The following is a 71,692-nucleotide window of genomic DNA, read 5'->3' as shown; positions in this document are numbered from 1 at the left end:
GAGATTTGAGCACTCATGGGTGCTCAAAGTCCTGTAGGTTTAAGTCTTTGAGTATTGCAAAAGTGGATGCCATCTTTTATGCAAAAGAATAGAAGGGATTCCTGATTGGGTCTCATAATCAAAATCTCTAGTTGCAATCAGATATAGTTTGATATGAAGAAAAACATGGTCTTGAAGTAGCAAAGACATCATATCCGGGCATGTGCTAGAAAAGTGATACCAATAGTTTACTTAACGAAGCTAAGCACCCTAGCTAATTAAAATTTTGCCTCAAGGTTGCAAGTGTTAGCTTTCCTGGGACCTTAAATTGTAACAATTTACTCGTATACTTGTATTATAAAATATATCATGGTTTTCTAAATGATTTGAGCCTATTGTCGTATACCATTCATAGAACAGTATTAAAAACAGAATAAAAACACATTTTTACTAACAAAAGTTTGCATGTTCCTACCTAACTGCTAGTGGAGGAACTGCATTACAGTCTGCCTATGCATTTCAGGCATAATACTTTAACTGATGATATCAATGTGAGCTCCACAATAGGAACAAAGCCAGAGTATCCATTAGAGATCCCCACTTTAGATTAAGACTCTCTTAATAGTCAGAAAGAAACATTATCCTTTCTAACTGAATATTTTACCATTTGAATAAGTTGAAATTGAATATAGGCTACTTCAGACTTGAGCTTGCCTGATGAAATATGAAACATGAATCAGTTTAAGAATTCAGAAGACCCTACGGTTATTGTAGGCATACCAATGCATTCAACTGTACTAGTCACCTCCAGCTCTTTGTGCCGAGTGCTTTCAGTAAAACTGCCTTTTGTACAAATGAACGTAGACTTTCCAGCTGTCTAAGGTTTGTTCAAAATTGCCTTCAAGTGCACTTAGGATTTTCTTCTGCTTTTTATTTAGTACATTGGCTCCCTCTCCTGTTCATCTAGTATAAATAACAAACGGTTTTAGGTACAAGTGTCAGCACTTCATGTGATTGCTTGTTGAAAGTATGTTTCTGAGACTCTCAAGAAAAGATTATTTTCCAAGTATTCCTGTGAAGGACATAACCCTTGTTCAAAACTTAAAAATAGCTGGGTCAAAAAGAGTGGTGTATACAAAGTAATAAGATAAAGCACCACTGTGTGAAGGACTGTTAAGAAGTGAACCCTTTTTTTTTTCCCTCTCATTCACCAGAAGAGATTTTAAATAATGAAAAAGGCAATGAAATAAGTGTTTTTGAGTAAAGTGATTATCTGTAACCTTAAAAAAAAACAATCCACTACAGAGTTAAGAGATGTGCAAATTAAAGTGTCCATTTGAACAGTAAAGTACCTGCAGTTCAGCCAACACAAGTATAAAATATAACAGTAGCAGGTAAAATACAGAAGAGAAAGACCAAACAGGTAAGCTAACCAATGAGAATTTGTACATGAGAATCAGAATTAAAATTAGTTACTACAGCAAAAATCTGTCGAGTTGAAAATGTGGTATCTTTCCTTTAAAAATAGCACTGGGAAGAACTTCAGTTTTAATATCAATATCAGGTAAGCTGACAAAATAATTGGAAATAAAATGTCAGAATCCCATAAGAAACATGGTATGACATGGAAAATCCTGATTTCTGTCATACGAGGACAGGCTGAGAGAGCTGGGCTTGTTTAGCATGGAAAAGAGAAGACTGAGGGGAGACATCATTAATGTGTATAAATATCTGAGGGGAAGGTGCTGAAGGGATGGAGATGGTCTCTTTTCAGTTGTGCCCAGTGACAGGACAAGAGGCAATAGGCACAAACTGAAGCACAGGAGGTTCTGGCTGAGTATGAGGGGGCACTTCTGTGCTGTGAGGGTGACAGAGCACTGGGACAGGTCACCCAGAGATGTTGTGGAGTCTCCTTCTCTGTAGATATTCAAAACCCACCTGGATGCCATTCTGTGCAATCTGCTCTAGGTGATCCTGCTCAGCAGTGGGGTTGGACTAGATGATCTTCAGAGGTCCCTTCCAATCTCAACCATCCTGTGTTTGTGTGTGTTGTGTGTTTCTGTGAAGGGCTGGTTCCCGTCAATGTAGGCACTTTCCTGCAATGAACAATAGAATCTGAATAAAGTCACCAGGCTCTTAAGGCTACCAGTGACACATAGGTGACACCAATGGCATGTGTTTTTTTTTTGTTTTTTTTTTAATTCACTATATGTGGTGCATTTTTCTTATTTGTCTGAAAGTACAACATATCAGGGAAAGCTGAGCAAAACAACTGCTTAGCTCACAGCAAGAAAAAAAGGAAAGAGTGCAGCCAAAAGTCATGTAAAACTCTTCCAGCTTTAGTTAGCTTTATTAGAAGCCTCGAATTAAAGAAGGTCAATAAAAGGCAATATCACACAGATAAAGAACCATCAGAGATCTTAAAAGAATTTGTCATCAGATAGTCATGATGGACTGGGGACATGAGCAGTAAATTTCTGCAGGGTACCGTAAGGAAGAGAATGCTCTTTGATGCTTCAACAGCTTTTGGGTGCCTATGACCAAAAGACAGTGAGGTGAGATCAGGACAGCATGGTCTAACATACAAAAACGTGTTTCAGTGACCTGGATGATGAGGAAGGGAATGATGCATCTGGAAAACGGGTTATTGGGAACAAGGCAGGGATTCATGTTACCTAAATAAACATTGTCCCACAGCAAAAAGCTGTGGTGAACCCTGTTAGGGAGATGTAAAACCACTAGAGTGGTTTGACTTCTGATTGACTTCTGATCTCTGCTGCCAGGTTATTTTTATACAAGGCTGTTTAAAATTAAATGCATAAACAACCCGGAAAGAACACCGCTTCTTCCCTGCTCCAAGGTATGTGTTTTGAATGCTCTTCTATAGTTAGCTCCTCCTTGCTCATTTTCTTTCTGGCTCTGCTTTTGCATAATGACAGCTCCAGAAGAAGTCGAGATTATCTTTGTCCCAGCACACGTTCAGCTTGGTGGTTAAAGCAGCCTTCTAGAAATCTAGGGATGTAAATTGGCATCCCGTCACCAAAACAAATGTAATCCAAGTCTGTCACCTCCTGTGAGACCTCTGACCAGAAATTAATTATTCAAAAGGTGACCGTCATACTTTTTTCTATTTCAGATTAAAAGAGTAATCGTGGGAAAAGACATCCAAGTACTTACATACAAGCTCTGAGTCATGAGCAGATGGATGTAACCATCTGGAGTCCTGACTCAGCCGTTACAGCATTGGAAAAGGACAGGATTTCACACCCTTTCCCAGGGTTAGCATTTCTTCTTGCTAGCTCTGGGCTGCTCCCCTCTTGGAATAACCTGGTTTTCAGGACATCAGTTTTAAACCATTCAGCACATCCTACATGTGGCAACACAGAGTTTTGTTGGCTTTGGTCCTGGAAGAGTTTTGGATGTGTTTTAGATAAAGACAAGTGGCTAGTTGTAATACAGAAGTGTGCATTTTATTGGCCTTTGATATACATGAAAGACTAGAATACCTCACAGTTCCTTCACTATTACAACTTCAATATCTGTTCTTCCCCATAAGAGAAGCCCAGTGTATCAATGTATTTGTTTTGGACCACTGATAGCGTAACACACTCTATGAAAAGGTGTATTTTAAAATTTTACCTTTTGTCTAGTCATTATTGACAATTTTAATGCATCCGCATAACTACACGTGAAAACATTGCAAGATCAGTTTCAAAGGCATGCCCCATCAAATATGTAACCTGCAGCCAAGAACGATGTTTATGGGGGTTAAGCAATCTTTGGCAATGGTGCTTTGACTCCTTAATTTGGAACTACTAGGAAACTACTGAAATGTCACATTTAGACTGGTAGCATTATCAAAAAGCGAAACACTACACTTGCTGCTTCATGAAACAAAAACGAGCCTCACTCTCCTATTCTGTAAAACTTGAAATCAAAGAACTCAAGTTTGATTCCACAACCCATTTGGACCTCTCCCCCTAAAACACAAATTCATACTTGCATTCCTATTAATGTCGATGGGTGACAATCTAACCTCCTTCCTTTTGATATTTTTACTTTATTGAGCCACTCATAGAAATACTGTGCCAGCATGCTTGTCCAATTGTATTAGGTGGAACAGATGCTAGCTATTTACTACAACAAAGTTTGTGAACTCTTGCTAACCAGTGTTGTATGCATAGAGAGAAATGAAATCTTAGAAATGAGGAAGGTTTCCTCCAAAATGCCAATAAGGATGCATCACCAGTCTAGAATGAAAAAGTTTTCTCCGCCTCCTGTGGTATGTATAAGCTTGCACTGCCTCTTATAGAAAAGCCTCCAAAATGCAGACAGATAAAGCCAAACAAGTTAAACTGAGTGTACAGTTACCTTTGATCAAGCCATCACTGCTTTTTCCTAAAGTTTTTCCAATTACATAACCTTATTCTTCTAAATTGTTTCTTATGCAGGCTTAAATGCCACCTTACTGCAAAATCCTCTCTAGTCTCTTTCTTTTCCAGCCTAACAAGGGAAGAACTGCTTGAAAAAAAAAATGTCTTTTGTCGTTTCATAAAGGTGCTGATGGAACAGAAAGCTTCACAATGCTCTTTATGCAAAGCATCTTAATCATTTCAGAAGGCAGCAGAGCTGGGTGAGGTTACCTTCTGCACCTAGGGCTGCTCCATGAGGACTTTGGCATGGTGAAAGCTGTTGAGTTCTGCATAGCCATAAATGCACCAAAATAAACACTGCTTCTAAAAAAATCTGACAGTAATTAACTACAGCTTGAGCATCTCTACTAACAAGGAAGGAAACTGATGTTGGTTAATACTAGGTCTGCCTTCCTATTTGCAGGAAACACTTGTGCATTCAGTTTTAAAAAAGTCACTAAACAGAGTAACACTAACAAAACGTCTCAGTGGTTTATTCTAATTCTTGTAGTGTACTGGGACTAACAGCCCTTCAGAACTCGATCGTTAAAGCATGCTGTTCTACCTGACATAACTCAGAAACATCAGTTCTATAGCACACCTACAGCTTCCATGCTATTTTGAGTTTTCTACCCCATCCAATTTAGGAAGCGCAGCAAAAGTAGTGTTAAAAAACAGGTAGGATAGCCTAGCTGTGCTGGTTCTGGTTTGAAATGCTTTCTGACCTTGCCACACCGACCACTTTTCACACTAGCTCCATTAGCATTTACTCCTTTCATGCTGAGCTTTTGCTTGTCTTGTAATGACAAAGCCAGACACCCAACTTTCCTCTTTGCCCCACTGTTTCTCACTTAAATGTCAGACACATACAGAAAACAAAACTTTCAATACTTTTAATTTATCAGGTTGATTACTCTGAGTTGTGCTTGTGTTGTACACAGTAAATACATTCATCTGTACAATTCAATTAATTTGAAGAAAATGCAGTTAAAATGCTGCTTTACACTTGAAACAGACCCTTCTGTAGTGATATAGGCTCCAGGTAGGCACATAGGAAGACAATTTCCTTTTAGTCTACCAGTGCATTTATTCCTGTACTTGTTCATCAGAAGTTGCTTTTAAACAGTAGATTTTAGGTTAGTGCTTTTGCTGAAGTAAGCTTTTATTAACTCTCAACTTGGTCTTTAGTAATTATCTTTCCAGAACATGTTTTTCTTTCATTACACTACAAATGGTTGTTTTCTGAAGATTTACTGAACACAGGCTTTCAACAACATTTACAAAATATGAAGACGTTTCTGGAATTATAATCTACTGGTGCATGCAACTGTCAAAGTCCAGATAAATCAAGTAACATGCTTCCCCGGATAAAAGTGCCTGAGCACAGTTACCATTTCACAATTAGTAAGAAAGTGAAATTGTGTCCTTATCCCAAGTTTTAGACAGATTAATATATATACCACAACACCCTGTACTGATCAAATTTAGAAATTTCTCTCTTTATATATATACATATTTTTTAAAGTAAATCTTTAAAGTAACGTCACAGACTTATGGTGGAAGATGCCAAGGCCCATCCTCCTTTTTCATCTGGCAGAGTTGGGCTGCTAAACCTGTTCCATTACTAACAATTACTCATTCAATGTTTTTTTTTTTTTAAACAATAAAGAGGCCAGAAGTATTGTTTTGTTTTTTGTTTTTAATTCCATAATCAAGAATGACTGAACATTATATTCATTTGAACCAATCCAATTACATAGCTTCCATAAGTTAGTGGCTGCCAAACAAGCGTGTAGTCCAGCACCCCACCATGAGCAACGTTATCTGTTGGTTAAGACCAATTTTAAGGTTAGACATGGTACATGTAAAAATAGAACATTTAAAAACCAATCTCGTCACAGATATTTGCATTGCCATCTCCTTTGTGAAATAAATAAGGCAGCAGATATCTTCTACTTCGCAGTGGCATCTTTCAGATATGCTATCAAGTCTGCTCTCTCAGACTTCTTCTTAATACCCGCGAAAATCATCTTTGTTCCTGGGATGTACTTCTTTGGATTTTCCAAGTACTCCATCAGGGTATCCTCACCCCAGGTGATACCTGGAAGAAAGAAGATAAGATGGTTAGAGCTGTCAAAAGTGAAACATACTTCCTTGTCCTCCATGTTACCTTGCTTTCTGGCAGTCTTTAGTACTTGTAAGACTACCATCAAGGAGTGAATGTTTTGGTCTGCAGTGGCTCAGAGAAGCAGCTTTACGCTCACCTTTGTTCTTATTAGCATCTGTGTAGGAGAAGCCCTCAGCCTGCCCGGTCTTGCGCCCAAACAGGCCGTGTAGGTTGGGGCCGGTCTTGTGCTTGCCCCCCTTCTCAACCGTATGGCACTGGGAGCACTTCTGCACGAAGATCTTCTTGCCCTTCTCCACGTCGCCCATCTTCAGCGCTAGAGCAGGAACACAGCGAGAGGTCAGCGCGGGCACCAAGGTCACGCAGCTCCGGGGGGCTCCGCCGGGCCCTGCGCTGGCTCCCGGCACCACACCCGCGGCCCGCGCGCCCCGTCCCAGCCCCTAAGGCCCATCCCCGGGCTGCACCCGCCGGGCGCGACCGTTACACGCAGCCAGCCCCCCCCGGCCATAACGGTCCCTAACGGTCACTAACGGTCCCCAACGGTCCGGCCGGGACACGGCAGCGCCGGGCCCAGCCGCCGCGGTGGGAAGCGGAGCCCAGGCCCGCTAGGCCTCAGCCCAGGCCCCCCGCAGGCCGCGGCCCCCGCACCTGCCCCGCTGCCGCCGCCGCTCCCCGGCCGCCCCGCACCGCCCGGCGTCTGCCCAAGGACACGCCGGACTCCGCCCTATGTAACCCGGTGTCGGTGCAGCCAAACCGCGCCGCAACTGCAGCCCGCCCACTCCGGCGCGCTAGCCAATCAGACCTCCGCTGTCTGGCTTCTGATTGGTTGAAACGCCCGTCTGTCAATGCCAACGTCACGGCGCCGCAGGCTAGCGGGGTAGGTTGCGCTTCCTGCGGAAGGCGCCGCGCGCCGCGCTGTGACGTAACGACAAGGGGCGCGCGGGGAAAAGAAGGGGGGGGGGGGAGGAAGGGGAGGGGGCGCCCGGCGCATGCGCACGGCGGGAGGCGAAGCAAAGGTCGACTCCTGGCGTGACCCCTGGCCTCTTTCATCGTTAAAAGACAAAGAGCAGAAAGTGCCTTTTAAGCTGCTTTAAGAAATCTCAGTGGTGTAAATTCTTAAGCTTCTTTAAGCACTTCATGTGGACTGATGCAAGCTTCTTTAAGGACTTGATGTGTGCTAATTACTGACATCCATTCAAAAGGTCTCCTTTTCTTCACAGAGTGCAGACTTCAGGCATCTTTAATTCCTTTAGTTTCTTCTAGGTTTTGGTGTCTAAAAATGTATGCTCCATACTAGGCATTGCATGTTGAGCTTCACAACCACTCCTTGTGATGCATGTGGAAGGACATTGTAGCAATTTTTATTTTTTTCCTCAGGGATGCTGTTTATGAAAACTGTGCCTTGATTGAAGACGGCTGAATCCAGTTTTATTAAACATATAAAATAACAAAATGTTCTCAGGGAAGATACTGAACCTGGGAGGCTTTCAGCGCTGAAGGTGGATATACCAAAGATCCATCTGTAAAATGAACTGTTACCTTCTTATAACTGTTCATGTCTTCTCTTCTAATATCTGCCTTACACCTCACCACCCAGATGCTGCCGTTGTGATGCAGTACCGTTCCGTGAAGGTGTAAATATTACAAAAGGGAACATTCACAGGTTTTTATACTGTATTGTTTGTAGAAGTTATATTGTAGGACAGAATGTATTGTGGGATATCTAGAGGCAATGCAGAAGACAAAGTCAGGGCTTTTGTGGCTTAGCATTGCATGAGTAAACTAAATTGATTCATTTTCAATGCACAGTTACTTTCCCATGTATTAAAATTAATTGAAATGTTTGCTTTGATGTGGTTTGCCTGGAACGTTTGTGTTTTAATCTGTCAGTTATTCCCTGTGGTTACACCTGAAATGCCTTTGTATTTTTACTCCCTCAGACCATTATAAACTAGAACAATGGTTCTTTTGCAGTCAAAATTACTGCTATGAAATTCTGTCCTGAACGAAGAAAAGATAAACCAAATATGCACTGAAGTTCAGTAGTAAAGAAAATGTAGCAAAACAGCCAAACGGTTCTCTTAAGAGGTACACTGCAGATAAAAGAAGAAAGAAGGCCTTATAGGACTAGGCCAGAACTCAGGAAAGTATGGTTTATTTCTCAGTTTTGTGATAAACGTCTTGTGTGGTCTTTGACAAATATGTTATAACCAGTTCCTTGTATTGACATCATTCAGTGTTGGTGGATCAGCGATTTGTGCCGTGGTCACAGTGGTGTGCACTGGTTTTAAGAAAGATCTGTACAGTGAGTCATAAATCTCACCAGGTCAGAAAACAATACTGGCTACTTTGTACTGTTAGGATTTATTATTATTTTAGGCTGTTCAGAGGACCTGGATCGTCTTGTCTCAGAGAGAGGCCAGACAGTCCAGGCAATGCACAAAGCAGGGCGGGCAGCTGGGAAATTGCCAACATATCTCCTCGCTGAATCAATCGCACAACCATTATAATGCAATGACTTACTGACTGTTAAATTTACTGATGAGTTTAACAGGTGTGAAAATATTGAAGTACTTTGTCCTCTCTTTCATGCTGCAGATTTATGTTACAAGCATGGGTTTGCATTTTATAGCCATTTAGTAGAATCTTCAGGACTGGGGCAGGTAGAAATCTCTGTCATTCCCAACAGCTGGCCTGTGGGGAGCCGGGTAGATTAAGAAGATCCAGGATAAAGAGTCACTCTTCATCAACTTAAAATGGCCACAGAGCTCTGATTGTTAACTCAAGTGGACTGCCTCACTCAAGCATTTTTTCTAGTACCTGCTTATACACTGACAGAGGAATTATCTGTAGAGTGAATTAAGATTATAATGAGGTCTTAGACCTCAACATAACGTAGGCAGAAACATGGAATACAACTGCTCTGTTATCAGTTTTTGGTTTGAAGCAAGAAACACAGCAGTGATGTCTGGTCAGGATGAGTATAGAAGAGTAGCGGGTACAAAACATAAATGAATGAAGTCAGGTGATTTGCAATGGAGCATGAAACACCAGGAGATGACCTCCAGATGCAAGAGTTGACACAGGATAGGACTGAACCAGTTTCTGTTTTACTATGAGAAAACTCGTCCAGAATCCTTACAAACCAGGTCTTGTAGTGAAAGCAGCATAAAAACATAGATGATTCAAGAGGGAAGGGAAGGGAAGGGAAGGGAAGGGAAGGGAAGGGAAGGGAAGGGAAGGGAAGGGAAGGGAAGGGAAGGGAAGGGAAGGGAAGGGAAGGGAAGGGAAGGGAAGGGAAGGGAAGGGAAGGGAAGGGAAGGGAACATTCTGGATTCAAGTCCAAAGTTACTTAATTTAACTCACAGGGAGTTTTAAATTTCAGAAATTCAGGATGTAGCAATTTGTCAAAAGTTTAGCTTTTCTTAATTTTTTATTTTTTTTTAGGTTTTGGAAAATAAGTTTAAAATTAAGGGCTACTGAATTAAAAGACAAATGAAAGGGTGTGCTTTTTTGAATTCACTTCAAATGTAATCTCATGTTATTGTATAGTCTGATAGGGTTTACTGGAAAGCTTAGACTAAAAGAGGTATAATAAATGTCCATGAGCATTGTCTGAGAGAGTCTGATTCCATCTGACAAAAATATACAAGAGCACTAATATCCACTGGCCTCAATATCTGTTAATAGATGGCAAGAAATTGGTCAAACTACCACATTTTAAATTTATTTTTGAATTACTTTAATGAATCAAATGTTTTGAAGAATTTATCTGTAGGAGGAGCCTGTAGCATCTTCCCTATGAGGAAGGGCTGAGAGACCTGGGTCTGTTCAGCCTTGAGAAAAGAAGACTGAGAGATTTATACATATCTTACCAATGTGTATTAATACCTCAAGTGTGGGAGACAAAGGGATATGGCCAACCTCTTTTCAGTGGTTTGTGGGGACGGGACAAGGGGCAATAGCCACAAAATGGAGCCCAGGCAGTTCCTCACCAACATGCGAAAGAACTTCTTCACGGTGATGGAGCACTGGGACAGGCTGCCCAGGGAGGTTGTGGAGTCTCCTTCTCTGGAGATATTCAAGGTCCATCTGGATGACTACCTGGGCAGCCTGCTCTAGGGAACCTGCTTTGGCAGGGGAGTTGGACCTGATAATCTCTCGAGGTCCCTTCTAACCCCTACAGTTCTGTGATTCTGTGAAGAGGGGCCTGTTATCCTAAAGCATGAAGTCAGTCTCATAGCACTAAGAACACTTACCAAATCTACTAATGTTGCAAACATTTTTCTTATGCTCCAAGGATTTGCCTCTAAGCCTTTTTTTTAAATGATACTAAGCTCTTTGCCTTCCACATATACCAAGCAGAAAATTAAACAAGTAAATTAGGATGTGCTTCCCAAGTTCCTTATTTTGATTTTACGAGTTTGATCAAACAAAAATTTTCATTATGGGACTTGCAGACATATGATACAAATGACTGATAGGACTTTTCTGTAGCAAGTATATTTTATACACTTGTCATTAAGTTGTAGTTTCTATTTTATTTGTTTCTTTGTTGGCTGGTTGATTTTTGTTTATTTGTTTGCTTTCCAGAAAGAACAAGCTCAGTTTCTCACGTCTTTCTTGTTAAGTAACAAATTCCCTGATTTTAATAATGCTGAACCCTTATTTTAATAACCCTGAACTCTGAAAATCTGCTTGAAGGAAGAGGGGAGTATATCTGATCTCTCAATGGAACATCTTAGAAGACTGCAGTGAAGAAAGTCTTGGTAAAAGTAGAAAGGTATTTTGCTCCTTCTTCAGGTACTCTCTGGGAAACAATTGAATAGGCCCTCTTTTAATTAACTAGTTAAAACAAACAAACAAACAAAAAACAAATGCACATGTGCTGTTTCTGCTTTTTTAATCATCACCTGGCTTCGAGCTCCTTAAGGTATTCATTGAACCAATATTAGTTATATTACCGAATTTTGGGTAACAGTGATACTGATCTCCTAGCTCACAGAAAACAGCAATTTAAACTTATTCTTTGCATCCCTTTTGCAAAACCAGCTGGTAGTTCATGAGGTGGCTTTCCAATAATTTTACTATTGCACTGTTCTTATTTTTGAAAGGCTTTGCAAACAGGACTTCAGATGTTTAAAAATGATGTGTTTGGTGATTTTGTTGTTGTTGTCATTCATGTGTCCCCCTCTCAGCTTCTTGTACACCCCGGCCTCCTCATTGGCACAGCAGCATGAGAAGCAGAAAAATCCTTTACTCCTGTGCAAGCACTGCACAGCAACAATTAAAACATTGATGTGTTATCAACAATATTTTCATCACACATGCAAAACACAGCACCACGTGAGCTACTATGAAGACAACAAATTATCTCAGCCATAACCGGTACACAAGAATAGACATGCTATGTTGAAGTACTTTTAATTTGTTAGTATTTTAAAAAGACCAGGGAATGTGTCAGTTATGGAAATAAAAAGCATTGAATCCGTAGAATTTGTGTCTCCTTCCCTCAGTGATGTTATCTCTGAGATCTTTTGTCTCTCCATTGATAGAATCATGAAAACGTTTTTGTGCTGCTGTCTTAGAGAAGGAATCCTGCAGCTCCAGCAGTGCTGTTGGGCGCTGAAGAACCTCAAAGCCAGGGATCCATTCAGGCAGTGCTGTCTCTGTTTGCCTCTCTGGTCTCCATGCAGGCTGACTTGCTTCTTGGTACCAGAGGTTGTGCAATTCAATTCTTCTTTCCTCGCTGTTTACATCCTGTGGTAAGACTGGTTTATTTAGGCTGACTGGGTTTTCCCATACTGTATGTTGGTCCAAAAGTTTGGGCTTGGTATCTTCACAGGAAAGGCAATGTGCAGATTTTGGAAGGGATTCAAGTTCAGACATTCCTGAAAAGTGCCTCTTGTACAATGCTTCTGTTTGCCACGTGTCAGTGATTTTCTGAAATTCGTTTATTGGCAGCCCTGTATCCAGATAATGATCTTTCTGGTAACACAGGCAAGGCGGTTGGGCCTGCTCCTGGCAGGAGCCCTGTTCTTGCAGAATAGATTCATGGGGACGTCGGCCTTGAAGTAAACGTGCAGTGCGCCCTTCAAGAGGTCTCACTTGTGAGAGACTAGACAGAAACGTTTCTTTCTAATGGAGGAAGGAACAGAATTAACACTCTAATTAGCAGGGATTGGGGCAACCATTTTCTGGCACTAGTGAAATTTACTCAGTTACGGGTCTATCTTTACTGCCCCACATTGTGGAAAGTGAGGGAAGCATTATTCCTAGGAACTTGGAGTACTGTGCCAGGTGTGAGAACTTTGTCACTCTTGGCCAATACTTTGCTCTGACAGTATGCAAAACAGGCTGGGAAAGGGAATCAGTCCAGACAGTCATTCAGTCATTACTGCCCTGCCATACGGAGAGATTAGAGCTGGTCTGTATGCTTTGGAAAAGACAAAATATTCTGCTCCATCCCTATGTACAAGATGCAAATGGATATAATTAGATTGTGCTTTTTTTTTTTTTTCTTTTTCTTTTTCTTTCTGCAAGCATCTGTTTTCCAATTTGTGGTCTCCTAAACAATGTGATAGTATAAACAGTGACTATAATGGGCCTGGCTAAGAGCAAAGTCAGCACCCTGAACTTTAGAAGATCCAACTTCCAGCTGTTCAAAGAATTAGTGGACGAGATCCCACGGGACACAGTCTTCAGGCTTCTGATTCTTCACAGGCTTCAGATACCAGTGCAGAGACAAAGCTACATTGTATAGGGACTGTTCATACAAAGTATGTTTGAGTCCTGTACCCAAAGAGTGGGCTTCAGCAATTACTGTGCTGAACAATCTGAATTTTTGATATTTAATGTATGTATCTTTTAAGTGGGATAATGATGCTCAGATAAATCAGCATGGCCTCTACTGATCACACTTGGGAAGCCAGAGGGCAATAAAACTGCTCTGTTTTGAATTAATGTAAGCTGCTAGTTTGGATTTTCATTTCCAGAGACAAGCTGCTGAAGGTGTTCTTTGAAGTTTTCATTGTCACAAAGCAAAACGTTTGTTTCTTTATCATGCTGGAGAAAAAGCCAGACAACTTTTCCAATTCAGTTAATACCATTTCAAAAAGGATTTAATTTATTTGAATTAAAAAAAAAAAATTAGTAATAATAAAAAGCACAACAATTTGGGGACTTTTTATCCAGGGCAATTTTTTTGACTATAAACAAAGAAAATGACAGCATCTTACTTTGGCTGCGCTGCTTTTCATATATTTGTGCAATCACATATGAAGGCATTAGAGACAAAGAAGTTTGAACCTGCAAGCACTGTAAAGCCAGCAGTGCTGTGAAAAGGTGAGCAGGAATCTGTTTTACATGCAAAATTGCTTAACTGGTAACAATCAATTATAACTGTGTATGTACTCAGCATGACAATGTGCAGGTGTCACTGAAAGGGCTTAAGCCATTACAGGTAATGATGCATTAGCAAAAAGCAAAACAAGTTGATTTGCTATTCCTACCTACAATGTTATGCCTTGTTTGCATGGGTAGCATTTAATAAAATAGTAGTTTTTGACTTTCTAAGAGGCCACATTAAATATCAAAATTTTTGAAGACAATGAACATGGAGTTTCCATTATCTATGTTCATGCCTATATTCTTAAAAGTAAATATTTGCAATGAAACAGAATTTGGCAAAGTTACTGATGCATCCTAAGGAAAAAAAAAGCAAACCGCTCACATAAATGGAGAAGGATGAATCACAGGAACTCTGCCAAACTTAAACTGGTATAGTTAGTAAGGACATAGGAGTCTGCAATGATACTAGGCCACTTATCAAATAAAGCAACGTGCAGTAAAGACAATAAGCTGATGTGGAGCTGTGCTGATTAACACCAGCTAAACACCTAGCCAGTATGTTTCAGTCTCTGCAGTACTGCACGGTTCATAAGAGCTGCCAACTCATTTTATGGAGAATATTACTTCTACTTTCCAAGGCAAAAGGTCCTTTGAATTGCTGTCATGAGTTGGTGGCAGCTTTAAATGATAAGATAAAAAAATATTCAGATGATCACTGTAACCTACCCCCAGCACCTCATACCCTGAACAAATCACTAATCCATTACATAAGTTCTGTCAAGCAGCTCTGTCAGGAGTCATTTAGTATACTGAACTTTACCCTTTCTCTTAGAATGATTCTTGCCTTGCATTTAAGTATTATTAAAGGGAAGGCTTAATTCTTTTAGTTGAATCTGGAAATATTCTTGTCAATGTTACTGTGGTGAAAGCATCAGATTTTTAGTAAAGGCAGTACTTACAAGTTCCACGTCTGTACCTAGTTCTCCAGTTAGTCTGCCAACTGCTTTCATGTAATAGTCATCCAGTATAAGGGGATTCATGGGGCCTCTTCCTTAATGGAGACATATTTTATTATCACATATTTTTATTAGTTAGGAAAATGAAAATTAGTGCTCAGCCCCCCTGAAAAATCTCAGATAATTTACAGATTTTGAGACCTTTGTTACTAAATGACTTTTTTATTTTATTTTTATTTTATTTTTTTTTAGAGAGAATTAAAGGGTGACATCTTGTGGTCTTTCATTGCTATTCCAAGTAAAAGAAAAGAAAAACAATTGCTTACCTGTGAAGTTCCGACTGTATGTTGTGATCCCCTGAGCCCTTTCAGTGTTTCGTAGCATGTTGGTTGTTCTTGGAGAGAGGTTATGTTCTAGCTCTTTAAAAGTGGAATTAGGGGCCACCATTTTTGGTGGATTAGGGTAGTATATTTGACCCTTTTCTTCAGCAAATTTAGGAAGCTGAAGGATAAGAAGAAACAGGTAAGGCATAAACCAAATAAATAAAATAACAATGTTTTAAAGGTTTAAAATATCCCTTCCATAGTATGCTAAATTAGCGTATTAGAAAATGCTAATAAAAATCTTCAGTACAGTATTTCTACTCAAATAGGAAGATTTAACAGGCACATAATTCAGTTGAATTCGTTTCAAAGAACTTGGAATCAACTTAGGCATGGTAGCCACACCAAGGCAGAACATTACATGCTATATAAAGTTTCTTTTGCAGTCACAATAACAGCCTGAAAATGGACTGCCACTTTGATTTTCCCCTGCCACATCCATAAGATTGTGTGTCTCCAAAGGCTGTATCTTTCTTTGATTACCACTGTCTTTTGCTACATTCTTCACGGCTTTTATCTGTCATCAAACTTCAGGCTATATCCCCCTAGGAAGAGAACAGCTGTTTAACAACAGTTTAGACTGAAGAACAGTAGAAACCCAATCATTCATGACCGGTTTCACTCTTCTGTTTCATGGATCAGCCTCGTCTCCATCATTACAGCTGTGGAAAGCAAGGTTAGAGTCAGTGACCATTCACAATCTGCTTCCTTCAGAACATGGAAATAGAGACACCAGCCTGTCAGTATGTTGGCAGGACTTGTGGAGAGGTAAGAAGGAGCAAAAATCTATTGCTGCTCAAATCCATTTATTTCTAGGGCTGGAGAGTGTAATCTGGGTTTCTTTAGCAACACCTCCCCCCATATGCAGTATGAATTACCTACTTGGAAGTATGTGTGTTGTCCTGGCCAGTGCAAAGCTTTCTTCAGGGAGTCAGGGGGAATGCTGACAACCTCATGCCTGTATGGATTACCTGAAGGGGATATATTTAACATGTTCTAATGTAACACCATTGATCAGAATGACAGATGTATCTGCATATCAAGCTGTAGACGTATTATGCTCAGTTTATAGACAGCTGTGCTGGTGGAAGAGGTTCTTTCTGGAGCTGCTGCTGCTGTCTTTTCTACCTTGGGAGACTTACCTCATGGATCTGCAGACAGAACTCATCTTCACTCTGTAGTACAAAATCAGCAGAGCTAAATCAGATCAGATTAACTATTTAGGCAGCCTACGTTAACCCTCCTGCCTTGCTAGAAGTCTTCACATGAGCATCTGCACCACCAGATAGTTATCTCAGGCAGAGGGGATGGAGGCAAGTTGCTGAAGGCTGGATCTTATACCCCTGCTAGAGCTGACTGACATGCCCGTGACCAATTATAGGAGCTCTGGATTAATTCACACACCAGCGGATTCTTACTGCATTTTCTGTGCATGATTTTTACAAACAACAGCAGCAAACAGTAAGATCAATAAAATTTCATGAATTGTTGAAGCTGGTTTTGTACTCATAATGTCACCTTCAGCAGAATAACAGAATTCTTCTAGACGTCTGATAAAAATGAAACTGCAGCGTATGCTTGCAAGAGCTTTGTTTCCCACCCTGGTTCTGTAATTGACTACATAATAATTACTCTGAGTTTTGTAGAAGCAAGATGTCGAAAGGGAAAAATAAATAAATAAATAAATAAAACTTGAACATAACCTTGCTGTGAAAAATTTTAAACACAACTTTCCAGTGGTAAAAGTCACCCACATGTGATCTGTGTCATCTGTTCTTAACCAGAGGTTTCTCCTTCAGTCAGTGAGGAGTGGTGCATCCTGATCAAATGAAGTGAAGTTGTTTTTGGAGTGCCAGCAGTAGCTGCCCCCTTATCTTGTAATTCTGAACCTGCTAAGCTTTGCTGGAAATAGAGCTTGGCCTCCAATGATCCTTCTGTTGTGCAAAAATAGGCTTTGTAGTCGCAATAAACCCACCTCCACACATGTGATTAGTGTTTCTTACATTGAAAAATGATCACTGAAAAGTGACTAAAAATGACTGCTCCTGGCATTATATGTTCTGTGGAGAGATACTTCGTTTGGATAGACAAATACCCTGCAAAAAAATGGCTCACATATCCAATTATATACATAATTGTACAGTAGTGGCAGTGGCTGGGAATGGCAGCTCATTAGTGCAAATTAACCTACTACTTAACATTATCAGCTTTTACAGTACTGAAGAGCTTCTTAGACATGCCAGTGTACGCTTCTTCTGTTCCACAGTTTTGCCAAACCCCTTCTGAGGAGCAGTGCCATGGCACTGAGAGGTGCTGGCTTTCTGCTGTCCCAAATTCCCCGAGCCTCTGTGGCCTACAGCTGCTAAAGACTGCTCATCAGTTCATGCAGGTGATCAGCAGAGCCATCCAGAATGAAGTACCTGTCAGAATCCCAATGCAGCAGACTGACCCCAAGGAAAAGCACAATTTTTCATCTGATGCGTTATGTAAGTCACTCCCAGGACAAAATTCTGCAGGGGTTAAAAACTAACATGTCACAATGGCTTACATGGTGTTCTGTAAAAAATCAGTTACTATGTGATTCTAGACCTTGTTCCACCATCTGCAAGGTGATAAAATATTTTAAATCATTCAGCACTTCTTTCAGGGGTAACTTTTTGTCCTCAGCAAAGGTGTGGCAGACATGGCGTTTGCCCAGAATTTGTTAGTTTTTGATCCCTCTTAAAGCATTTTTTTCCTTTCCCCACCACTCCCTCAGACTGTGAAGAATCATTTGCCTGCCAGAAGGTATCAGATACACTGAATGATACATATTTATGGAGAATACCATTTAAGAGCTTTAAGAACACTGTTGACTTCTGAAGCTACAAGGTCTTTGTATGAGACAGACATTAATTCATCACTCTCAGTGCTGAGGTATCTCCCTTGGAGAATGCAACCATCAGCATGAAGAGCTCCAATTTAAGCCAAGATGCGTAGCTTGGTCACTAATATTCTCAGATCCTAGCTGCATGGAGCTTCATTAGAAAGGAGTCACAAGACTTAAGCAGAATTTCTAAATAATATTCAAGAATAAACGATAAATCATCAGAGAATAGATGATAAATCCTCAGAGAGCAGTCTTACCTTTGGTCTTCCTTAGAACAACCACATCATAAGGCTTGCTAGGGATATTGGGGTGGAAAGGCTGATGATTGCTTGCATCGATCCCAGTATCTCGATCCTCAGGTGATCTGAAGTTTGGGAACATGGCATACCTAGAGATGTGTGTCTGGTAGGGATGAGAGATGGGAAACGGCAGGCACAGCGGTCTTGGATTGGTTTCAGTTGACAGGAGGATGAACAGAAAGAAAGAAAAAATCCTTATTTCATTTTTCTTTATTTCACATTTCATGGAGCTTTAGCATTAAATATAACACTTCGCAAGAACTGGGAGAGAAGTAAGAAGCAGAAAGATGGTATCTTTTTTCATTAATCCTCTTTTTCTTGTACCCTACAACGAATTCACAATGATCATTCCCTTTCCTGCTCCTATATTGTCTGCTTACATGAAAGAGAATCATTAGATTTACATTTACAAGTTGTAGAGCTGCATACCCAGGCCACTGACACTTCCCAGTCAAAGGTGCAGTGGCTATGCCTCTCAGACATGTCCAACAGTGATGTGGGTCTGTTGGTTATAGCAATTTCTCCCTTAAAGACAGACCCAGTCAAACTGGAGAAAGGATGCCTCTGTCATACCCCAAATGCAAGTAAAAATGTTTGCTTCTATCATTATAGTCTTCCTGTTAGCTACAATTACTATGAATAAGTCTTTCAGAGCAACACAATTATTGTGACTCTATCACAAACCATATTGGATATCATCATATTCAGGGATTTACTCTGCCCTTGATGGAATGCAGGGCAGGATTGCGCTTCAGAGAGAGGTGCCCACTCCAGAAATCATAAATAACTGAAGAATTGATGAGAAATCTTTCCAGGGGAAATTTATTTCCTGTAGACTCCAAAAATGACAGAGGTGAAAGGGGGAAGTAAAGCAAGATTGTCATGAGGAACAGTGTGAAAAGAGATGGTGGTGATGGTGGTGGGAATAACGAGTGAAGAAACCCCATCACAACAGAAGCAGTCTCATCTGCCATTTGGACTAGGACTAGGACTATTGGGCTATTTGTGTATAAGAAGGTATTTATTTGTGAGAGGAAGAAGGATAAAGCTAAACTGGAGAGTTTTATGGGGTACTGAGAACCAGGACTTCACAGAGAGTTCTGGGGTTGCTGTAGCTATCCTTTTCAGCTTACAATTTTCCATAACAGCCTAATTAAACAAATAAAATCCCAAAATAACAGAAATTTTCTGAGGCAAATGAAAGGCTTCTGAGGAAAATGAGAGGTTTAAATGAAGTTTATTCCAGTAAGAGTAATCCACCCCTTTTGGATTCTTCTAAATTCTACCACAACTGCATGTAGCAGATTACTGAGAGCAAATGCCTTTCCCGAGTTGCTGCTGAAAGCAAAGTCTTGACCTTATGTAGGAGCCAAGTTCATCCATTCCTGAGCCTTTCCATCATGAGGTAATAAGTTTTTTTTTACCAAGCTGAGCTCTTCCTAGGCTTCCCTCCCACAAATCTGCTTTATACATACATTAGATTTGCATACTTTCATTCACGTTGGGTAAAGAGGCCATGAACAACACAGCCAAGGAAACCCAATTAGCCCATAGGCAAGTCAGCAAGATCAGTATTTGTTAGGAGAGTGGGTGTGCTGGACAAACACTGCTAACTTGCTAGACCTATCATTATATGCTTCATTTGAGAGAGAGCTTTTTGCCTAGTAGCTTTTTGCTGCTGCTTACTGCCAAGGAACTTACACTGTGCAATTATGGCTATAAGAGAAAGGTCTTGTCTTTTTATTTCATTAAGGAAGTGATAAGGTACAATAAAGGTGAAATGTACTTACTTAGCCAAACTGCTTGGTGGCTTATGAAGCCTGTATTAGGGAAGAAAAAGAGCGAGTTACTTGAAATGGTTCACTTTCATTTGCACCTCTCACACTTTATCTGAATCAGTGCAATCAATATACATTAGGGACAAATCAATGTGTAAGCAGTGCAGACAATATTCTTACTGGAATCACTCAATCCACGAGAAATGTTTGGTGTTGCTAGGTGCCAAAGGCTGAAACAGTGCCTGGAACAAGTGGTATGTAGAATGTCTTCTTAAAAGGAGTGAGGGAAAAAATCTAGCCTCTTACACTTCTGTGTAATAAACTCTATATTAATTAACAACTGCATGTGCTATTAGTAAAAATAAATCAGTAATGCAAAACAGAAAATGTATCCTATTCATACTTGCAGGGAAAGTACTTATTAATTCCATGATAATAAATTATTTATATTTTGCAATGGAGACTTATTTTATGCTTCAAATGAATTTTTAAAAAGCAATCAAAAGAAATCACTAAATTTAAAGGGCAAGAATTTCATCACTGAGGCTAGCTAAGAGTCTCTTGGTGATTGTTCTAAGACAGAAAAATGTCTAAGATTAAGAAAAAAAATTACTTTGCTTAATGGTTCTGTGTGGCATAACGAAGGAAAAAAAAAAAAAGACAATTTTATTACTGATCTTATCATCTAGTAAAAAACCTAAGTGTATCACCTGGAGCTCTGAAATCCTCATGTTTTCCATGAGGAATCCTAAATTACCTGGTCTTGCCTGAAAAGGTCTTTATATGGGTAGGAGAAGTTGTCTGATGATAATCTTAAGCTTTATTTTTTGTATGGTGTTCGTGTTTCTTGATTCTACAGGCCATATACCAAAATCTTCATATTGCCAAAACCCTTCATATTTCCCAGTGAGGAGAGAGATGTCCAGGAATCATTCCTAAGCAGGAGGCAATGATAACTTCAGAGCTCCCGCTGTGCCATTTGAGGACAGAGCTGTGTGAGACGTTAATGTGCTCCATGAAGACTGCTTTATTTCAGCCTTAGTAGTTCCTTGGGGGACTCTTCCTCCCACAGCTCGAGACTACCCAGTCACTTGGTTAATGACATAGCCGTGGCGTGGGAGCTGCACCCAAACTCTGTTCAAGTCACCCATGTCTCAAGAGCTACAATTTGGCTCCTCCATCATTAATTTGGTCTCCATAAAAATAGATACTGCACAAAGAGAAAATATGCTCCCTTGCCTAAAGAAGTCCAGTACAATCCTACGCTGATTTCTTTCCACACTGAAATGGTTCTTTTGAAGAAAAACTTTCATGTGCCAGATAATTTTGTTCATGTACTGTTCCGATACACTAAGCAGTATTCATGCATTTCATTGTGAAGTCTGTGTGATCACCATGAAGTGCTACATCTCCCAAATTACCATGCCAACATAACTCATGCCTCAACTGAGCTAAGCAAAAGATCTGCTTTCCTTTTAGTGTGTGATGCTAACAGCATTTAAACATTACATGTTGGATTTTGACAACCATTTGTATACTGTTATAATCATCTGGGACTCTGATTCAAACTTTGTCTTGAAAAATGAAAGCTTTTACAGAAATAGCCACACTTACAGAAAAACAATCTTTAGATGCTTTTTCCATAGATACTTCTAATTGGTTTTCCATTTCTACAGTTAGAACAGAAATTGCTCAGAGACATGGAGGAAAATTCTCAGTGTTTATTCTCCCTTCACATTATGCTACAGTGTGCATTGTTAAATTCTTCATTGCATTCATTGGACATATTCCTGATACAAATATGCAAGTATAAGGAGAATAAGCCTCCTTTGTGCTGTATCATGGCAGAACTGTTTAAATACCTTTGTAGATCACTTCTCATTATAACACAAGGCAGCAATAAAGTAAGGGTAACTATGCATTTTCATGACTGCTGTGATTCAGAGAAGCTTTGTGAGCTCAGGTTGTAACAGCCAGCAAAGCTTTACATTTTCAAAGGTATCCAGTTATTTAGAGTGTCCCTTAGATTTTTAAAACTCAAACTGCGTTATTGGTCCTGAAGCCACTTAGAATGGATGGCACTATAGAAAGGTCTAGCTCCAACAGGAGAGGAAGAAAGCAGTAGTAATTTTTCCAGACTTGGGTCTGAGAGGCTTTCAGTGAACTTCTGGTAGACTGGAGTCTGCCAGTGTTACACAAGACACAGCTGCTCAGTAATCATTATCTCCCCCTTTGTGTTCAGTCCACAAAGAATACGGAGTCCGTCACTTCTTGAAAAGAAGTCAGGCTCGAGCTGGAGAGACTTATGGTGCCAGTTTAGAAAGCTCCAGAATAGGTCCAGGGAGTGGTCCCGTAGGACACTGTCCCATTTCCCTAGCAATGAGAGCACTTTGGGCACCTTGAGCTGCAGGTCAGGGAACAACCAGGGCTCAGGGAGCCGGGGCAAAAGCAGAGGAATGGAAGTGATATGTGGCATGATATACGTGATTTACAGATTAAAACCCATGCGGAGAAAACCCAATGGAGAAAAACCATTCTGTAGTGCTACTGAATGCACCCAAAACTTTGTTGGTGTGACTTGTCTTTGGAAGGAAAGTGTAAATGCACTGGCCTGGTGCAGTGTGTGTGTGTTGCTAAGGTTCTAGCAATGGCTCAAGGATGTTTTTCAAGGCCTTTCAGGATTTTTATGGTCTTGTTTGATGTGAACGTGAGGACTCATAACAGCTTTAGATGGAAGTAGGCAGCTACTTTTCTCCAGTACATTTGACAGAGAGGGCACATGTAGCCCACTTGCGAAAGTACATCTGGGCAAACCAAGTGATTCATTCTAATGCAGGACTGCACAAGGATATGTAGGGTGCATATTTAAGGCAAAAGCATAGTTGTCTCATGAAGGTGTACAGAGTTACTGCAAATGTCTGGTAATTCATTTCCCGCAAAAGACAGTAATGGCTCAGAGGAGCCCTCACAGGCTATAAGGTAAATAAACTGAGTATTAACAGCTCCCAAGTAGACCTGCAGAGCAGCACTCAGTGGGCATTTTTCAGGAAAGGTTCCGTGTGGCTGTCACCGCTTAATAGTCTCTGACAGCAGGAAGAATATTTTCTCTGAAAGACCTTGAACTATGAACATGACAGATGTATTTGGTGTATGTTTCACTTTTCATTTTAAAGGATACACTCTTTCCTTCAATTCAAAGGTCTCTAAAAGACAGAGAAAATATAACCTTAAAGAAAAGAAAAAGTTTAAACCAGAACAAAACATAAACCATAATATATTTTAGAGACCCAGCATGTTTCAGATGAAGATGTGAGTGCAAAATAATGGAGAAAGTACATCAGTGTGCTAATGATCAAACATTCAGTGTCCAAGGTTGTGTACTTCTGAGTATGTGTTGGGGGCAGAGTCTAACCTATGCTTATATAAAACCTCCTTGTTTCTTATATAGCCAGCGCAAGGCCATATAGTTACAGCAGTTCCTGGTTACTTCCTCTTACTGAATCAAATCCCCAGAAATGTCCCATGTCCTTGCCTGAGTATGTGGATATTCCATTCTGGTAGGCAACTGGCATAAGGAAAACTCTTGCTGTGAAGTGAACAGGTCTCAGAGCATCCTTTACCAAGATGCATTTCAGGTTGAGCAGCCTAGGAATTACTGAAAACACTCCTACCCTATGCGAAGAACAGTTTTAAATTTTACTCCACAATCTGCCTGAGCTTCTGCTGTTTCATGGATACAAATAGACATGTCATGTAACAGGACAATTATTTGACTAGTAAGTCACAGTAGGCCAAATTGTTTTCTGGTATTCCACTGCATTTGATGGAGTCTTCCTGGGGATGGATTATGAACTAAAAAGAATCAACCAGTTTTGCTATGCAACATAAAAGAAGCAAACATTCATGTAAGTGGTCAGTGTTAAAGGAAGAGTGAGCCTGTTTCTGCATCTGTTGTACATCTCAAACTTGAGGTTTATGCACAATTTCAAAAGGGCATGGGCCAGTTCTTGTCATTAAGTGCTTGGGAGATATGCAGGAAGAAACTTGCAAGGAAACTTGCTACTTCCTTGTAGCTTGTAATCAAATTATGCAAAAGCAGCACAGCCAATAGCTCTACCGTGCATGGCTGGTGAAAGGCCATATGCTATCCCAGTATGAAGGAGTCTTGGCCTGTGCACTCTTGGAGGTAAACAAATTCATCTCTTTTTGCTGGCTTACTGTAATGAGGTAGTAAAAAGAAAAGCCTGCAAAGAGCAGTGGACTACAAAGAGCAGGGTGGGAGGTTTCCTTGTGTAGCTTCTGTGGCTTGTTTACAATTAGCTCTCCTGCTTTTCTGGAGTGTGTTGAGTCTACACAAAATGGGGAGCAGGTACCTCACATGCAGGGGGGCTAAATGGAGACTGGTGGGGGTCAAACAATACCCCTCACAGCCCTATAAAGATAATTGAAAAAATAATCACAGAAATGTTCTCAGGTTTCTAATGTGCTGTAGCTATTAACGCTGACATGAGAGGTGTAGCTTCGTTCATTTCCTGCATTTGAAGAATTTACATTTAAACTTTAAATTACTTTAAATTAATTGCAGTAGTTTGAGCAATGTTAAATGTTTTGCTGGTGCCACCAAGTGGCAAAACGTTGGATTGCAGAAGTGCAGCCCCATCCAAATTCACTCAATCTTTCTCTTAAGCAGTAGCAGTGAGGAAAACAATCCTTGCCAACCCTCCTCCTTAAATGCATCTCTCTATATATATACACGAGAAAAATGGACTGAAATACACACGGTGTCATGGTTACTGCAGTTACTTCAATTTAATCTAGATTCTAACTAGCAGAAAGGACCTTATTTTTGAGTATTACAAGTTGATAAATATGGAAAATCTGTAAAACAGTTTCAGAGACCCTTGTTGAAGAGATACCAAACTGAAGGGGCACAATGCCATATTCTGAATTTCCTTTCTAGCTGCGTTTGCTGTTGTTTGTTATTTATTAGCCTATCCCTTTTTACAGAACACGTTCCTTCATATTTCACATATCATATGTGCACTTCATATCACGTATGCATAGTATCACCAGAGTGGAATGAATTTTCAGTTTGCTGATAAATTCACTAAATTCACAATCTGGGTAGCACACAGGTTAAACTTACAGATCGTCATTCATACGCACATCACTTTTTTTCAGCAGGGTGACATCATAGTACTGCTCAATGGGAAGGTCTCTGTGCAAAGAGAAAATGCAAATGTAGAACACTTATGCTTTATATGCTCATATACTTATATTCTCATAAAAATTCAAATCGATGTGTATGTTTTTGTCTTGATTTCTCAGGTAATTCTTAATATCCAACTCATAGGTGCTACCCATGTGGAAATCTGTTCACAGTATCAACATCTAAATTATGCAGGGCTGGATTTTGAGAGGTGTCAAGCACCTGTGCCTGAATCTGAAGTTTCTGAGTATGCTGAGTACTTCCATCTGTGAAAGCTTGGCCCTTATAGCTCCAAACCATGCACACCTAACATTCAATAGGAGCTGTGGGAACTGTTTTCACTGTAAGTGGCATCAACCCTATTATATTCTGAACTCATAGAGGAAGAACCAAAGATATGCTGTGTGCCTGTCTCACAGAGAAACAGAGTTGCAGCTGCAAGAGTGTAGATTTGTGTATTGTCTTGAGGAACTGTACTCCCTTGTATCTAGAGAGTTTGTTTTACAGGTCTAGAAAGGATTATTTAGGTTACAAGCAGGCTTAAAATTCTAAGGGCCAATGAGCCAAACTTTTAGTTGTCCTTTTCAAAGAGGTTACCAAGTAAGGCTGAGGGGCTGACTCAAGCAAGGGCCAGCTGGTTATGTTAGATCTCTCGGCAGAGACCGTGGATTAGGGTCAGAGCTGGGATTTATTTTTTAACTGACAAGCTGATGAACTGAATTTGAGGCTGGGCCTCATAGGGTGTCTGTTGACATTTTTCCCTGATAACTGCAATAGTAATTCAGCTTATCTGGGCAAACAGAGACATCTGGTCTAAGGTTAAGGTTGAGGTCAGGAAAAGAGAAAGGAGGAGCTAAACTCAAGTGCAATTTGGGACTAGAGATGCTCGTGTATGCGTGTATAGGCAGAAAGCACTGGGGTAGGGTTTGACCTGGCAGGGAAGAGTGGGGAATATGACTTGGTGTGCAAGATGCCATATGTACTGACTGTGTATCAACCCTAAGCTGGTGGGCACTCCACATGCCAGGTAAAATCAAAGCTTCAGGCCTCCAATGGGCCCATGGCCAATGAGAACTGCTATTGTCTCCAGTGAAACTTCTCTCTGCAAGGTTCATGTTTGGTGTTCAGACCTGAAGTCAAGAACAGGGCCTGGACAGAGCAAGGCTGATGGAGGCAGACAGGCCTGGAACTCAGCTGGGCTTGGGCGGTGGCTATCTAGTGGGTGCAGAGCTAGGAATGGTGAGAGACACACTGCTGAGCTGGGCCTGACTGGATCATGTGTGGCTGAGTGGCAGTTTCCTGAAAAAAGTAGCAGCAAAAGAGCATCCAGAAAGCTGACATGACAGTGGAGCTGTTAGAGAGGAAACCGTGTGTGCTAAGAGGCCAAGAAAAGGAGCCCTGGCTCAGAAAGCACACCCCAGATCTGTTCCCCTCATCTGTTGTCTGATGAAGACAGATCTTGGCTTTTACAACAGCTTTCTAAAAAAGCTGTGTGCCTACTTTTCATTTTTTATGCCTATGGGATTTGTGGATGCCGAGCATTCGTGTAAATTAGGCCAGTAGTGACATTTTAAAGGCCAGGAAGGGTGTTTGGGACAACAGCCAACAGTAAATCATTACCAAATGATGGGCAAAAAATAAATGAAGTATGGAGATTTGGAATTTTAAGTGTTTCAACAAAATGCTCTGTGGAGATTTGTGGGTACCAATATGTTCACACATTAATATTTCAGGCATTGTAAAAAGGGTAGAAGCTTAAATTGCTCCATTTCTAGAATGCAGATATTTGCATGTCTCAGGCTAAATTGCTGTCTAACCCAATACGTGTCTACTGCTATTCTTGCTAAAATTCCTTCACTTAAACATTTTGATTGTATTTGTCTAACTTACCTTGGACAAGGGTCAACAGCACTACCAAAATGGTAATGTCCTCTAACAACTGTGCATGGAGACTTGGCCTTTGCCCTCTGGTCTTCTGGCAATACAGGTAGTGCAGTTCCCCCATGCACACTTTGTATTCCTCCAGGAAGCTTGCAGCAGTGAAGGGATTCCCTGAACTTTTTATATCTGAAAGAAAGAATTCCCCAAAACACCCTTTAACAGCAGCAAAGGTGATGGTTGCTTGAAGTCTTTTAAACAGTGAAAATTTGGCTTAATTTTCTTGGCTCTGAGTTACTCAGCCTTATTCTGGATAATGCTATTTTGGTGAACTGGCACTAGGAGAAGTAGAACAGTGACTGTCAATTCTTTAATGAAGGTTGAATCAAGTCTATTATGTTTTGATCAGTGAGAGAAGAAAGAAGCTTTTACATGCAGCATGTGCATCTCACAATATAAATCTTAGCAGCCTGCACACAAATACCTGCATTGTTCCTTCAGTAAATACTACTGAGTGGCATATGGATGGTGAACATATACAATGTCACAGGTGGGTGAACATATAGAGTGTCACAGGTGGAAGCTTTAGCATCTAATTTCCACTGATTTCATGAATTTGTTACCCGTGCCTTCGAAAACCTTCTCTAGACCAGTCTCTAGAGAGGGGTGAGAAATGTTACTTTTTAGCCCTGAAGTGGTCAAGCAGTTGGACTCCGGTTTTTGTAGGTCCCTTCCAACAGATCTAAACCTATTCTATTCTATTCATGTAAAGTTAGTAGCTCTAATTCACACTGAATTCTAGCTGTATCAGGTACTTCACATGTAGTGAAATGAATTTGCTAGTGGAAAAGTACATGCATTACAGTTTCATATATCTGTGTCATTTGAAATCAAGGAGTTGAACATGTTTAGGTGCATGATCACCTCACATGTTTTTGGTTAAAAGAGTTTTAAAGAGCAGCACCAAACTCACAGAAAATTTGAAGTTTCATTTTCCTTTGGACTGCAGCAGTTTCCCTGCCAGGGGTACAGATAGGCTCTTTTATTAAAGAGATAAGAGTAAAAATAAGTGTTATAAATTTGACTTAGTTGTGCAGAATTTTCTGAAAACACTGTGAAGGAGCTAATGAACTGCTGTGATACGTGATAGGCATGGCCACCCTCAGGATCTTTTATTCATGTGCCGTATTCATTCCTATGAAACCAGAGAGCATGATGTTTATGTTACTGGGTTGGGAACTAGCAGCCAGATCTGTCTGTTGTCAGTGTTTCCATCATGCATAACCCTGATTCTTGTATGTAGCTAGGCTTCATCTGTGCTACCTCCTTTTGCTGATACTAGGTATTTCTTTACTGATAAGTGAAGCATCTGGACATGGTTGCAGACCAGTAGGAGAGCATTTGTTGAATGTGGTGCAGCCACTGCTCCGCTATCACAGCACTGGACTTGGTGAACCACACATATCCTAGCTTGCTCCCAGCTAGCTTGGACTTCTCTGCCATGAGAGATGATGATGTATGAGATACGGACACAGTGCTGCTGTATGATGGTTTGTTCTCTGTGGTTGCTTGGCAGTACAGTGCCATACTGTCATTTAGTTTCTTCTTCAGGCATCAGGACCTCTCTGCTGCCACCTGATGCTGTTCCTTTATCCATTCTACCATGATGCAAGGGGTAATACATTTGTATTGTAAGGTGAACTAAAACAAAAATTTGTACATTTGTACTTCTTCATTTGTATTGTAGGATGAACAAAAATAAAAATCTGATGTTCTGAGGTTTATCAGAAGGCTTAAGTTTCTGAAGGAACACAAGCATCTGTTTTTTAAATTCTTTCTAAATCCTCATTTTCTCTTTATTAATGTAGGTAGATGCCATATCATTTGCATGGATATGGTATTTGTATTCATTAAGTGGACTCACGCTGGAAACATTAATAAATCATTCCTGTTTGCTATCTCCAGGTTACTAGGTAGCATAACAACCACTCTCCCTTAGGCAGTAAGGAAAAACACTGCACACACAGATTTCTGGGGCTGATCACCCATTCAGTCCAAATAGGACTCTATTAAGCTTTTAAGCTTAAAATGTTTCCAAGTCTCATTCTCACAAAAAAAAAAAAAAAAAAAAAAAAGCTGATATTGATCGAGTGATATTAAAGATGACTGCTTCTGTCCAGAGAACATCAAATGAGGTCTCAGGTGGACAGAGTTTTAAAGAGTATATTGTGAACTTCAGAGTCTCAGCAATATAGTCAATGTCTTATTAAGATTTTCCATTTCTGAATTCCATGACTCTAGATTTATTCTGAATGCTGAAAGCTGACTCCTAAATTTTTATCTTTCTTGTTCTGACCAAAAAAAACCAAACAAACAAACAAAAAAAAAAAAAACACAAGAGGAAAAGGAAAAGAATAAAGTGTCTTAGACTGTGAGCTTGTGAAGGACTCCAGTAACTGCTTTGATCAGCATGTGAGGCCAGTGCTTCTGAGAGTGTGTTGCTGACAGCTTCCAGAAGGTCTGTGGAAAGTGTGTTTGTACAGGGAGAGGTTTAGGGCCTGATCCTATATGAGTTCACATGGGATGCATTCACACTGGCATTTTCATTTGGATCAGGAATACACTTTTGACATTAATTTTCCAATGGTCTGTATTCTGCAGTGCCTTGGCTTGGAGTATGTGAACTAGGTTCCTTCTGGATGCAGTTAACTGCAAGACATGCTCCAGAAATGCAGTGGGAGTGTATTACAACATTTAGTCCCTGGAATCACACTAGAGGTAATCTGAAGTAGAAAGAACACAAAATGCATTTTGTTCTGGACCTCAGGCCTCCAACACCAACTCTGTGACTCTACAGGTCTTCTGTACTCCACTGTACTTGCCAGCATAGCTGTAGTCACTGAGTAACGTATTGATTTGGGATTCAGTGCATTGGAGGGAGGGGGAGAGTGGAAAAAGAACCTTGTTTTATTTATTGTTGTCCAACTAACATACAAATAACTACATACATTGTCTTAGTATATCAACCTGAATCTGATTGTCTAATCACAGTGAAAAATCCTTGGGATACCTTTAATGTACATATATAAACTTATAGGGCTTTACAAATACATGTATGTACCTCTGGTTATGCTGAGGGCTGTTTATCAGTGCAAATCTTTGTGACAAATATTCTAATCCAAGATGATAATATAATAAAATTCATGGATACAGTATTTTTAGTAGCTGACAGCAACTGTATTCTATTTATTTATGTGCTTATCACTATGTGACTAGAAAAAAATGCACTGTTTAAAAATGCGTATGACATTCTAAGACATGCAGGCACCTTTTCAGATATAGATTGGTGAGTTCACTGGAGCGGGATTTACTTTAGCAGAAAAGTGTAGCTCACTCTCTGTGTTACCATACAGGTTTTCCTGTTCAGAAAGAAATAACCTGTCTGTGCTTGTTACTTGTTTGTTGTATTGCTACTAAAATAGTAGCAATATGAAAGATGTTTACTAATGTGTTAGGATCCTAAGGATGCAGACAATTCTGAGCTTATATTTTCCTTTTGTTTGGTATCCTATATAGCCAATGTGAATCTTTCCTGTACATTCACTGAAACTGGACCTAACATTCAGCAGACTTTCAAGTCGGACAATAGTTAAAACAGTTCAGATGGAAATTCACCCAGACTCCTGTAATACAAGACCTAAAACAACAAAAGCTGACTCAGGGAAGATACATAAGTGGGAGGCCTCAAGATAGTTTGACAGGCATGATAATTCAATATCACAATACTCTGTCTGGAATTCAGATGTTTGATATGTGATGTTACAAATAACAGAAGTTAGCAGTAGAAGTAAAACAGAAGGCTGTAGGTAAGATGAAAAATCAGAATTGAGCTTTCTAGCAACAGAGATAAAATCTCATGTCAAAGAACACTGATGGACTTACGTCTAACTCTTGAATGTTGTATATATAAAAAATAGAAATTTAGATTAAAAAAAAAGTAATAATTTTGGCAGGAACAACTAGAGGTTCAGATTTCCAGAACTTTAAAAGTTGCAGGAATTCTGCCATATACTGACCCCTAGCTAACACTTTGACTGGTCCTGTAAAACACAATAATGCATTGATTCTTGAAACTTTCTTATTGCACGTTAATAACTACCAAAGCAAAAAGCAGGCTTCCTGTCATTAAATTTTAATTTTAAAGTTTTATCTCAGAAATTCTAGGCCAACTTGCAATCTAGAAAAAAAGGTTTGAAACAGGAGTAGATCAAAGTGTAATGTGATAAATGTTGGTGATCAGTTTGTGAAATATGTACATTTTTTCTGAGTTAGTAATGCAATATACATATTGTCTTTATTCTTTATGAAAATTATTTCAAGAGATTTTTGAGCCTTACAGCATAATATATTTCATCAGTCCTCTTTTCACTTGTAATCAACTTATTTCCCAGGGAACTGACAGACTATTGCACAAGGTTATAATGAAAAGAAAAAATATATCATGCCATAAAAACATAACATTTAGAAAAATGCTTTCTGGTGACAGTAATTAGATATCAAATACTTTTAATGAAATAATTTTTCTTTGTGAGCTCCGTTCTTACCTGTCTTGTGAGACAGTTAGACGTGAAGGAATTTGAAGTGGAGTAAGTATCTCATTGGACTCAAAGGTTCTCGATAGGCTTTCAGTTCCTTTAATTTCCCTGTGGTAGCGGGGCTGGTCATGCATCATCATGTTTTGTATTTGAGGGTCTAGGAGAAAGTAGAGGGATAAAATACCAAATCAGCAAAAGGTTTTTCAGTGCATCTGGATCCCAAATAAGAAACACAGATGAGTTCTGCCTAATTCTGGCAAGTGTAGACTGGAAACAATGGTTGTTTTTACTATAGCTACTGGTCTTTTGTACCAGGTTACAGAATAAAACAAAACCAAGAGACAGATTAAAGAGGTATTATACTGTTGTTTTGTGTTACCGATGAGTAGGATTTAGAAAAAAACCTTACAAATAATGACTTGAAAAAGTTTGGACTTGCACTCAGAAAGTCTCATTTGTGATCATTTGGATATTTTCCAGTCCCACTCTAAAGGGTGATACTGCTTCACAGAGATTTTTTTTTCCTAGTTTCCTTGATTTTTGTCTTTCTAGCTCTGTGCTGAGGAGTGCTCTAGTCTTCCTTTCACTTGTATTTCAACACTGGTGGCTCTGATTAGCTCTTTGTGAGGAAAGGTGCTATACCAGGTCAGCACAAATATCCTGCCAGGTTCAGTGTTCTGCCATCTATAACCCCATGCAGGTGTTTGTATCTGAACAAGTTGCCTCTATTCTGAGTTGCTCAGGTGTGCAAGAGAAAAGCACTGGGACTTGCCCTTTCCACTTGTTGAAACTCTGGTTCACAGCACTGGGAGTCTTCTGTCAAAAAACACCAGGAACTTCTTAAATAAATTATATGTGAAGATGCACTACTGTTTCCTCTTCCTCTAACAGGAATGCTCTAGCAGAGCATTCCCCTGCATCTATTTCCTACTTTTTATGGCAGAATCCTAGGTTTTCCAGAAATATACCCAGTAGGGTAATAACTTTTAGTAAAATTTTATGGGTACGAAGGGAAGCACTGCCTTCACTCTGCTCTCCACAAGCAGTGACAAAGCTCCTTTTGACTCATGACCAATGGCTCATCACGTGGAGAAGGCTGAGAGGCCTTTGTTCTACCTCCATATATTTTGACTTGTACCTTCAATCAACTTGCTCTGCATTTTATAGTCTGCTAGCATATGTAGCTTAGTCAGCTTAGCTTAGTCTGCTTGGATATGTAGCTTACAATGGCAACAGGAGTCTGAGGAGAGACTCACGGAGAAAGGAGCAACATAAATTCATCTCACTGGTACATGTTTGTGATCCTGACTTTGGCCAAGTTTTGACAAGTGGGATATTTTCATTAAGCTCTCTTCAGGAATATGCCAGTGAAATGCAAAAGATTTGACTTCCCCTTACTAAAACAGGAAACAAATTTGAAAATATTTGAAACATTGTTCTTCTAGGATGCCTGGGCATTTGGGCCAGATGTGTCGTAAGAAAAAAAGCCGCTATAGTATGTTCAAGTGAAAAAATTAAAATTAATTCTGTCATGCTGGCAGTTTCTAGAGCATTGGGTGGTCTGCTATGGAATCTCATGCTGATTATTCAGGTTCAAGAACTACTGTCTTGCAAAGAAAAAAATATTCAGATTTGTTGATTCACAATCTTCATGTGCACAAAAAAATAGAAGCCAAACTTTCCTTCCAGCACAACTGCTGTAGTTCTGTAAGTCCTGAGTCCACAGTTTTCAGAGCCTACCTGAATTTCCTCTCTATCCAGCTTTACTAACCTTTCTGGGAAGTATGTTCCTGGCTTACAGAATTTCAGGTGAGGCATATGACTTGTAGCTCTTATGTCCCTGCCTGTTGTATACATAGGGAACTGCCACAATTCTCAGCTTCTTTCTCTGTGTAGTGGGTTTACGTGGCAAGGTTTTGGTAGCAGAGGGCCATAGGGGTGGTTTCTGTGAGAAGGATCTAGAAGCTGCCTCATGTTTGGGAAGGGCCCCACTGCTGATCAGAGCCGAGCCAATAAGCAATGCTGTTTTGCTCCTCTGTGAGAGCATATTTAAGACAGGGAAAAAAGAGCTGCACCACACAGCAGCTGGGAGAGTGAGAGGAGTGAGGAATGGCCTTGCAGGCACCAAGGTCAGTGAAGAAGGAGGGGGAGAGGTGCTCCAGGCGCCGGAGCAGAAGTCCCCTGCGGCCTGTGGTGAGGACCATGGTGAAGCAGGATGTCCCCCTGCAGCCCATGGAGTACCACAGTGGAGCAGGGTTCCACGCTGCAGCCTGTGGAGGAGACCACGGTGGAGCAAGTGGCCCTGCACCGATGGAGGCTGCCGCCTGTGGAAGACCCCTGCCGGAGCAGATTCCGGGCCGGACCTGTAGCCCATGGAGAGGAGCCCATGCAGGAGCAGGTGACCTGGCAGGAGTTGCTGCCCGTGGGGGAGCCAGGTTGGAGCAGTTTTCTCCTGAGGGATGGACCCCGTGGTAGGGACCCATATCTGGAGCAGTTCTGGAAGAGCTGCTGCCTGTGGGAAGCCCACGCCGGATCAGTTCATCAAGGACTGTATCCCATGGGTGGGACCCCACAGCGCAGGGGATGAGAATGACCGAGAAGGAGCGGCAGAGAAGTGCTGTAGCCTGACCATAACCCCCATTCCCCCGTTCCCCTGCGCTGCTCAGGGGGGGAGGAGGTGGAAGAGGGTGGATGGGGGGGGGAAGGTGCTTTTGTTTTTTTTCCTTTGTTTCTCACTTCTCTAGCTTGTTAGTAATACGCAATAAATCTTACTATCTCCCTATGCTGAGTCTGTTTTGCCCGTTACAATAATTACTGCGTGATCTTCTCATCCTTCTCTCAAATTTGGAGCCCTTTTCATCGTATTTTCTCCCCGTTCCTCTTTGGAGAGGGGAAGTGAGAGAGCGGCTGTGGTGGAGCTTGGCTGCCCACTCGAGTGGAACCACGACACTGGAGCTCCATGACAGTAGCTGTCTGCTGAGGCAGGGATCTGTGCCCCAGTTTTACTTCATCAGTCTCCTGGCATTTCAACTGTTGTCTGTAGAACCAGATTCTGATCTCATTGCATTCAGCTGCAAAATGTACTTACACCCACCTGCAGTTTGATCCGTTATATCAACACCAGCCACACTGAGAAGCCCCAGTCAATAATAAAGCCCTCATCAATAGGGTTCTGCATCTATACACCTCATGTCCTTGCAGCGACACTTGTCCAATGACACCACCTAAATCCCAAAGCCTGCCTTCAGCTCCAGAAACATAGTTCATTGCACATAGAGCATTTCCATGTGGCTGGGTTGGGAATCAGAATTTCACAGCCCTTGACAGCTACTGTGAGCAGCAGGATGCAGGCCAATGACTGAGGTATCCCTATGCCTGGAAACACTTCTCTCTAGACACAGTCCAATGTCTGCAGAAGACCCCCATGCTCTGTCCAGTTTTGTTCCCTGGGAAACTGGCTCAACTCTTCTGCAGTAGAAACCTCATTTTTTATAGCTCAGTGAGGCCATTCAGGCTAGAGAGCTGGCAATAGGTAGGGGAGAGTAACTCTAGGAGAGAGATGATGGAATAATAAGCCAGATGGAGCCAGTTAGTGGCAGGACCAAAATCTCAAGTCCTTCCTGATCTAGGGGAAATTACTCACATAGGTTAGCTCCAAAGGAAATCACTAGTTTCCAGGATGATGTCTTTCCAAAGCAGGAAACACAATCCTTCATATTTCAGCCCCAGAGCTTTCAGAAATCCGTGGTTAAGACAATAAATTATCTCACTGTGAGCCTTTTGGTTAGGAAAAACTTCCAATGGGGGAAGGCAGGAATATACAGAAAAACTATAATGTCCTGAGGAATCCTGCATATATAAAATTTAATTTCTGAATGTAATGAACTTTTAAATGCAGTGTTTACCAAATGCCAGACAGATTTTATTCCAAAACAGGGGACAATATCTGGGGATTAGCCCCTCTATTCCCAAGCTTTACTGCCTGCCTGTCTTCTGCAGAACAGGTTAGTCAGAAACAATATAGAGCAAAATGACAAACTGAGCCTACCTTCTTGTTCAGTGCAGCACACTGTGAGCGTGTGTAGGCTGGGGTTCTGGTACTATTTGACATCACAGTGAGAGAGTGCTAGGGATCTTCCAGGGTGATACACAGAATGAGGCAGCTGGTGATGTTAGCAAGGGGTTACCTACAGCATGAAGGAGGAGGATGTTACAGCATGCTTGGGGACATGGGTCTGAGACTCAAGTAGCTGATGGTTTGCTTCACCTGTTGTGGTTTAACCCAGTGGGCAGTTGAGCACCACCCAGTTGCTCAATCACTCTCCCCAGGTGGGATGGGGGAGAAAATCAGAAAGGTAACAGTGCAGGACCTCATGGCTTGAGATAAAGACAGTTTACTAGGTAAAGCAAAAGCCCAAAAGCCATGTGTGCAAGCAAAGCAAAGCAAGAAATCCATTCGCTGCTTCCCACCAGCAGGCAGGTGTTCAGCTGCTCCCAGGAAAGCAGGGCCCGTCACACATAATGGTTTCTTGGGAAGACAAACACCGTCACTCTGAACTTCCCCCCTCTCCCTGTTCCTCCAGCAACTAAAACATTGGTGTTCTCACTGCTAGTTTCATCAAAAATTCAAAACACAGCATCATACAAGCCTCCATGAAGAAAATTAACTCTATCCCAGCCAAAATCATGACATACCTTTCCTGAATAAAGCAGTAAAAGCACAGACCAAACCAAAAAATATAGCCAGTTCACTACAGAAATTCTGACCATGTCAAATATAATTGGAAGGAACTGAGTGAAGTCTTGGGGGTGTTACCGAATTCTTCACAAACTGGCTGAGACTAGAACATTTCCAACAAGACAGACAGCACAACATCAGGGCTTCTGTGAACTGCAACTTCTTATTTCCATTCTCAGAGATAGCAATATTCTTTGCTTATGTTTTGTGCATGTGTGTGTAGGGGGATTCACAACATCCTTCAAAATAGTTGGACCTGGCACCGGTGGAATTTGGATTCTGGTTAGCTGGTTTGCTGGATGTTTCTGCCTGCATGTTTGACAGGCACAGTGATAGATTTCGATCTGTTTTACTTTTTTCTGCTGACCTTTTCTTTCCTCTCAGTGTGGTTTTTGTTTGAGATGAATTAATGTCAAAATAAATGGATGCGTTTGATGAGAATGTTTTTGTTATGTTTTATCTTTCACCAAGCAGGGTAAAATTAGCTGGAGATCCTACTTTTCTTGGAAAAGTAGTAGGAAGAAAGCTGGAAGCAAGTCTTTTGGCAAGTGATAATACATAAATACCTTTTCTGAATATGGATTAAATGGACTGTTGTGTTATCATCCAGGAGAGCTGGTAATTGGTTTATTATGGTTTTGGACCACTGGTTGGTTTTTAACACGGGTGACTTGGCCATCACATTAAAGTGAACTATACTTTAATGTTTGTGCCACGTACAAGTGCTATAGCTCTGTCAGTAATTCCCAGGGTTCACAAGTTCAATATATTCCGAAAAATAATATTTTCAGTGTTTCGTTTTCAAGCTTCATCTTAGTCTAGAGCCAAATTTATGGAAAGGCTCAGAATAATCTTTTCCTTCATTTAATTAATTACTCTGCAGTTGAAAAATGCTATTATTTCCTTCCAAAAATACCATGGAAGATTTGGAGTTGTGGTTTTAAGATACCACGGGAATGACATTCATTATTTGTTATTATAGAGGATATGCTGACTTGGGAGCAAAAGTCTTAGGTCATCACTTGCACCCTCCAAATCCTAACACAGAAGAGATCTCCCCACATGTAAATCTACCACTGCCTGCCAAGAATCTGGATGTATCTCTGCTATATGATCATCTCACACCTCTATCTCCAGGTTAGTGAGTTTCTTTGGGAAAAAATTGTCTGTGGGGGACTAAGGTCCATAATACCTCTTTGTATTTACCCCTGACCAGACTACAGTGGTTGTTCTGCACTGATGTGATGAAAGAGTAGGGAAGATGGATACAACAAGAACACAGAATCACAGAATGATGAGGTTGGAAGGGACCTCTGTAGGTCATATTGACCAAACTGCTCAAGCAGAGTCACCCAGAGCAGGCTGTCCAGGACCATGTCCAGACGTCTTTAGAATATCTCCAAGGAGAGAATTTCCACAGGCTCTGTGGGCAACCTGTGCCAGTGCTCCATCATCCTCACAGTAAAAAAATATTTCCTGATGTTCTAATGGAGCCTCTCATGTTTTAGTTTGCACCCACTGCCTCTTGACCCATCACTGGACACCACATGAAGAGTCCGGCTCTGCCTTCTTGCACCCTCCCTTCAGGTATTTGTACACATGGATGAGATCCCAATCTCAAACCAGTCCAAAAAATGTCAGTTACAGGCTGACAGCTTTACTAAGCTATGTAGGTAAGCATATGAAGCTGTTTTGTCATGAGTTCCCCATGAGTTCCTTCCATTTTTACTTGTCTTTGACTCATGAGATCTTGCCCACAGATTTTATTTCTTACCTCAGTGGCCTATTAAATACTTGCTCCCACAATCCTACAAACAAGGCCTGTCAAAGGTGTCCCTGTGCTGGGGGAAGCTATGTGGAAAGTGGGAAAAAGAAAACTACCCCTTTGATGGGGGCAAAGAGAAGGAGTCTTGAAACAAGATACCTCTTGAATTGGAGGTATAGTCTGCCTTCTTAAGCAAAATATTCAGCTCCCAAAGGATAGTCACTTGATGGCTCTGACAGACACATAAAATAGTCATTTGTGTTTGACTCTGGCAGATATATGGCCTGATGTCAGAACTCTTTCAAACTTCCCATTGATTAATACAGAAAAGATGAAGATTTGCAGAGGCAGTTATTAAAGCAGTACCTCTCCACACTGAAACTGAATATGCCTCTGAATAAACTGTATTTGGTGTAATGTAATTTAGCCAGAGGAAACAGAAAATTGAAGGATCATTTCTGAGTGGTTAAATCTCTATTTCTGTTACCTAAATGGCAGTGGGCTGAGAAAACATGAGGCCAGCTCAGCGAGGTAGGAAGGAAAGTCATTTCTCTAACTCACATTATCCCCCAGATTGTGGTAGGGAAAGCAGAGGGATATGAGCATTTAAGTGAAGAGGACTGCAATGCCATTCTCTGAACTTCTCACTGATTTTGATGGCCATGATTTTATGTGAATTACAGATGCAGCCAGATCCAAAAAGAGCCTAGGCAAGCTGTTTATTGAAGTGAGAAATGATGTATATTGTTATCCTTATGTCAGTGATAAAAGGCAAAAGATATAAAGCAGTAATAACATTGATTGTTTAATACACACTTCAGGAAATGCTCTTTTCAGGCTTTACATCAAATACTGTTGTGATTTATTATTTTTTTTTTTAATTTAGTTGGTCTAGAACAATTTATTTAAAGGTTTAAAGTTCAGTGTGACCAAAATTTGTTAACACTGAAAATTCGTGAAACAGCTTTTGTTAAACTAACTTTGTAGTTTACATTTTCTGACTCCTCCGGCAGGCTTTTAGGCAATCCACAGCACAGGTTCTTTAAGCTGATAAATTATTCTCTCCAAAACCGTGCTGTAAAACGAATGTTCTCTCTGCCCTCTCGTGGCCACACGCCTGTGCTGCAGTTTTGCCACGATGGGAATTTCAAATGCCTGCACTGCATTTCGATGCTCCTAATGCTTTGCTTTTACTTTACAGAACAAAGTTTTGTATCCCCAAGCAAGTTTTTCTATATACACTGTACTTATTAATATATTTTATTTGAGCACAGAAGTTGACTATGTAGATTGTCAAATGAATTACATACCATTTTCTTAGTTTTACCTTACAGCACAGTCTGAAGATCTGACTTGCATGTTAAAAGAAGTGTGTATGAATAATTTCTTTTCTAGCCACTAAGGTCATTTTAGTCCAAGGATCTGTGCCTCACTTTTGGCCTGTTCACCTGACAGACATCACATATCCACATATGCAGCTTCCTCACTTCAGTGATTCTTTATTTATAAAAATCCTGCTCAAAGTTTCCATGTCAAGTCAATCAATCAATACGTAAGCCAATCTCAGTGGAGTTCCTTTAGATTTATCCCAGAGTGAGGACAAGATAAGACCATAGTTTACAAAGACCCTGTGCAGTTTAAGGTTTATCATGTATTCCATGTATGTATAATGCTATCAAATACAGGCTTATAGAGTGAATTGTACAATTTCATTCAAAGCCAAAGTGAGCTGTTACTGCTGCTTATCAGCTTTCCTGATGATCAAACACACACACTAAGAATAGGTACATATAAATGCACAGTGGTAGCTCTAATGCATGCTAGCTGGTAAGGATCTGAAGACAAAATTTTGTAGCCGACATAACAGAAAAAAATTATAGAGCCTATATCACAGTTATTTAAGAGAATAGTATTATACAAAACAATAACAGAACAGATTATTCACTGTCAAGATTAAACTAAAGAAGTGAGAGTATTTTGCTGTTTTAATAACACATGTATCAGAAAATGGAAAAAAAAGCCCATTACTTTGTACTTTACCTTCAGACTTTCTCCTACCTGTCCCTTTTCACAGCCAGCCCAAGTTCCCACACCCTTATCTCTCAGATTTCTGAGGTTATTAGGAAAATCCCCACTGAGGACTAGTGCACAAGCACAGCCTGTGCTGCTGTTGTGCCAGTTCCACCATGCACCAGCTGCATTTAGCATGAGAAGGAAATAAGACCCAGAAACTATTTACCACTGGTTATAAATTTCAAATGGAGGTGGACTCTGCAACCCTCCAGGCTACCCTTGGGGATGCATAAATTCATGTGGTGTATAAATAAGTGTAAGCACAGATTTGTTAGGAAATGTCTCCTGGTATGGAGCTTGGGGAAGCAAGCTGCAGTGGCTGAGCCAGTGGGGGAAGCATCTTTTGACAGTGGTCTATTCTTTCCCCCCACCTGCTTTTTTCACACACAACTGACATTTCTAGTTCAAAAACAATTCAGAAACAGCTGCATTCACACTTTACTATTTCAAGCCATATGTGAGCCCTGTATAAAAGCACGATAGGCACCCAGGTGTACCTTCCCTGGTATTTAATTTTTTTTGTAGGCATCTAAATTAAATTGCTGCCTTTTCATTCCTAGCTGCCGAAAGAAATAAGCTGCTGAATTAGGATGTACCATTTCATTTGAAATGCCTCTGGAGAGACAGAGCAAACTTGCACCTCTCAGAATTGATGATGATCTCTAAGGGCAACTAGGCACTTAGTCAAAAAGGTAACCACATTCAAAGACAAGCACAGCACCCAACATATGTTTTTATTTTTAATTTGATCCTCTCTCTTCAACAGCAGGGTTCAGGGAAAGTTCTTCTCCATTCTTTTATAAATAAAATTCTCCATTTTGGGTCTATAATGTAATTTTATTACCTCAAGATGTGGATGTACTTTAGGTACTCACAGACTTGAACAGCTAAGAGAAGCAGCTGATTTTACAAAGTTCCTCTCTGTTCTCCCTCACAAATTCATGCAAACAGACCAGCTAAGCCCTGCTGGGAATCAACAGCACATGGAGCTCATCAGAAAATACTGGCTCTGTTCAGCATCTCCACAAATTGTAAATCTATTTGTTTTCAGCTGAAAAAAATCAGAATAAAGCTCCTCAGAGATGTAAGTTGACCTGTTGTATACTTTGAATCTCAGTGATGCAAAGTAATTTAATGTGTTCTCTTTGATGTGAGGCAGGGTGGTTTTAGGAACTAAGGGTCAAAACCCAAGCAGAGATTTGAGTTAGGATATGCCTAGTAGTTGCCTCTGGTTTTGAACCACTGCTCATCTATCACTTTTTACCTGTATAAGCATAAATGTGGTATTTGCAGTCATATACAATGACTTAATGTGCCCTACAATATATATATTGCACTGTGCATGTTTATTCATCTCTCCCGTGATATACAGTGTATAAAATTTAACTCCTGCTTTTCATATTTAACCATTTATTTATTCATTATGTCTGAGGTATAATATATAAAATACATATTTGATAATAATTTGATATATAAATATATTTGAGGAAAAAGAGAATACATGTTTTGCAATAGGTAGAATGTGAAGCAGTAATTGAAAGGATTGGTAATGTTCCTTGTTTAGTTATTGGCTGTCTCTAGCCATATATGTAAGATCAACCCCCCACACCTGCCTGAAGTGAAGGAAATCTGAGAAAAATTAAAGCAGGAAGTGTCTGATATTATGCTTTGCTTTCAACTCTGTTTAACAATAAACTGACTTCTATTTTAATTGAATATGGTTCCAGGTAAGGCAGAAGAATGTGGCTTATACAAGTCATCACGTAAACATCCACTTGCAGATATTAGATTCTATTACAGAATCACAGAATCACAGAATTTCTAGGTTGGAAGAGACCTCAAGATCATCGAGTCCAACCTCTAACCTAACACTAACAGTCCCCACTAAACCATATCCCTAAGCTCTACATCTAAACGTCTTTTGAAGACTTCCAGGGATGGTGACTCCACCACCTCCCTGGGCAAAATTACACATTCTGATAACAAAAAATACTGTCTTTTTCTTTTTTTTTTCTCTACAGCAGAAAGAAACAAGAATCTAAAGCTGCCACCTTTATGATTCTGTGCACATTTCAATTACTGTATGCTTTCCCTTTGTTATTGGTAATCCTGAAAATGTAAAAGTAAAACAAAGCAAGTCATAGAATAATCCTAATAATGACAGCATGACTGTACCAATCCTAGTATATGAATATTCTACAATTTTCTATCTACCATTTTATAATTTTGCTGCTTTAGGCAACATATATCCTTGAATAATGCCAAACTCCTATATTACCAAGACCTAAATTCCCTGAAAAGCAAGAATGGGATTTGTATAGCACTAACAGATAGGAGCTGTTCTTAGGAAAAGCAAGATATTCTCTTTGATACTATGGAAGAGAATCAAAATTCTTAGTTTGATAAGCATTTCTGCTAGATTTTTAGAAGAAAAATTGAAGTCCAGCTCACTCTTCAGATTTTGTTGACATCAAAATTGTTCCTTCACTTAAGTCCTGTTGAAGTTCATTTATTAGCTGTATTAGAGTGTCATCAACTGGTTCCAGGTACTGCTGCTTTTCCCTCTGAGAAACTTAATGCATTTTTGGAAGACTCATCTCAATAAGGAAGATACTGCTGATTTAGGATTTGAATGTAGTAGTACCAGGCAAAACTTCTTATGAGATTACCCAGACCCTTACCTGACAGCAGCTCTAAAAAGGCAGGGTTTATGCTCAGATCCTGCCAAAAGGTAAGGCTGATTGCATCAGAACTGGATATATCAATAGGTTGGGTTTCCAACTCAGGCAAAAGCTTATTCAGGAGCTACTGTCAGGCTGCTTCCAAAACCAGAATGGCCTTACTGGTCAAGACAGAAGTTTCTCTCAGCCATGCAATGTATCTCTGGCAGAAACCTGTGGCAGATATCGGCAGTGCACAGCATTCCATGACAATGAAGTCCATCATATTTGTGTTCTGTTTGCAAAAGCTCTTCCTTTAGTTTAGGTTAAAGCTTCTCACTCATAATTTCTTTCAATTCACTTATTTCTTGTGTTGTCAGAAATAAAAAAAATAATAATTTTCTATTCTTCTATGTATGAGTCATGATTTTATAGGACTTTATTTTTTCCCGTCAATCATTTATTTCACTGCCCAAAAAGTAGTGGTCTATGTAGCTCTTTCTGTAATTTTGATCATTTTTGTCATGCCATGGGCATTCTATGGCCATACGACTGAACTTCTAGCTAATTACTTCATAGGATTCATATGCACAGATATGAAAAGAAGAAAAAAAATATTTTACACTGCCCATGGTTTTTTGATTTAAAACACACATAAGGATCCTGTAAGCCTCTTTTCCCCTTGCTAATGGTACAGATTTTTTTCATAAATATTCTGAGGCACCTCTATAGTTCACATCCTCAGGTGAGCAGCACAAGTGCAAATTGGCTATCTATGGATGCCCACACATCTATGCTAGATATAATTTAATGTCTGTCAATAGTGAAAACATTTCCAACTCCTGTTAATGGTTACTTTTCAAGAGGGGGTAATTTTCAAAATGTCTTGTTCAGTGGCTGGAAATTTCTAGTAGCCTGTCATTTTGTAAGCACTTGGATCAAGGCCATCACACTTGTCATCTTTTGAAGAAAACGCAGTGGGCAGTTGCAAAAGTAGTTGAAGCGAAACTAAGATTGAAAAATTGCCTGTGTTAAGCTCAACCTTCCCCTTTCCTTTGGATTGCCACTGGTGATTATAGGTCAATGCAAGCTGAGCTAGCTAAAAACAAAACACAGGGGATTTTGTAGGGTTAGTTTCCATCCATGCAGTTTCATGATGGCTAATACTGGCATTAGAGATGTGGCAGGATATTATGGTCACAGGGTGGAGAGACACAGGGCTGCTCCTACCGCCAAGAGCCTGCAGTCAGAGCCGTTCAAACTGATCATGTACCTGCGTGCCAGATTCTTAGTATAAAGACAAAAATGGTCTCAGTTCCACTGACCAGCCTAGCCTGGCTCCTTAGGTCTTTGGAAATGCAAGAGACTGATTTCCTGCCTCTGTGAAGGAAAATTGACAGAGAAATAGGAGTTTGTAATGCCAGATGCCCAAGTCTTCAGCTCCTTCTGAGAGTAAAACAGTGTCTCTTTACATCCCACTACATCTGTCCAAATGATTTATTGCAATTAACCGCATGATGAGCCCTCAGACTTTTAAATTAATCAGTAGATTGTCAGCTGTCCTCTCTATAAGCTTAAGTCAGAATCTAAAATAAGCCCGGTGTTGTTTTTGCATGGAGGCTTTAATAACAGACATAAATATTGTGTGTATGGCAGGGAAGGCTGGGAGCTCCTGAACCCTACTAGAATTCATGCCGGTAAGCCTTGATAGTCTGTCACTTGATTTACTTTAGTCCTTTCCTTGCTTTTTCCCAATTCATGAATAATATCTGTATTTGGATAATAAATAATCTGGTGAGTAATAGCTATAGCAATGTATGTTGCCTGTTGTACCCCTTTGCTTCCCATTGCACTATCCAGTGATTGTTTTCTTGGCTCACATGCTCTCAAACCAAACAGAAATTTTGCACAGCGTAGCATAATTCCTCCTTTATGTACTTTTCACCTAGCTCTTCCTCTGCTGAGGGAAAATAAATCAACAGCCATCTCCTGTGTCCATGCTGTGCAGCTTGCAATAAGAGGGCAACCTAATTGTACTTGCTGCTGGGCCAATGTTTGGGCTTCTGCTTTCATCCCATAGCAGCCATCATTAATGCCAGTTGACGTGTACCCCTTCCCTGTTGCTAGGTGATATGTGCCTTAAAAAAGCAGCTCCCATTGCTGCTCAGGGATTCTCACAAATCTTGTTTGCTCTCAGTTCGCGTGATATGCAGTGAGGTTTGCAGGACCAGAACACAAAGTTCAGGGAATTTCCTTCTGCTGTTCATTTGTCTGTAAATCACTAAGAAATTCCAGTTTTCTTGATTACAGAAAGAATAATGTCCTGTCCTGGTGGCAGGCAATAACAAAACTTCTGCTTCATAGGCTGGGGCCTGGATTTTCACCCATACAGACGATGTGTTAACCAGTATCCTTCAGCATGGACCTGGCAGCAGCGCCCAAGTGTCAACGTGTCATGCTGCAAAACTGATGTTTCACCAATACTCATTGAGACTCTCTCACTGAGACTCAGAGACAAGCCTAAAGATTGGTTTGGGCCTCTACTTTCAAAAGGCTCAATTCCTTTCATAATCTTGTTGGTTCTCCCTCTCTCTTTGATGTTTCAAGTCTGCATGAATATTGAGACTAGATATTCTCAGGACTGCAGTTTCAGTAATTTGGATTGAATTAGATTAATCAGCCACCAGTTGATTAGTATTGTCTTTCAGATAGCTGTAATAAATTTGTAGAGGAATAGCAGAGCTCAGGCTCTGTCCCAACTATGAATTTATCTGATAAAAAGTGTCAATTTGATCACTTTTTTTTTTTTTTTCTTTTTTTTTTTTTGTGGGGGGGGGGGGAGAGGTGTCTTCTAAAGATATGTGGAATGTAAGGATATCTAGTTACTGGTTATGCAGCATAAAAGGCTGGAGAAGTAATAAATTAAACTCTCAGTATCCAAACCCTGAGGAAGAGGAGATAACAAAACAGTAACAAAGAGCAGAACTTTTAGATCATTGATGGATGGGGCCTTAAAGAACCACTCAACGCCTCGTGGAGGTTCAGCCAGAGCCTTGTAGCTGGTTATCATGGATCTCATGGGAAAAAGCAAACTTAAGATGGGGTTTCTGAAAGGGCTTCTGGGATCACATAAAACTTACTAGGGGATGTTTTAAAGGGATGTGGGAAAGTGATGAACTTATTTGGGGATGGTTTAGGGGAGAGCCAAAGACAGTCAAGGGGAGGGGTCAAGATAGATGGGGGAAGAACATGCGTGGGAAAACGGAGAAGAGGGAGGATAAAGGAATTTGGCTTCATGCAAGCAATCTACTGTGCTTGTCTGGTCATGTCATCTCTTGTGCCTGATTGTCGTTGTTTGTCCTATCCTCCTGTTAATATCTGTATGTTTTCCTGTATGAATGTGCTCATGGACACCGGAGGGACCAGGGGTCTGTGAACTAGTTGCTGGAGCGACCACAGGTCTGGAACAGCTGCTGGAGGGAGATTCTGTTCACAGATCTGCTAGGAAGCACTGAGTTTGATTAACCTATGAGTACGAACAGGATCAGGCCATTTGTAAGTTTGTGTGAGTCCTGTTGGTGTGTGTGTGGTGTCTGTAAAGGCATCGCTGTCTGGTCTGTTGGTAGTCAGCTGTGGCTGTATATACTGTGTGTACGTGTTCTGCGTTTTCTTGGGGATGCCCAGTGCCACCACTGGCTGGACCTGACATCAGGTTAGTGAGGCTTCTGGGGACTAAAAGGAAGAATCCCATAAATCTTGGGTGTACTCCAACAGATTTGACTTCCCTTTAATGGGTATGAATTCAGTTTCTTTTCAAAACTTACTGGAAACTTACTGAAATTTTGGAGGAAGCCTAAAGAAACAATATTCCACTTAGAAGAGAATGTTTTGATAAGAAATATGAAATGGAAATATGAGCTTATAATGGAGGAGCCCCTTCTGCATGTGTATCTGGTAACTGTAATGTTGTTCACATTAATAGAGGAATCAGGACACCCACAGGGCAGATCTTGTAGGTCATTAGGGAGGACATTATCTCACATATAAAAAACAAGGTAATTGCATTACAGTATGACTTTGGTTAGATGTTATTCCTCTGTGGGGGTCCAAGAAGCTTGTTTTTTTCCTGACTAGTCGCCTTTCAGATTTATATCTTGCAGGACTCATAAACAACAGGAAAAGTGCTTTCTCTACATTTCACTTGATTTTCTTCAGCTACATAAGACAAAAAGGTACCGGTGGTTTTGGTCCTGCATCTGTTTGTTATTCACACGGTAGGATTCTTTTTATTTGTACCATGCTTCTTTATTTTTACTATGTTTCTTTAATTTTGTTTAAAATGCTTTCTGTTATACAGCGATTGTTTTGAAATTAGTTTTTACAACCAACAAGATATCAGTTGCACAGAAGTAAATAGAATTTATACTGTACTGCCACTGAAGTAAACTAGTACAACACTCACTACAATCATTCCCTTATACATCAATCATTTATACAGAATACATACATTATAACATGAAGACAGGTTTGCATTTCAGTTCTCATATATGTTTTCTTCTTATGACCTTTAGTTTTGGATACACATTGCATCTTCTCCAAGTCTTTCACTTTCACTCTTCTGATTCCAATATTAATGTATCAAATTCATATCCCTAAAAATATCAGAAAAATAAAACAAAATCTATAATAGTCAGGTTAGATGGTGAGTAAAGAATAAAAGAAATCCAATTAAATAGGAAAGAATATTGGCTTCTGATAGATCAGGCATCTTTCCTGGCCTAAACTTCCACTTTATGCATATGGCAGATGCAAGTCAGGGGTAGCCAACTGAAACATGGTTCCAAAACAAATAGGCAGTTCAGATTTAAAACAGTGGATATGAGAAGAAGGACTGTTATTGACGAACTGTTTAAAATTATTCTTAGAAAGGACAGGAAATATTTTTCCTAACTTGAAAAAAAAAATTTGAGACATCAAAAAAACTTCTCATCTTAACTTGGAATGAAAAATCAAAATCTGAAACATTACCTCAGAAAGACAATCTGAAAAAAAAATAGGTCTGGATCAGGAAAAAAAAAGTTGTTCTGACCATTTCAAAAAGCTGCAATGGAGTTTTGAATTTATTTTTTTTTTTTTTACTCTAATTTGCATAAATTTAGAAAATGAAAGAGTAATTTTTAGGTAATTTTCTTTGGTCATTTTATAGTGCTGAAATGGGATATTTTAATGATGCTGAACCTTTTTCACCAAAGCTTTAAACTTTTCAAAATGAAACCTGATCTAAAAAAGCGTTGCCAAACCTAATCTCATATGAGCTTTTTGGCTTTGACTATTTGGCACTTTCTCATTAACAAAGATTTCATAGAGATTCTCTGCTAGTTCTTGTGATGAGGCTTTTTGATTTCATGAACTGCAAATCTTTCTTTTGGCAAATTGGTCTCATATTGAAATGTTTAGAGAATATTCCTTGAGGAAGGCTGGTTGTGTTTGATCATTATTAACTTGTGATTTAATAATTTTAATACATGGCTTGAATACTTGCTTATTGTTACCTGGTTCAGATTCCTGGACACCTTGAGACAGACTGACAGGCAGTGACTTCCCAAATCTCTGTGGCAAATTTAGAAGTGATTGAATGGAACTTCTAACAAGTGGAGATCTCCCAAGCCTCTGTGATAAATTTGGAGCATGCCTAGGTAGATTCCCTCCAAAAGCTCTTCCAAATCTCAGAGGCATATTAGCAATTGGTTTAATGCTTCTTTCTTCTGGATAGTTTCTTCCAAACCTAAGAGGTAAATTAGCAACTGAATTTGGCACTTTGTTTAATGTAGGAGTGTTCATTTTAATGATGTTTTTTGATCCCCAGTCTTTCATTTCTTCAAAATTCAGGCTCCTCTGTTTTTCTTCCAAGGCATTGTCTTTAATCTGAAGAAAAAATAAAAATGATACTAACATCTGTATAGCGTATTATTTCAGCTACTAGTCAGACAAAGGATTCATTTTATCATCTCTCTGGAAAGCTTCTGTGTATCATTCTTTTTTTCTGTTATCTAATGCTTTCTAGCCATATTTGCTGAACTCCATTCTAGTGTGGATTACTTCATTTGGAGACATTGTCCTGCATACCTTTTCAGTCCTCTGACTGCAAGAGCACATCAGCTTCTGCAACTGTTCAAATGGAGTCAATTGGAAATATTTCTGGGCATAGGTGTTGTTAACTCTGCCATCAGTTTTGTGTGGACAGGTATTGTTGTCATGTCCACATTTGCTAATATCACTGTCTGAAGGAGAAGAAGATCTTGGGTAGAAGATGCTGGCTATATTTAGTGACTTGATACAGATACAACCTCTTACTCATCTGGTCCAGATGAACAGGAAGATGGGCCAAGCCACCTGGAGGTGTGTCTCATTTCTTCCTAAGCACTGCTAAACATGCTAATGGGCTAACAGCCAGCAAAACAAATGGAAAGTATATGGGTCAAGTCCATCTCAAACCTCTTCCGGCCTTGTAGCACAGAGGTTGTCCTGAACTTTAAGTTGCTTTAACCCTCCACTAGCATACAAGATACATGAGTTGCTCCTGGGCTGTCAGAGCCAACCAGCACAAAATCTAACTTCTGTGGCTACAGTAAAGAACTGAGCTCAGTATGTTACTTGTCTTATGATGTAAAGTGCAGCTTTTACCTGCAAAATAACTATATCAACCTGACCCTTTCTTATATATCATATTCTTTCCCTGGGTGTATTGAAAATCACTCATTCTGATTTTTGTGACAAAAATAAATTTCTCTGCCTTAGCAGCAAACGTACAAATATGATTTTCTACTTCAATTAAAGTAGTAGCACAATTAGTAGCACAAATGCTACTAATCCTAATTTCAGTTTCTTATCCACATTTGGTGGTTTCCCCACCACCAAGGAATGAACCATTCTAGTTCATACTTCATGATTAAAATGTCAAATAAACTATGCCTCTGATTGCACCTGTGAACCTGAAGAGAGATCTGAAGACCAGGAGATTTCACTAAAATAATTAAAGGTGTATTTTGCTTTGAGGGATCTTTATTACACCAATGACAATAAGACAAAAAGAGAAGTTGGCTCTCACTTCCCAGGGAGTATTTGCAGGGCAGACAAGAAAAAAAAATACAGATGAGCTGTGCAAATTTGATTTGGCATCCATTGAGATATAATAAATGTGCAACCCTGCAAAGATATTTTTATAGTCAATTTCCAGAGCAGAATTTAGGAACATTAACTATATTAGATTTATAATGTTCTCTGTTTATCATTATTCTTTGAGTATTACAAGCATGCCTTTATTAATTCTGGATTAATAATGTATTTGTTATATTATGTGCATAAAATGCCTGACAGGAATGTTAATTGAGGCCCCACTGTGTAAGTAAGAAACATTTCAGAAAAAAGTCTCAACCTAATCGCAAGGCTGTATTGCAAGAAAATTGAAACACGAATTGATTTACACAGTGTGTGTGTCAGAGCAAATGAATTTCCTGAAAATTTTCTCAACAAGCCTCTTTCATACTGCTAGTGCTGTAATGTCAAATAGTGTGCTATGAGGTTAGGAGAGCCATTGTCAAAAAATTCAAAGTACTCAAGATTTGACCCACAGTTCCCCCAAATACTCTCTTAGTAATACAAATCTTACCTTGTAATATTTATCATCATCATCTTCTCTGCTCTGCAGACTGGACTTCATCAGTTCATCTAGGCACATACTATTCGATGTTAGAAGGACCACTGTAACTAAAGCAAGTAGAATAAACTTCTGGGTTGAAATGACTTCCATTTTTTCTCAAATTGAGCTCAGTTAGAAAGCTCAGAATCTGTACAGAAAAGCAAACTGCCATCATTTTATATCATCAGTAAACAAAAAGACATCATTTCCTATGACATCAATCTCAAAAGCTTCAATCCTTAATATTAATTAATGAAGTAATTTGAATATATTTGAAGAATGTTGGGAATTTTTTTGTGTGAACCTTTTTAATCAACATAGCTACTTGTTAGGGACACGCTGACTTTACAATTATTTTCTTTGCATGAAATATGTCTTAATTAGCTAAATTTGAGAGCCATGACAGGAGAGACTTAAAACAGCCACAATGTTCTATCTCTATTTGTAGACAAAAACACCTTCTTTCTTTTGTTTCAGTGTCCTCAGAAAGACTATGAAAAGAAGCTTTCTCCATGTATGCATTCTTCTGCTTCAGTGGTCCTTTTGGAACATATAATTCTCATTTTTAGATGTGTACAACGGGGGGCATTTGGCCCATTGAAAACAAGTGCTATATATTGACGTAGTTGATAAGGTTATATAATCATCAAATTACAGACTATCCTGAGTTGGAAGGGACCCACAAGGATCATCAGGTCCAACTCCTGGGTCTGCACAGGACCACCCAAAAATCAGGCCATATGTCTGAGAGCATTGTCCAAATGCTTCCTGAACTCCAGCAGGCTCGGTGCCATGACCACTGCCTTGGGGAGCCTGTCCCAGTGCCCGACCACCCTCTGGGTGCAGAGCCTTTCTTAACACCCAGCCTGACCCTCCCCTGTCCCAGCTCCATGTCGTTCCCTCGGGTCCTGTCGCCGTCCCCAGAGAGCAGAGCCTCTCATCCTCCAGTCTGTACGTATAACCAGGGTAGCCCCTTCCCAAGTGCAGAATCTGGCAGTTTTCTTATTATACTTCATGTTGTTGGTGATTGCCCAGCCCTCTAATTTGTCAAGAACTCTCTGCAAGGCCTCTCCACCCTTGACAGAGTATCCCAAGAGAGACATAAGAGACATTACACATGAATGAGATCTAGTGATATATATATAGTGTCTCTGCTCTAAATTAAACATGTTAATTTGCATTCAAACTGAATTAGGAATGTGTATTTAAAACCCTGTCCATCACTTAAGGTTTTAGAAATTTCAAAGTTTTTATTAGATTTATATTCTTAGGGCAAAATTTCCAACAGTAGTTTTTAAAAGGGCATCTGTCACTTTGCTGCACGCAGTGAAGGCACTGGATTGCCTGTGCATGCTCTATCCCAGAAGGTGATTCAGGCTCCATGTTAAATGAAGGCTCCATGTTAAATGAAATTAAGGCGCATACTGAGTTGATTGCTAGATAGGCTGGTGAGCCAAGCTGCCATAAGAAAGCATGTTGTGTTGCTCTTCCATTTGTTATTCTTAAATTCTTAAAAACTGCCTAAATCTCATATGCTAATACTTAAAATCAGCTGCATAATGAGAAATCTGCTCATGATAAATATTCATGCTGGAAAACTGGACTCTAGACAAGTTGATAGCATTTACTGCACTGTAAAGCTGAAGCATTTGTGAATAACCTCATTTTAGAATTAAGTTGGCTGTTTTCATGGGTTTAAAGCTGTGTGACATGCATGGAGTAATTTCTGTTTTAGCTTCTCTGAGGCTAAGATCCTAGAGGCCTTAAACTGCTTTGTATTAGAGCTAAAAAGATACTCAAACCTCCCTTCGGACCGCAGGTCAAGTGTTGGAAACTTCTCTGACATGACTGTTACTGTAATTTGACCGACATAACAGGAAACACTAACCATACCTCCTAAACTCTGTACTAGAACCACTTAAAGTGAAAAAAAAATAAAAAAATTCCAAGGACTGATCTTCTTAGGAGAAATGACATCTTTTCCTTTCCCACACTTTAATCCTTATCCAATAGCAATCCTTATCCAAAATACAAGGAACAGTAAACTCCTCCTGTTACTGGGGAACATCTAGGGTAGGATGACAATCAAAAGTGTTGGGTGTGTCTCCGTGAAGATAATAAGAGTAAGCAGTTTTAGAGGGAATTTGAAACCTTCTTGGGAAGAGGATATATCTTCTGGACATATTCCTTGTGCAACCTGCTTGAGGTGGTCCTGCTTGAGTAGGAGCATTAGACCTGATGACCTACAGAGGTTCCTTCCAACCTCAATCGTTCTGTGATTCTGTGATAACATGATGGGGCTTGGGACATGCTACACAATGCCTACTACCAGACTTTTTTACTTTCTAGTGAAGCATCTGGCATGTTACCATGAGAGAGCAGTAAACAATGGACCAGACAGACTGTGTGACTGGTTTTACCTGGTAATTCCTGTGAAATGCTTCTCTTTCAGCTTGGCTTCAGTGCTAGTCCACCTGCCATAATTTTCATGTTTGTTCCAGATAAATGGTGTGCCTGCATTTCCTCTCTTGTGTTCTCTCTGAATTCTGAGGGATGAGTTCAGGAATCAGGAATAATCCCATCCCTAAGATAGGACCACTAGACTTCCAGACACTATAGTTTGCTGTGTCACCCATTCCTCCAGTAGGACTGAGACTACAGAATGAACCAGATGACAGTGGGAGCCAGAAGGGGTAACATCTGGAAGCATAACTGTGTGAGGTGAGTTGTGTGTGAGGACCTGTCCAGGTGCTTTGCTACCAGTATCTGTGGTGAACCTGCCTGACACCGTATGTGGGGAAATATCCCCTTTCCCAGGGGAGAGGGAAATACCATTAACAGAGCTAGAAGTGAAAAGGAAGCAGGTTTTCTCAGGTGGAGAAGGTGTGAAAGATTCTGCCCATTTCTTATGTAGCAGGAGGCCATTAAATTGTTAAAACATGAGAATGTTATTAGTAAGCTAATTAGGAGCTTATGTGAGAAAAGAGTACATTTTAATTAGTCACTGGCTTTTGTGTTCAGTGTTCCCTTGTTGTTAGAGACATTATTTGCATTCATTTCCTCTTTGTTTCTTTGCTGTATGTAATCCTTCTGGCCCTGGCTGACAGCAGAAAATGTTGGGTTCAAAGATCTGGGACTTCTTTCAGAAAACTTGGAAAAAATGGAGTATGATGAGAAACCAAACACAGTTCTGCACAGGGGCAATATTCCCCTTGCATTCTCCAAGCCTATTGTACAAGATGTTGTTTTGGAGTGTGGTGTGCTAGATGGAGGGAGAAGGATACTGGACCAGTAATGATTCATTAAGTGTAGTTGTATGTGGGTACATAAAAAAATTTATGTAGGAAGTAAGAAAGCATCATATGCCCTCAGAGTTCCTTGGTGATAGCCCTCTCTCTCAGAGTAAGCGACCTCTTCTGTTTGGAAAATCACATATATTCTAGGGGTGGGGAAATGAAGTTTTGGGGGTGCCTGAATTATTTCCAAATCCAGGCCAAATTCATTGGAAAACAGAGGAAATAAAAGGAAGATAATACCTTAAAAGGAGCCCATGTCCTCTTAGTGCTCTGGCAGGTCAGGTGCAGCAGTTGTCTCTTTTCACCAAGGCTGAGTGTGGTGGGTTCCTGACTCTCTGGAGCCTCATGTTATGGGGCTTCCATCTGTGGGAACAGATGGATTTTCCAAATTCCTTTTTTTAATGGTAACAATAAAAACAATAATGCATGCAATTCCTGTGCTAATATCTATTGAACATGTGGTCATTTACCATTGGGTTTTCCTTTAACTTGCTACTGGATTATGAACCTCTCTTGATCAATGGTTTTTCAATTAACTGTGTGGGAATATTTGATCACTAAAATAAATGGAATTGGCATGATCCAAAAACTCTTCTGCATTGTTTGGCACAAATACAAATTCCGTTTTCCCTAGACAGAATAGGAAAATTTATTGCTGTTGTCTAAGCTGTATCGGGCTTTCATGACATTCAGTTTGTCTTCTATGTATATTGATTTTCTAAGACAATGTAAAGTGAAGTTTTTCAGGTATTTTGCATGCCAGGCAGTCAAAGAGTTGTATATCCCCTGTACTTTCTCATGGGTTAATTTGCCTTTGATGGCACTATGACAGGAACTCTTTGGAAATTTCAAGTCAAGCAGCTATGATGATTGGTCATTATCTTTCCTGAGGTAGGGATTATCAGGCCCTAGAGCTCAAGTACTGGAAAAGGCAATAGGAGCACTACTCATCATTGTGACTACAAATTCTGCTATGTTTAGACCACTTGCAGTAGTGGCACAAACTGACCAAGCTGACTTGGAGCAGAGGCAGCTGAAGCATACTGGCATGACCTATTAAAATGATTTATTTTGGGAGGGAAAACACATTTGTTGGTGGTAACAAGTGACGTTGAGGAAGAGGTCTGTCTATACTCAAATTGCTCCAGCTTGATCCACAAAAACGTCTGGTTAAGGCATATGGGAATCTCTAGTACTGTTGAAAACAACTTTAGTGTTCCTAGCCTCTTGTCCCAGACTTGTTTTGTCTTGCTATCTTATGTCACTCATCAGCCAAGCTGTTCAGAGGACTTGACCATAACTGAACTTCTGAAAATTCCCCAGACAGTTAAATAGGAATGAGCCCTCCCATCTGCATGTGAAATAAGCCTCACAGGGCTAATTTAAAGAGTTTTCCTACAGGTTCATGTTACAAACTAGGATAAGGTAGTGCTTGCTTCTTTTCTTCTCTCTGTTTAGTGTAGGTGTGGGAAAGAGCATTTATTTTGACTTAGTGGTACAACAGTAATTTTGATCTGGTCTGTGATGAGTTGCTACAGTGGCTTGATGTACATCTACTTTAAAAATTTGACATTAAAATGTAATTAGTAGTAATGGTATGAGTAGCTCAACGTCATAAGCAGCTCAATGTACTGTAAGTTATTTGATTCCAGTGAAAGAACAAGTTTTAATATTGCTCCTTCTGTTTCATGTAATAATATACTGATAAATCCTTATCTATTATTAACAACATATTGTGTGAAAATTGCATGTTATATGACTCATGCCACCAATATGCATCTGCACATTTCCATAATGATAAATCATTCATAATATATTCATTTTGCTGTTATGTATTATGTGACCTATTCTATGGCTCATTTTGAATTAAGAAGATTTAAAAATATATACATTCTTTAATTGGCAAACAATTCAATTCGTTTTTCACCCATTCCTATGGGATGCAATGATGGGTTTGTGCTGGTGTTGCTGTGTTATGCTTCAGTTCTGGCATGCAATAGGAGGTGTATTTGCCCATAATATTTATGGATCTAAGCAGGTAGTCATACCTTCACTGCAGTCAGTATCCTGACATTGTATATGTATACAGGCCTGGTTTCTCCCTCATACTGAGAATAAATATTTCACAGATCAGTGTAACCAGCGAAGCTTGTTTTCCCTTAACTTTGTGTCTGAAGAGTAAACGCTAGTGTGAATTCTCCAAGGTGCAGTAAGGATTAGTTTTACTTCAGGATCCCTGCATGAGCTGCATGTCTGTCCTCTCTTGCCTTGCATGTTATCATGAAGTAGAATTTCAGTGAGACTTCTGCCCTGCCAAATTGAACTTGGCTTCAGATTTGAAAGTTATCAAGGGTCACTGACAGACACACACTTCTGCACAGAGAAACAGATTTGCCTCATTTCATTAGGAAACCAGTACTAAATCAGAAATGACTCTGGTGAAATACCACAGGTGTAAAGACTCAAAATCTGTACAATTACTGTGGGCACAATGATAGTTTCTATCTTTGTTAATGAGGCATTAGTTTAGGTTTGGGGATTTTGCAGGAAAATAGGGGAATTTACTCTTCTATGAAAGCCCCCTTCTTTGTGAAGTATGACTTGGCAAGAAAAAAAAATCCTTTGTGAACCTGCTCTCCCTGATTTGCAGAATCAGACCTTTGATTTTAAACTAGATGTTCAACTTCATGTCGTTCTGAGCTTTCCTGTTAGCTGGGTAGTAGTAGACAAAAGGCAAATGCATTCAAACATCATGGTGCAAATAATCTTATTTTAAGGTAAACCCTTATGAATCATTCTACAGTGTCAGAAGATATTTCGCACTTTGATTAGCTAAATCTGGAATATGAATGTGTAACTTCACATTTTAATGTTTTTATTTTCCTTGAACTTTTGGAGCAGCAGAACAGCATGGGAGAGAGAAAACAATAAAAGGCTTGAGTTATTAGGGTAACAAGCTGAAAACGACTTTATCTTCTTGTTAAAAAAAAAAGGTGTGAACGATAATTTAAGGTTAGACAGGTTCTTCAATTATACATTGGTGTTAGTAATAAAATAAACATGTATTCAAATAGCATTTGGGATATAAATGCGTTCTTCTTTTTTTACTAACTACTCTGCAGAGTATAATACTGTACTTACCAATCTACTACAGTGTGTAGCAGCTCGAGCCCATTCTTGTCTATTAAAAATTAAACTCTTTTACCATACATTATTAAAAGTGCTTTGGTTGGCTGCAAATCAAGAAAGACTTCATAAAGTCTTAGAAGAAAGAGAAATCTGATTAAGTCTATGGTCCACAGGCAGCAATGGAAAGTACATGAGAAAAAATTAAACTATGTCTTAAAAACTCTTTCAAGACTTTAAAAAAATAATTAATAGCTTTTATTCAAGTTAACTATTAACCAAGAGACTTTTAATAGATTTATTATTACAAGTTCCCCCTTTCCTATTGCAGTTTGGAACCTGTGTTAGTTACAGATATAGATGCCCTTACTCCGTATTCTTCCCTTTTTCAGAATGACTTCCCTCCCCACCTCCCCCAGAAATATGGTGCTCATTTAATGGTTCCCCTATGCCTTGTACATAAGCACTGAGGAGCATGAAGATTATACTATATATTATCTGAATTGTGGTTGCAATGTCTGATTTTCACTTTAGGAAAAAATGTAGGCAATTTAGGAGAGAAAAAAAGTTAAAGGAAAACATCCAGTTTCCTGGAGTGAGACACAGGCTGCAAGCATTTTGCTGACAAAGCTGGTGAATAAGAAACTTCAGCTTATTTGAAATAAAGCTTCTCTTTCTTTCATTTTCTTAATGTAGCTTTTCAAAGGGAAAGGAGAGAAAAATCTGTTCTTTTCATCCTCGCTGTTTTATGACAGTTATGTCAGACAGTGTCCTCAGATGGGAAGTAGCATCTCACTGGGAAGTACTGAGCTCTGCATGTCGTGGTGAAGGAGATGACTGTGTCATTACTTAACCTTGAGTTGAGTGTTAGCTGTGAGGTCTGTAACATCTCTTTACATTGTGAAAAAATGACAGGGAAGGTGAAGCAGCACAGCCATCACACTGGGGTCATGATCCATGACTGGGAGTTATTTTTGTTGTTTACATAGAAATATTCATTTACAAACTTAGCTCAGAAGGGCAAGAAGTCTCCATGCCACCACTTTGAACGTGAAGAGAGATGTGATGCACTCATGCTTCATTTCAGGCATGCATCTCCCTGCCTCAGGGCAGGGCTGGGCTCACCTCTGACAAACCAGGACACCAAGAGGCCGTCTGATGCTCTAGAGGCCTGCCAGCTCCTTCTGCTGATAATCAAATAAGATGGAGCCAGAAAAAGTCTTCTGGGCAGACTACTCTTCTTTTCTTTCTCACCTGGGAAAGAAATGAAACCTGCTAGGAACCAGAACGCCATCAAGCAAGCTTCCTGCCAGGGTCCCCAACCAAGAAGAGGGTCAAGGCCTGACTAAGTGAGGCCTGAGGAGAGAGGTACCAACTATTTGAAAACAGACAAGGTTAACAATGCAGAAAGTTGTTCAATTATGGCAGATTTTGTGCAACTTTCTTTGAAACGTGCTGCTGGATACTGCTTGAGATATCATGGTAGGTTAGCTGGAGAGTTTGGCTGCTTTAGCACCAACTCTTTTATGTTCTTGTGAAAAAAGAGTCACTCTTCTCCACTACTTCCTTATTTATTTACTTATTTATTATTTAATGGTCTGTGCATCCCTGTTCATCTGAAATCCAGAAGAGAGATCTTTGTGAAGGTCTGATCCACTGGTCTCTGTGGATCAACAGGTTTCTAATGGGAAAACTGCAAGTGGTAAGGTGCAATGAGTACTGGAGCTCATTCACTGTCTGTTCTGTAGCATTTCAAAACCATCACACAATGTGTCCCAAATTTATGGGTAAAGAACATTTGTCAGTCCTGCTTGGAGTTACCAGTAATGCCCAAAATTTTTGTGATGGGCTGACAATTTCCTGAAGAGTCATGTTCTAATTCTTGATGTATTGGCTTGGGCAGTAGATAAGCAAGTACTGAAGGAAGGTTTAATACCACACCATCTCTCAAATCCTCATCAGATGCCAAGCCACTGATTCTGATAACTTGTGTTCATCATGTTTGCCACTCAGTTCCCTGAACCTTGTGCTGACTTTCTCAGAGACAAAAATCAAGGAGTTTTAGTCCTGGTAGGAAAGGAGCTGTGATGGCAGGTGCTGCATGGTAGGGGAAGCACTAGGAGCAGTGAGAGTTGTGTGTGGGGCCGTGAAGGAATTAGAGCAAGAGGCAGCTGCAGAAAGAGCAGAAGGAGAACAGCAAACCAGGAAAGTCTGTGCAAGGTGTCGATCCTAAGCACAGATCCTCTCTCTATAAAGTGTAAGAACTAAGTAAATTTTGAGTTATAGGGCTATAATTCCATCACTGGATTGTGGTGACTGTATAAGGCCACTTGAGCTTTGCTCTTATAGTTTATGATATCACCACAATCCCTGGGTGGATTTACAGCACTGTAATTTTTTACAATAGTGAGCTGTTTGTTTTTCTATTTACAACAGTACATCACTGGAGATACTGATAACAGTCACCTAGTTCTGTCATGTAGTTCTCTATACTCTTGCATTTGTTTTTGTAGAAAAAATTAAAGCCATTCTTCAGGAACTGGGAGGGGGAAGGGAAGGAAGGGAGGAGGGCGCTACATCTACATCATCTGCCTCTCTTTGTCTCTTTAAAGACTGTTTAATTTAGCAACTATTTGTCCAGACGCAGGAGGGCATAATGATGACCAATTTCACGTTGCAGTATGACAAACAGCTGTATGACTCCCACTTTCGCATATTTTCTTTTCTCTTTCTTTCCCCGTGCCATATATTAATTTCTCAATTAAGGTCCATCTCACCAGTCTGCTGCACAGGATGGGGCCATAAGAGAAGGCTGAGGGGAGGTCAGCATGGTACGTTGCGTGCAGAAACAGGGCTCAGGCTTGACCCCACGCTGAAGCAGTCCCATGGATTTTGGTTCAGAACAGATGGATGTACAGTTAATTTGATTAGTTATGAGTATGGCAGGGAGGTAATCACAGCAAAAGGGGAAGAGCACGGCAGGTAGCTAATTTAAGTGTCATGCTGTAGCCTGCTGCAGCGTCACAGCCATATTCTGCTCTGCAGGTAATTTCACCAATTATTTAGTGCAAATAAACAAATAAGTTGTGTCTAACAATAAACTCAGTTGGACATCCCACTGTACCTTGAGCACTGGGAGAGGGGAGAGCACAAATTTAGCAGCAAATCTGGGGAGCTAGTTATGAGAGTTAAAAGGATTTGAATGGAGAGGGAGGGGATGCCCAGAAGCCTTTGATTTTGATGGAAGTAACCGACCTTGGCACTTAGAAAAACTCATGGTGCCCCTACTTACATCTTTCAGTAAAACCTGCAGTGATTTTACTGCAGGTCAAAAAGTATGTCTGCGGCCAAAAGGAATGGAACCTCTGTCTCCACATGCAGACTAATGGCTGTATAATGGACATGTCTGCAGGCCTGTGATTCTAGATGAACACAAATTATCAGAATGGACTGAGTTATTTTCAGTTCTAATCCAGAAAATTACCACTGCAGTGTGATAAGATTTGTCACATGTAGGAAGTCTTTTGTTTCTTTTCAGTCTCTTTTTTTTCAGTGTGGGATGTGAAGAAATATGATAATAAATCCATCTTGATATATCTCTGCTTTGCCAGGACACCAGAGTCCAGACTTTGGTTTAGAAAAACACAACAACAAATATTTCCCTCCTTAATATTAAATCTATGAATTTTGATCATAATTTGATATATTTAGGCTGTATTTTTAATTAAATAATACCTAAAAGCCTAAGGTGACTAGTCATTAACAGATGGATTTTAGCTAATGCCTTCCCAATCACTGGTCAATCATTTTTTATCAGATTTTTTTTGTGCACTCTCTCCCAGGCTAGGTCATGGTAGTGCCTAAAACAGTACTGTATTTTCTAGATTTTACTTATGTGCAGACTTTGTTGGTAAAATATCTAAATTAGGCTGTTATGCAGTTTAGTTATCATTCTTCTTTTGGTATGCAAAAGAAGTGCTGTATGCAAATAAAAAGAAATAGAAAAGCAACTTTAAAGGATTTATTCAGCATTCTCTCAATTTAACCACACGGGGGCATGAGATATTTATTTAAGAGACCTTTTTCGGCATTGGGAAATACATGAAGATAGGAAGCCTTACTGATAAAAGAGTCAGAACTGTCACTTGCTTGTTAGCTTTTTTGCTTGCCTTCAGAAATACTTAGCAAATAATTATTGCAAATGGCAATAAGATAAAATATAATAAAATACAAAAATACTGTGTGGACATGAGAGAATATTAAAACAGATTTTAAACATCCCCATTAGTTAACTTGGCCTTTAAATATATTTTTATGACACTATTTTGAATTCTAGTGGCTCTGTAAACAAAATCTGAAATCCTCCATATAACCCTACATATCTGACTTAAATAACCTGAACATTTAAATTAAATGAAAAGATGGCAGCTCTGAGATATAATGACCTCAATCTGGAGTAAATTCATTTCATTAATTGCTTAGATGACATTAATTTTTGTCATTCACTTGCAGGATGAGTAATATGCTCTATACATTTAGGCCCAGATCCAGCAAAGCACATAAAATCATAGTTAATGATATTAAATACTGGAATAGTTCTCCTTGAGCACATGCCTTAAACTGAGTACATATTGAAGTGCATTCCAGCACAGAGAAAGTGGCACAATCAAACCTTTAATTAGTTTTAAAATGGAATTCAAAATGCAATGCAATTCTTTGCACTTTACATTGAAAACAATGCATACTATGGGATTCTCCTGGGACAGAGATGACTAAACCTATTTATCCACTTTGGTTTCCAAAGGGAATGAATGCTCATTGTTTTCTGCTGTTATTCTCCCCCAAATTTATAAATTTATTTTGCTCTGTCAACTGGTTTGTTTAAAGCTGAATATTTATATGAATATTTCCAAGTCTGTTATTTTACGCACTTTTTTATTTATAAGATAATTCTTGCATTTTATTGGTATTTAAGAGTGTGGAATATTTTTATTTCTGCTTCTGCAATCTTAAATCAAAGCAAAATGAGCAGCAGTAGCACCATACAAACCATTGTACCTGAAAGTTTCTTTCTTTTCAAAATAAGCTGAAAATCAGGATTTTGTGCTGCACATTTCTGATCCAAATATTTAATGCTCACCCAGCTCAAAGGAGACATAAATTTAGGTCTTTTGTTTTGAGCTATTGTATGCTTTCCACTCTGCAGTTTCTAGCATGTGCCTCTGACATACCAATCTCTATCCAAGCAAGATTACTGCCCACAGGTGAATTCTAACAAGGAGCACTGTCTTCCTGTTCCTCTCAGAGAGAATAAGTTGAGAAAGGCGTTTCTGAATTCAATCTGAACATCACCAAAACCCGGAGTACTTTGTTCTTTGGCTTTGGTATAAACCCATCTTTGTTGTAAATATATTTTTTGCAAGGAGTCAAAATAATGCCCAGATTCGTAGCAGGCAGAGGCAAAATTGTTTCCGAGCATAACGTAGCTGGTATAGCACAGTGAAACTAACTCCTGAACTAGCAGAAAACAACTGTTGGATACTTTTTCCAAAGCTACAAAACCTTCTTATTTCAATACCTATAGATCCAATTTGATTGCTCCAACTATTTCTTCTTGACATCTTGCCTTTTATAAGTGCTCTGTGAAAGCTTGTGGGAAAATCCCTCCTAACAAGCTTTAAAATAACCTGAGACTGTTGCTCCTCTTGCATAACAAAGAAATTCATGTGTCTCCTTGCCATGTTCTTCCTCAGACTTAAAACAGAATTGTATGCGGGGAATTACAACCAGTAAGCAGAGGATGAGCCCATATTGCAGCCTTACTCTGGCAAAATGCCCACTGACACCAAATGTGCAATTTCTGTCCCCAAAGTAAAGTCGTGTAGTAAGTTTGATTGTGTTTCTTCTATTCTCCCTAGTATGTCTGTTCACTGCTAGCAATGAAGTCCTGGCGTGTTTTAATCTCTGAAGCTATCAGTTCATCTATATGCTCCCTGGAATGGATGAGGCAATGAACATGGTGTCAGATACTGTTTTCCCGTAAGTTTTTCTGATCCACTAATGCATCAAATATATTTGAATTTACTATTCACATAACTTTTTATGGAACACTATTAAGCCAATTTGCTTGATAACCACTGTAACCTTTTTAGTAAGTTACAGCACAGTGAGGTCATTATTCCTGGATGTGGTTTGCTGTATCTTATACCACACGCTTTTACCATGACATCCCTGTATGAAAGGGGAGAATGCAGTTTGGTGATTTCGGGTGGTGCTTTTTTTTTTTTTTTTAATATGATTTCTTGTTCATAAATAGAGAACTGATTAGGGAGAATGATTTAATATTGCTTTGCCTCAAAAGCAATGGAATCTTGGGAAAGGATCAAACAGTCCCCTTAAATTGGCTACCACCTTCCTGACTTCATATTGTTTTTAAATGAAACATCTGACACATTCTCCAGCTGGGGTGTTATTTTCTTCCTCTTGACAAAGTGATTCAAAATTCACTGAAAAACAAGCTGAATGGAAGAGAATTTTTTTTTTTTTTTTTCCATAGACATCTGGAGCTTTCTTTCAAGGCTGATGTGATCTTTCATCTGGACAAGAAAGGCTTTGATCCAAACTCTAAGATCCCCCTATCTCCCAGTTAATTGGTGTTAGTGAGGTAGGTTTGACAGTCCCTAACGCAGTCTCTGGAATGCCTTACTCTGTTAAGACCTGTCTTTTGTGGCTCAGTCAGCTCAAAGACATCAGCTTTCTCTTTGTTTGACTTCTGCCCCGCTGGGGATGGTTACAGGTTTTATTTGCTTTCATTATTTTCTCTTGTAAAACCATTGAATGCCAACAAAGGAAAACACTTTCCAAACAGAGGAAAACCCAATCACTTACAGGCTTTGATTGTCACAGAAACTCACATACAATAAGTGAGAGGGAAAGGGGGATTGCATTATAAATTCAGTTCATTTTTAAAGATCTTGCCCACTTTTTATTGTGGTCATGTCTGTTTTCCTGTTATACATTTATTAAATGAAACAATAAAAGAAAGTGTCTTTGCTCCCACCATGTGTACATCAGCTATAGACTGTATATATGAACGTATTGTTCTCTGAAAAAAAAATAAAAATTCTAATTTCTAATTTCTAGAAAAAAAAAATCTAATTCTAAAAAAAAGAAATTTCTAATTTCTTAATCCAATTTTTAATGTGATTAATTTAAACAAAATCTTTGCTCTTCCCTCATGACAGGACACAGGGGAATAAAGAAAATTTTACCTTCTCCACATTGTAGCAGTTGGCACTGTGGGTAATAGTTAGGTAAAGAGAGCTTACTCTGTGGGGCTTTTTCTCCAACTCCTGTGACAAGGGAGACCATACACACTGGATGAACAGAGCCCACATTCAGCTGCACCATTATCAGAATGAGAGATGAGACAGGAAAGAAATACATAAAATTCATTTCCTTTTATGCTTTGGGAGAACTACACAAACCCTTGTCACTTCTCAGCCAGGGCACACTGCAACTCCACATTCCTATACCTACCTAGACTGCAAGGAATGGTACACCAAAGAAGCAAAACCATGCAACACTTAAAATTTCCTCTACCAAGTTTCTACAGCTGAAAAACTGGAAGCTTCATGATCCATCCCTTTTCCAATGGAACTAATTGCTCTTTCTCTCAGACAGCCTAACAATTGCAATTAACCAGTTAAAGCTAGTTATTCTCAATATGCATTTAACTCAAAAACCAACCAACCAACCAAACAAAAAAAACAAACAACAACAAAAAAACACATCTGCTTTTATTCAGAGCTAAAGAAAAAATCATGTGCCTAAAAGTGTATTTTTTTTTCCTACAGCAGTGTTTAGTCTTATAAAATATATTACGCTTTTGCTCAAACCCTGCCCACTTCAATACCATTCCAACTACTACTAAGATACAACTTCACCAGACAATGCAATTGTTTTACATATCTGTGAGATGGACAAAGTCAGCATCTCCCTATGGAAAAACACAGGAGAACAGCATGCTTAAGTAATTGATTCAATCAGACAGATACAGCTGTCATATTTTTGAGGATCTGTAGGCACTGGCAATTTTCCAGCTATTCTTTAAGGTACAGGAAGCAATATGATACAGAACAACTCTTCTCATTTAGGTGTCATGCTGAACTGTTGTGGTATTGCTTTGGTTGCTGGCAGACATTTCCCCAATCCAACAGCTCTTGACCACTTACATTACTGAAAAGAGCGTCTGAAACCACATAAACTCAACATTGCAGAACTACACTTAGGAAAGAGTGTAGGATTTTTGTGGTGTGTTTATTGTCTGCACAGCTAGGGGGTAAGCTTACTCTTGGCCCTGACATCTGATCATGAGAGAATATTTGAATTTCAATATTGAAAATATCAAAGATGAAAGTAGAGATTCCTCATCCACTAGACATAAAAAACACACAGCAAAAGTCATTATTAGCTGATATGTTTGAGAAACTATACGACAGCAATAACCCTGCAGCTGTTATTGATCTTGGCAGTTAGAGGTTTAATATTGATTAGAAACTGATATACCACTGACACTCACATATCTATTTCTCTCAGAATATATGTCTCATCTTTTTTCTCTGGGTTCATCTCTGGAGCAAAGATCTCAGAGTTCAATGAGCTACTCAATGGTAGGTTCTGTATCCCACAGCTTTTCTTTAGCACAGCTTCTTCCAAAAAGTTGATGGAAAGGCAGTGACTTTGAACTGCAGTGAGCATATTTGCAGTATATAAGGTTTGGTTACAAGTAGGAAGTTGAGTAGGAAGAAAAATGAAATGAGGCTGTAAAACTATTTTTTCAAGATTGAAGGGGGGGGGGGGGGGGGAATATTGTAAATAGTAAGAGAAGCCAGAATGTAAATGTAGGTACTGACTGACTGCTGATTGCTTTTGCTATTCAGGGCCAAGATAAAAATCTGTTCTCTACTCAGCAAAGAAGAGAGATTTAAGGATCAAACCTCTTCTTACAAGTAATGCTGACATGTCCAAGTTTAAACTCTCAGTGCCAAATACATCAGTGGACATTGAGATTGCTCAATGGTGGGTGATTAGCAAGGTTTGAGGAGATGGGGAGAGACACTGATCCAGTGGCTAAATGTTTGGGCGGTAAGGTCAGATACCCCATGCTGGGGTCCATGCTCCTGGTGCCTGAAGCAGCTTGGAGGGTTTGCTTCCTCTGGTCAGACCTGTTGTCTGCATGCAGGAGCTTCTCCCTCCCATGGGATGGAGCGTCTCGTCTCTTTGTACGTGAGATTTACAGCTTTCAGTCTGCCATTTACATGCTGTTCCAAGGGCTTCCTGGCTTTTTGAAAAAGCTTCAAACTCCTGTTTTTGCCAGTAAAGGTTGAAGAAATGAAGGGCTTGAGGGTCACTGCTCCAGCTCTGCAGCTGTTAGTTGCCACTCTGGAGTGTGAGGAAGAAAACAGGCAATACAAAGTGCACTAAGCAGCCTCTGTGTAATGATTGCCACTGTTTGGGATCAGAGATTTTTGTTTGTTGGATTGTTTTTTTTTTTAGGAGTGCAGTAATTTATTTTTTGACACATTATTTTTCCATTAGCTGACTTTTTTAGGAAGGTGTAACAACTGTAGTTATCATATCCTGGCATCCTGAGAGAAATGACAGGCTGTTTCTGTATCAATACTGGAATGTGAGACCAGTGGAGATTTGGGGCAGTTGTTGAGTTACATACATAAGCTCAAAATCTCCTACATGAGCTTAGGGTTTTTCTTATTTAAGCACCTAGGATTGATTCAGAGCAACTTTGATGGAATAACCAGGCTTTATGCATTAGACATGAAAGGCATTTGAATAAATTCCAGTTCAGTATTTAGGTCTGGCATTTTCAGGATCTACTCTTAGCTCACTTCCTTTCAGCAAAATTGGGACTGTGCTTTACCCAGCTTTTCAAGCATTTCCAGAGAAATACCGTTGGAGAAAAGAAATCTGGCTGAAGAATGTACTTGCTTTCTTTACTTATTTGCAGTTTCAGCAACAAAACCAGGCAGCTCTTGATTTTTAACCTCTTCAGGGCTGAACTTCTAAGATAGCTCAGTCACAATCTGAGAAGTTTCAGTTACACATTGCCACCATTTTTGACTGGCATAGATGTAATCTCATTGGGGTATCAGGGAAGATTGACATGCATGGAGAAATATTATCTATTGTTTATTTGTGCTATATGTTGGGATAATCTGTGAAGCCCTAGTGGAGCTGTAACTCTGAACATGCTGATCGGAAGCATTAAGGAAATTAACATAAAGCTCTATTAATGGCTTAAGGGAATCTGACTAAACAAACAAGGCCACACTGAGCAATAAATGCGAGTCTCAGACTGCATGACTTTCCTCATAACTACTCTAATTAATTGCTACAAAAGATTAATTTTATAATACTGCATGGATATCAAAGGGAATGGCTTAGTGATTTAAGTGTTATGTGTCTCCCTGGGAGATGTAGGTTCAGTTCTTCATGAGGCTGTTGTCAGCCTTCCAAAATATAATAGCTAAAATGAATATCTTGTATTTTGCTGCTGGAGTTTCAACGGAACAAAGAGCTTGGCTGTTCTGCTGAAGATGGTGGCAGGTTTGCTATTAATTTCAGTAGAAGTAGGAGTAGAACCACAAATATTAAAACCAAATTCTGCTTTGAAATGATATTTGCACTTCTTCATTAGTTTGAAACCATGTCTTCACACAAAAGCCCTGCCAAAACCCTGCTTTCCAGCAAGGTTCCCGCTATACATTGTGACCAGCTCCATACAACTCTTTTAAAAACTCACAAGTTGGATGTATAATTAGCTGCAATTGATTGCATTGGCTCCTGAATCAAGATGTGACAGAACTGTGATTTAGTGTGCTTGGAAGTTCAGTAGAGCAAGAGCCTAGCTAGGTTAATAAACATTTTTGTGAAATACATTCGACAGACAAATGCAAGCTCCCTTTGCGTGGACTTTCCTTTGGTCACTAATTCAATTCTGCCCTGGAGGTACCCCAGAAAGAAATATGAGCTGGGGTTGTCTGAAGGAGTCTGAACCCAGAAAGCACTTTCTTTTTGGACTGAACCAAAGTTCAGTTTAATTGGATCCTTTTATATTCTGCTCTGCTTGGATGAACTTGGATGTAGGAGTCCAAACTTGAACTTTCACGTTAGAGGATAAGTGATTGTCTGAGAGCTTAAGACGCACACAATAGGACTCAGACCAAGTAAAGTTCTTTTTTTTGAGTCCATGTATCCGTCTGAGGTGAATGAGTTGACTCCCTTCATAAACAGGAGAGAAAAATGGCACTTTTCAGGTGCAATTCCTCTGACTTTGAGACTCGTACTTTATGAGAAGGTGGACGTCACCCAAGCTGTCTCAGGAATAGCTCTGCTTTTGGTTATATGCATCCCAACTGCAATCAGTCTGTTGCTTTCAGTAGTTGCCAGTATTGTCTGTCTAAGCCCTTTGGTATCTACATGTGTGATTTTAGTGACAGCAAATACAAGACAACCTGACTTTGATTAGCCCCAGTGAAGGCAGTGAAGCCAAGTCACATTATTTTGTATTTGCAAGGCCACGCACACAGGAAGTGTGCTGATAGCTCAGCTGATGTGCAATACCCTAACTGTATATCTGAGCCCAAAGGGTCATCATTCAGGCTTGCTAATCACCTCAGTGAAGAACTGTCAAGCAGAACAATGTCCCTCCACTTGTAGATCTTGGCTGAAGCTGTTCTTATTTGATGGCTCGCTTAGTCTTTCCTCTCCAAAAACTTGTGAATGGAATCCAATAATTATTCTTGGTTTATTTTGACAAGTGTTTCCATTGCTTCCCCTTCACTTAATATTTATCTACATGAGCCAAGTTGGAGGCTTATGCTTTAAAGAAAATGAATGGTAAAATAAGACTCTGCATTCAGAATTAGGCACCTAACTAGGTGACCTGATTTTCAAAAATGCCAATTACCCAGAAAGACTTCCAGCTCTAGAGACCATTAAAAGAATCTTAGCTTTATAACTGTTATTACAATGATTATTTATGGTATGTATTGCAGTAGTACCCTGGCAACGGACAAAGACCCATTGTGCAAGGCACTGTATGACTACAGAGAAGAAAGTTGTGTGGATTAAAATTCCAACTGCCTTTTCCTTGGTGGAAACAAACTCAGAATACACACACTTAACACGGCCACCCCCTCTTTGGAAAATGTCTGTCAGCTATTCGGATGTCCTACTTTCAAAGCAAGTCAGTCAACCAGTAGCCCTCACAGGTCAGAAGAAGGGCCAAGAAGCTCTGTCCCGTCCACCCCATTATTTTTGAGACCCCTTGGGACACCAGTAAGGGATCCTCTCTGTTGCTCTCCACCCTTGGGTATGTCACATAGTCACTCAGTATGAGCCCAGACAGCTTTGACCAGGCAGCACTAATGGCTTTGGCTGCAGTGACAGGTCCTCTTCTTTGTGGCTGTTTCTGTGCCTTTCACACCCGATCAAAAATGTTTACAAAGGTGCAGTCAGGGAATGAAGGCAGGGGGAGCAGAAGAAAAGAAATCCAATTTTGTTTGGAAACAGTTTCAGAGCTTAATTAGTAAGGAGGGGGGTAGGAAGGGGGGCTGAACAGGTGGTGTATTATTCTGCCAGGGATCTTCAAAAGAGAGGGAGTGAGCATTGTTATTTTGCTGCAGAATGAAAAATGGGAAGTTCGATAGTACCTGGATACCTAAGAGCAGGTGAGCTGCCGAGGTGAGGTCTGAGTTGTGCACATATACACACTCAAAAATCTGCATAGGAAAAAAATAAATTTTCCTTTTTGCCCACAGGGGGACAGATCCCAGGTCTGCATCTGAGATTTACATGGATTCATATTCATTACATTAGCAGTAGCCACATTTAGCAGTGATTCCCAAAGGAGCACAAAAATGATGGCCTAGAAGAAAGCTGCCACATTTCAAACTCTCCAGCTGTGCCTTGCCACCATTGCTAGATTCCACTGCCAAATGCAGTAATTTATGAATTTGTCTTTTTTATCTCCAAAAAATGTTAATTTACAGAATGAAGAGAAGAATAGGAAAGGACTAACATGGTTAGAAAAGGAATGTCTGCATTTTCTCTTAACTGCTTTATAACTATTTCTCGGATGCTGTAAATGTTATTTGTGCTCACAAGATCATTATTATTTTGCATTAGATGCTTAAAAGAAAGCAGGGGTGCCAGCAGATAGTGCATTCCAGCTTACAGAAGAGTCATTTTAAAGAGATGGTAGCCCAGCAAGACTACAACAGAGTTTGAATAAATAGAGAATGAATTATGAATGGTAATGATTTTTTTTTTTTTGGTTGTTTATTTAAGTACTGAGTGCATGCCATAAAAGAATAATAGGTATTGCAGTTGTTTCAGAAAAGCTGTTTTGTGTTGCAATGGTTGGAACTTGTACATATACATATGTTCCAGCAGGGCAGAGTAGGACCCATATGCCCTCTGGGTGAAATTACTTGAGTACAGGAAAGTCCTTATTTATAAATAAATAAATAAATAAATAAATATTCCTAATTAAATATTTTTCCCTCCCTCAGCATTGTTGCTGAAAGCATGCAGAGCTACCTACGGGACCACCGAAAGAGTTGATTTTTGCAGTCTAAAAAACATGTGCGTAATAGTCTTGCTAATGGTTTGATTCTGTTTCATGGTGCTTCTATTTTCAGTCTGAAACAAACAAGTTGTACTGCATACATTTGTGGATTTTATATAATTTCTTAAGAAAGGAGGTTATAAGCACATATTCATGTAAAATCCTCTGTACCTCACAAGACACCAGCTTGGTAGAGTCCAAAGCTTTCTTATATAACTGTTTAATAAGTTCAGCACTATCACTGAGATGCAGAATAAGCCGTCCTAATACAAAGAGGCTGGCTACAGTGGTGTTGAAAGGAATGAAGAGTCTTTCCAGAGACCAGAGAGAGTAGTTTGCATCCAGCAATATCTGCCAGCAGATCAGCAGGTAGAGCTGTATACAACCTTTATGTGCTCCTCTGTGAAACCAGGCATTTATAATGTTGACTAATTCTGGTGTCTTCTTTCCCTGGTGCTCAATGATTCTTCATTTTATGGGCTACTTAACGAAGCAAAATTCCCCATTAGTTTTTAAAATGTCTTTACCTCTTAATGCCAAGGGCTGTCTTTTCAAACTGATGCTTGCCTGGACCAAAGGATCTCATTCTGTTGACAGGTGAGGGCAAGGCACTCACAGAAGGAAACAAACAGCTCCAGCCTCCAGGAAGAAAAGGTTCATTTTGTACCTTGATGTGGAAAACAAACCATATAGCTCTTTGTGGAGGTACTCTGCCCATTGTGCTGTGCACAAAGGCAGTTCAGGTTAACAGTCTGAGAGGGGATGGCTCATGTACCCATTCTCAGTCCTGACACCCCTGGCAAAATAGATGAGAGCAGCCAGCATGCCATCCCCGATGAGTGCCACCTATG

At 39.8% G+C, this 71,692-nt stretch overlaps 3 protein-coding genes and 1 long non-coding RNA gene across 4 annotated transcripts; 1 reads left to right on the top strand and 3 right to left on the bottom strand.

Annotated features, from left to right (window-relative positions):
• Positions 1-6,070: 6,070 nt before the first annotated feature.
• Positions 6,071-7,323, bottom strand: CYCS (cytochrome c, somatic). The gene is made up of 3 exons (XM_027447873.3): positions 7,165-7,323; positions 6,656-6,832; positions 6,071-6,492 (listed from the first exon to the last, which is right to left on the bottom strand). The coding sequence occupies exons 2-3, from the start codon at positions 6,822-6,824 to the stop codon at positions 6,344-6,346; spliced, it is 318 nt and encodes a 105-aa protein (XP_027303674.1). The 5' UTR covers positions 6,825-6,832; positions 7,165-7,323; the 3' UTR covers positions 6,071-6,343.
• Positions 7,324-7,433: 110 nt separating this feature from the next.
• On the top strand, positions 7,434-8,368 carry LOC106018530 (uncharacterized). Its single transcript, XR_001192679.5, has 2 exons — positions 7,434-7,797; positions 7,894-8,368. It is a non-coding gene; the product is annotated as an uncharacterized lncRNA (long non-coding RNA).
• A 3,556-nt stretch (positions 8,369-11,924) lies between these two features.
• SPMIP4 (sperm microtubule inner protein 4) lies at positions 11,925-36,069 on the bottom strand. Its single transcript, XM_027450963.3, has 10 exons — positions 35,882-36,069; positions 31,843-31,990; positions 27,251-27,427; positions 25,298-25,369; positions 20,164-20,193; positions 18,332-18,516; positions 16,088-16,176; positions 15,149-15,323; positions 14,826-14,917; positions 11,925-12,654 (listed from the first exon to the last, which is right to left on the bottom strand). The coding sequence occupies exons 2-10, from the start codon at positions 31,971-31,973 to the stop codon at positions 11,977-11,979; spliced, it is 1,629 nt and encodes a 542-aa protein (XP_027306764.3). The 5' UTR covers positions 31,974-31,990; positions 35,882-36,069; the 3' UTR covers positions 11,925-11,976.
• An 11,347-nt stretch (positions 36,070-47,416) lies between these two features.
• On the bottom strand, positions 47,417-50,935 carry NPVF (neuropeptide VF precursor). The gene is made up of 3 exons (XM_005024271.6): positions 50,739-50,935; positions 48,622-48,994; positions 47,417-47,721 (listed from the first exon to the last, which is right to left on the bottom strand). Exons 1-3 carry the CDS (start codon positions 50,877-50,879, stop codon positions 47,714-47,716), a joined length of 522 nt encoding a protein of 173 aa, XP_005024328.3. The 5' UTR covers positions 50,880-50,935; the 3' UTR covers positions 47,417-47,713.
• Between the last annotated feature and the right edge of the window lie 20,757 nt (positions 50,936-71,692).

Source organism: Anas platyrhynchos, chromosome 2 (genome assembly GCF_047663525.1).
Source record: "Anas platyrhynchos isolate ZD024472 breed Pekin duck chromosome 2, IASCAAS_PekinDuck_T2T, whole genome shotgun sequence".
NCBI lineage: Eukaryota > Metazoa > Chordata > Aves > Anseriformes > Anatidae > Anas > Anas platyrhynchos.
The sequence above is the reverse complement of the archived record's forward strand: the minus strand, read 5'-3'. Positions and strand labels throughout refer to the sequence as shown.

Coding starts and splice junctions, on each gene's coding strand:
- CYCS (XM_027447873.3), bottom strand. CDS start 6,824: ATGGGCGACGTGGAGAAGGGCAAGAAGATCTTCGTGCAGAAGTGCTCC. Junction 6,493..6,655: donor AGATGCTAATAAGAACAAAG/GTGAGCGTAAAG, acceptor TCTTTCTTCCAG/GTATCACCTGGGGTGAGGAT.
- SPMIP4 (XM_027450963.3), bottom strand. CDS start 31,973: ATGATGATGCATGACCAGCCCCGCTACCACAGGGAAATTAAAGGAACT. Junction 27,428..31,842: donor CTAACTGTCTCACAAGACAG/GTAAGAACGGAG, acceptor TCTTTCTTTCAG/ATATAAAAAGTTCAGGGAAT. Junction 15,324..16,087: donor GACAACACACATACTTCCAA/GTAGGTAATTCA, acceptor CTTATCCTTCAG/CTTCCTAAATTTGCTGAAGA.
- NPVF (XM_005024271.6), bottom strand. CDS start 50,879: ATGGAAGTCATTTCAACCCAGAAGTTTATTCTACTTGCTTTAGTTACA. Junction 48,995..50,738: donor ATGATGATAAATATTACAAG/GTAAGATTTGTA, acceptor TTTTTTCTTCAG/ATTAAAGACAATGCCTTGGA.